At 36.7% G+C, this 60,859-nt stretch overlaps 3 protein-coding genes across 4 annotated transcripts; 1 reads left to right on the plus strand and 2 right to left on the minus strand.

Moving 5' to 3' along the window:
* The first annotated feature begins 3,614 nt into the window (after nt 1-3,614).
* Nucleotides 3,615-12,134, plus strand: LOC586640 (threonine synthase-like 1). Its single transcript, XM_011671873.2, has 11 exons — nt 3,615-3,654; nt 3,809-4,007; nt 4,569-4,715; nt 5,288-6,081; nt 6,387-6,457; nt 6,821-6,934; nt 7,483-7,757; nt 8,231-8,388; nt 9,100-9,193; nt 9,613-9,709; nt 10,165-12,134. The coding sequence occupies exons 2-11, from the start codon at nt 3,825-3,827 to the stop codon at nt 10,494-10,496; spliced, it is 2,265 nt and encodes a 754-aa protein (XP_011670175.2). The 5' UTR covers nt 3,615-3,654; nt 3,809-3,824; the 3' UTR covers nt 10,497-12,134.
* An 86-nt stretch (nt 12,135-12,220) lies between these two features.
* LOC115919183 (golgin subfamily A member 6-like protein 7) lies at nt 12,221-25,162 on the minus strand. The gene is made up of 10 exons (XM_030972308.1): nt 25,002-25,162; nt 23,740-23,832; nt 23,207-23,264; nt 22,311-22,403; nt 19,425-19,516; nt 17,644-18,436; nt 16,569-16,774; nt 14,842-15,614; nt 14,448-14,503; nt 12,221-14,020 (listed from the first exon to the last, which is right to left on the minus strand). Exons 1-10 carry the CDS (start codon nt 25,119-25,121, stop codon nt 13,869-13,871), a joined length of 2,436 nt encoding a protein of 811 aa, XP_030828168.1. The 5' UTR covers nt 25,122-25,162; the 3' UTR covers nt 12,221-13,868.
* Nucleotides 25,163-31,234: 6,072 nt separating this feature from the next.
* On the minus strand, nt 31,235-51,455 carry LOC579939. Of its 2 annotated transcripts, none has more exons than XM_780028.4 (12): nt 51,331-51,455; nt 41,170-44,611; nt 40,581-40,799; nt 39,736-39,813; nt 39,194-39,417; nt 38,273-38,627; nt 37,373-37,705; nt 36,454-36,665; nt 35,760-35,915; nt 34,726-34,948; nt 33,602-33,658; nt 31,235-33,062 (listed from the first exon to the last, which is right to left on the minus strand). In XM_780028.4, the coding sequence occupies exons 2-12, from the start codon at nt 44,551-44,553 to the stop codon at nt 32,574-32,576; spliced, it is 5,730 nt and encodes a 1,909-aa protein (XP_785121.3). In that variant the 5' UTR covers nt 44,554-44,611; nt 51,331-51,455; the 3' UTR covers nt 31,235-32,573. The 2 variants fall into 2 exon arrangements, with proteins under 2 accessions (XP_785121.3, XP_011670172.2); XM_011671870.2 differs by lacking the exon at nt 51,331-51,455 and adding an exon at nt 49,369-49,387.
* Nucleotides 51,456-60,859: the final 9,404 nt, after the last annotated feature.

The raw sequence follows: 60,859 nt of genomic DNA on the forward strand, positions 1-60,859 counted from the left end.
TTGGCACACTATTCTGTTGAAGCTTTTTACCAATGTGAAGTCTTTTCAAAATTTTGTACCTAGATTTGTAGGAATGCTTGCTAAAGTATTACATGGGAATGCACTAGGCGAATGAGAAACAAAAAAACAGAACCCTCATGAATAAATTACCATCTCCATCTGTTATTCACTAGTATTTTCATCATTCAAGATTATGATGGTTTCCTAGAGATAACGTTGGGAAATTAGCTGCTACGTCAGAAAACAGGGTTTGTTCATCCCTATTCGTCTTTGCCATTCGTTTTCACACACACACACTCCCTCTCTCTCTCTCTCTCTCTCTCTCTCTCTCCATCTCCCTCCATTATACTCTAACTCCCTCCATCCCTCCATTGCTTGTTTTCAGCCACTTACATTATAATATTTTCTTTCATTTAACTTTGATGGCGTTTTTCTTCTTCTCCATGTCTGCCAAGTACTCTTATTTCATTTTATTATATGTGGGGGTCTTCCCACTGTATAAAGTACTTTTTGATAGATATTCTCTCTCATCATGCTCACATTCTTCCGAAACTGTAGAGAGAGATGCATTAATAATCTTGCTTCTAATATATGACACAAATTTTAATTACTGATTAAAAAAAAAAACACGTTGAAATGCATGAAATAACTCAATAAAATGAGAAATGAAATAATATAATGCTTGATATCATTCGAGGCTCCTACTTTTCTTGAAAGAAGGATACTGTTTATCCAATAATACAGTATCGATATGGTTGTATTTTGTAGTATTCATTCAGTGTACCACCGATATGATGTTATATATTTTCGAGAGATCGCATTAAAACTGAGCGTGAAACTAATCAATATTGTGTTGAAATTACCTATTGTCTGAGTGTATATGTCTATGCTGTTTTCTTGAAATATTGTGATGAGTGATCCTTTACATTAATAAATAGTTTTACAACATATTCATTTTAATATGCTTTAATAGTGAAATCACTTGATAATGATGATAATAACAATGTCTTCTATAACGCCCGGTATCCGCCTGATATGCCTCTCATGGCCCTTGCTCCAAAAGTATTATTCAGTAATTACACTCTGTAGGTGCACTGCTCGTGGTATATACACAACAATATTAATAGTTCCAGATGAAATTCCCAGTTGGTCTTTTAGTTATGAAATAAATATCATTAGTTTATTCTTAACTTTGCAAAATGAAACAAACTCATCTATATGCATAATCAATCAATAAATCAGCCCCAAATTGTCGTCATTGTATTATACTCCAAACAACAGATTTGCAATAATTATTATTCCAATTAACTGTATCAGGAAAATTACCCCCTGGACAATCACCCCCAGAAAATTACCCCCCCCCCCTCGGAAAACTACCCCCAAGGACAATAACTCCTCCCGGACAATTACCCTCTGTAGGTCAATTACCCCCGAGGACAATAATTACCCCTCTCCCCCCCCCCCCCCCCCCCACACACACACACCGGAAAACTACCGTCTAACCCTGATAATAAATTGTTTTTAATTTTTCGGGGGGTTATTTTCCTCAAGGGGTAGTTGTTCTTTGGGGTAATTTTCCGTGGAAGGGGGTAATTGTAGAGTTGGTAATTTGCTGGGGGTGATTGTCCAGGGAGTAATTGTCCTAGAATCCAATAAACAATTCGGTCTTACGACGAAGCTTTAACAAGTTTTCATTATACGGCATACAGAGAATCTGATATGATATGGGATCCTAAAACCTTCTTCTTCTTCTTCTTCTTCTTCTTCTGCTGTCTAAGTTTTCTACTTTTGTAATCATGGAACGGGATAATAGAATACAAAACTTCCCGCTTTACCCTACACACACACACACACACATTAATATGTATTTTTTTTTACAACTTTGCTGTGAATGTGGTAACGGAATAATATTTCATCTTGAAATCTGCAATTATGCCAATTAGCAAAGTTGTTAACTAGCCAGTAAGGGACCTGAAACTGCTTCAGCAAAAATGCTGAATAGCATAATCAACGTTCTTTAGATACTATATTCAAAATTTCAAAATATCACGTAGATTTAGTCACTGATAACGATGAAGTAATTACTCCCCCCCCCCCCCCCCCCCCCATTTTCAAAGATTCTTACAACCATGATAGAGTCTACAACTATCTAACTCGACACTTTGATGGCGCCCTTTCATTTCACATGACACCAAAGTTGAGCATTCTAGAAGTCAGGGGTCTGATCATAAACCTTTGTCGCTAACCTCTGTATGTCTTTCTCTCTCTCTTTCGGTGATCATTACTTTGTTCCCCTTTCCTCAGTACATAAATTTTTATTTCTAGGCCCTATGTAAAATGAAATGAAAGACATAAATCTTAGCCTTCTTAAAAAGACATAAAAAGTTAGACAATTTTGTTGATTGTTTTTAACCTAATTTTTATTTTATTTTAAATAAAGCACACATAGACCTATTTAGGGGGGGGGGTGAGACTGGACCGTGCGATGGGATTAATTTTCTATGATTAGCACTGATTTCATTATTATAGTGAACTGAATGCATTGTCATAGCATCGTTTGGTGTGTTATTTTGGGGGGGGGGGGGGGTAGTGAGCACTATTTTTTTTTTTTTTTTTTTTTTGGGGGGGGGGGGGGCCTCGAAAATTAGAAAAATCGGGGTAAAATGCAATAAATTATTGAAAATTTATTACATTTTCTGTTTTTTTTATTATGGAAACTGCCCCCTACCCTAGCCCCCGCTGCGTACAGTCATGGTTCAGTGACAAAGCAATGGTCTCGTAACTGTGAGGCCCCAGGATCAAAACCGTGTCGATGTGCTATATATTAGTGCCCTTTTGTGGGGCATTAATCCACATTACTGTCATTTATGACTTAAGGGCGTAGGTCCCCTAATTGATCAGCATAAAAGCATACACATGCTTTAGCAGTCACGCAAAACACACATTGTCAAATTATAATTCAATAAAATATGAGAATGTATACTATTATCTAGATCTATTATTTTTTAATTATTTTAAAAATAATTCCATAAATTGGGGTAAAACAAAAATATTCCAACTTTATGAGCGACAGTGTATTAGTTCTTCTTTATAATAACATATGATTCAAGGTCACATGGGTTATAACTTTTAAATTAGAAGCTACCAAAGTTGGGTACACTTTTTAAAACGCACTGTATATCGCGAGCGTGACAAACTCTACCAGATCAGATAATTTCAAAGAAATTCTAGGGGGGGGGGGATAATCATTTTTAAAAGACTGATATTAGCGTGTTTTTAAAATTACCGAATACAGTTTGATAACGAAAATATTTCTTATAAACATCCAATATATTTTGATAGCACATATATTATTATTTTTAAACATTGCATAATCATTACACTTATTTTTTTAAGCGCATTTATTTATTTATAAACATAGATTATTTTAATAAGGCACATATTTTCATCAATATCGAATACAATTTGATAACGCATATATTTTTTATATACATCGAATATATTTTGATTGCACATGTATATTTCTTTGTAAACATATATATGTTAGTTTTTTCCCTTTTGGCTTTCCATACCTATGGCTTGCCATACACAATAATAACTTTTCAACGTGGACGAATAAAGAGGAGTTCTCTTGCCGTGGCCGTGACAAGTTAGGTGATAATATTTCAGTTCCTTCATTTTGTGTGGTGTCTCTCTGAATGAATTGTTACATTATCTACGAATTCTCGTTGCTGTCAGTATAACAAATAATTTATTTAGCATATGGGAACAGTATTGTCACGATATTGTTTTGTGTTTTATTCTGCAGGAGCGCTCATATTATTATGATGTTGCATAGGTACGGCCATCTGGCTCGCTTCCACGCCTGTTGGGCAGGGTTGAAAGCGGCTGGTTGCCGCTCGAGACAATCGGTTTGTTTCCACAGGTTATTGTTAACGTGTCATCGGGATGGAACAAGTGCAACATCCACCAAATCCTTTAGTACTAACCAACGGCACAGATACAAGGTGGGTAAAAATGTTGAAAAGATACTTACAGAAAATGTGTCAATACTATTACTAGTCAATAATATTGAGTCATAATCATTTCCTTTTAAATATCATGGACCACAATTCATTTGTCATGTTTTGCCATTTAGCATGATTGATTGAATTACCACCACCAACAACAACAACATTAATATCAATAAAAATATGTATACAAAAATTTGTTTATGATATACAGATTACAAGTTCTATGAAAATGACCTCCGGAAAATTACCCCCCTGAAAATTGTGCTTTTTTAAAACCAACTTATTAACAGGGTGCAATGGACTTCCCCTTTAATAAACAGGGGTAAATTTTTGGAGGTGTATTTGTCCTTGGGAGGCATATTTTTCCTATAAAGGGGGTAATTGCCCTAGGGGGTAATATTCAAGGGGGGGGGGGGTAATTGTCCTTGAATGCAAATTACAATATGTAATGAAATACCTAAGAATTGGAGACGTTATATTGGCAGGTATACATTAACTGGTATGATTCCTTTCACAGTGAGGTAACTTTCTGGTAATTTTTTTTCATGATCGCAGGAAAGCAACAACATCATCTTGAATGGTAGCCCTGGAGCAGGTAAGACCACTGTGGGGAAGATTGTTGCTAGAAAGCTTGGTGTGGATGTCTTAGATGTTGACAATGACATACTAGAATCTGTCTGGGGTATGCCAGTCAGTGATAAGGTATGTATAGCCCCCAAATAACTCTCCTTTTTTTGGGGGGGGGGGAGCTAGGGTTTTTTTTTTTTTCATGAAGTTCATAATATCCCTCCATTACATAATTAAAATTTTAAAAAGTACAATGAGGAATTGCATGGGGTAAGACTAAGACCCTTAATTTTCTTCCAATATAAGTTGGGGAAATTGACTCCCCTCTCCCTCTCTCTTCCCCCTTTCTCTCTTTCTCTCTCTCTCTCTCTCTCTCTCTATCTAAATGTTTTATTTCAAAAGAGATTTATCATCTATTGATTTGTTTTTTTCAGGATCCCATTTTGAAACTAGAACAATTACATCATGTGTAATTGTTATTACGTTTTTAATAATGCCTTTCTCTTCTTTCTTTATTTCCTCTCTCTCTCTCTCTCTCTCTCTCTCTCTCCCTCTCCTCTCTCTCTCTCCTCTCTCTCTCTCTCTCACTCTCTTACACTCCCTCCTCATCTCTTGCTCTGTTCTTGTTTCTCTCCCTTGCCCTCACTTTCTCTCTCATTTATCCCTCACCCTTCTTTCTTTACCCTTCCTGCTGACACCCCATGTAGCTCTCTGAAGTTGGAGGAGATAATTTTGTTGAAGCAGAGGGGCAAGCGCTTCTCACCTTTACCCCTCCATCAGATACAGTGGTGACACTCACCGGCTCCAATGCCATGCATGATGAAGCCATGGCTCACATCTCTAATCATGGCCCAGTCTTATTCCTGGACGTCAAGAACGAGGACATCCTCCAGAGGCTGGAGGCAATGAAGGTGAATCGGATCGTAGGGCAAGAGGCAGGTGTGTCGATGACAGAGATCCTAGCATACAGGCAGCACTTCTACGAGAGATCCTACAACGCACGCGTTATCTGCGAGGCTAACGAAACCCAAGAGAGCATCGCTGGAAAGATTGTTGAAGTTGTGGCTCGATTAAAGAACCACAGTCCATATGTTTCAACGAGGAGTAGTGGCAAGAGCTCGGGGAAGGACTTTCTAAGTGCAGTCCTACAGGGTTTGGCGGAGGATGGTGGCCTCTTCGTTCCTTCGGGACCACTCCCACAGATGACCTTGCAGCAGTGGGAGCGTCTCGTCCCCTGCACCTACCAACAAAGAGCTCAGCGCATCCTCGAGCAATGGATTCACCCTGCTGACCTTCATCCCCGAGTACTAAATGGAATGATCCAGAAGGCGTACACTACTGATAGCTTTCAGTCCGAGGATGTGGTACCGGTCACTCATCTAGAGGGAAATCAACATCTGCTGGAAATCTTCCATGGACCAACTGCATCCTTTAAGGACGCTCCTCTGCAACTCATGCCTCATTTCTTCAGAGAAGCAGTGAGCCAGAAAGGAGATGCAAAGTAAGTAAGATAGACTAGGTCTTAACAAGAGGTAAATGCTGAGAAAGAGGCTTATAGTATTACAAAATAAAGAAATAACATCTTGTGGATATGGGGGAGGGATGGGGGTTTGATTTTGTCATCTTGGTCAGGCTTCATCAAGATGTACATATACCGGTAAAGTTTTATAAATCACAATTACCCCCTATAATAATGTACCAGTGTGTTCTTTATTATGACAAATGTTACCACCAAAGCGGAGAATTAAATATATGCAATACATCCTTTTTTATTAACATCATTCTTATCATATTCCATGTGTTTAGGTATCTTATATTAGTAGCTACATCAGGCGATACAGGCAGTGCTGTTTTAGATGGATTTGGAGCAACAAGTGGTAATTATGAAACAGATGAAACATTCTTACGAAATAGAAAGAATTTGTAACACTAAAGAATATAAATTACATGTGTATCTTCCAAATCATGATACAGTGATCCAACTCTAATAAATTAGGACTTACACCTACATGCATACTGTTTACAATACTTACTACCATCCCACTTCTACTGCAATCATTTTACCATTGTTGCTCAATATTTGTGGTACAGTATATCATTTATTCAATTTAACAAATACACAACGCAACTACCTGCAATTTCTTATATATTTGCAGGTAACTGCCAGCTCAGTTGCTCATGCTGTCACCTTTAAAGCTTTATTGTTTATCACACTTTCTTCCCTTTGTTTCCCGGCATAGTGACCAGTGGTGATGATGATGTGTCTGTGATGGTGTTTTATCCGGAGGAGGGTGTTAGTCCAGTCCAGAAAGCTCTGATGACTGCTGTGGATAGTCCCAATGTCAGAGTCATAGGTAATTATATAGCTAGAAGAGATGAATAACTGTACAATATAGAGCTAGATATGCAAGCATAGACTGAAAGTCCTTGTTTCACAAAACTGGGAAATTATATGAGCTGTGAAGCTTAAATTTCTCATTGTAGGCTCCAGTCTTTGAGAGCTTTGACATTTCAGACCATGTAGAGGATAAATTTCCAAGGCCAATCATTTAAAAAAAAAAAGTTCACTCACAACTACATGCAGTATTATTAATGTACATAGTAGGACTTAAGTGTATTTTAGTTGGAATTACAGCATAGTGATATTTTCAGATATATGGAAGCTTTATGAATGAGTAGAGCTCTATAAAGATTTACTTAAATTTACTTTCAGTTGTATGAATTTATTGATTTTGTCCATACTTTGGTTCCAATTATGATACAAAGTACACCCAACTGATGATAATAGAAGTGTCTTTAGGTGATGTCCAAAGATATTTGCTCTCCAATTTCCTCTAGTTTACAAAGGTTGGAAAATATGTGTTTCATTGTTTGTGCCTCCAAAACATTCCACTATATCCAGGTGTTGAAAGTGATTTTGACTTCTGCCAGTCGTCCATCAAGCAGATCTTTTCGTCCGATACCTGCACGCTCCGACACTCGCTCCTGAACGATCACAACGTCAAGCTCAGCGCAGCAAACTCCATCAACTGGGGACGCCTCTTACCTCAGATTGTGTACCATGCGTCCTCGTACTTAGACCTGGCCCGGCAGGGCGTGATCAGTGTGGGTGACCCTGTGGACTTGTTTGTACCAACTGGAAACTTTGGCAACATCTTGGGAGCCGTCTATGCTAAGGTAGTGCTGCTGGAATTTACCTAGTGCGTGCTGAGAAAGTGCTAGACTTATATTTGCACATGATATAAGGAATGATATATGTATGATTCTAGGAAAACTAACCCCTTGACTATCGAACCCTAACTACTGGACAACTACTCTCCAGAAAGTCACCCCTCTGGACAATTAGCCCCAGAGGCCCAGAAAACTATTCTAGAACAGCTTCCCCATAATAATTATTTTTCAGAAGTTAATTACAATTTTGGGTAGGCATTTATCAGAAGGGTTGTGGTGTATTTAGTGTTATAGCCTGTTTTGTGAAAGTTTGTATAATTTGCAGGTTTCATGAATCACTGTCAACTTCAGAGAGGCAGGGAGATGAGCAATATGATATATGAAAGGGAAAGAAGTAGAAGAGACAGAGATTGGGGAAGAAATATATTGATGTTCTGATTGATTTTTAAAAGTTGTTATGTCTTTCTTTTTTTAATCAGTTGATGGGAATTCCACTGCGAAGACTAATTTGTGCTTCCAACGTCAACAATGTCTTAACAGACTTCCTCCAGACTGGGGTGTATGATCTACGTAAGAGACCTCTGAGGGTCACCATGTCTCCTGCTATCGATATCCTCCAATCTTCAAACCTAGAAAGGTACCAGCAGTTCCCTCTTATTTATTGTATGTATCTTATTTATTGCATATATCTATATCCTTTGTATATCTATATATATATAAGGTATAGATACATTTATGGCATATACTTATCCCCTTTGTATCTACATGTATCTTATTTATTTCATGACTATATCCTTTGTATATATATATATATATATATATATATATATATATAGATACTGGTATATCAATGGTATAGATATATTTATTGCATATAGTTATACCCTTTGTATCTATACCTTTTGTATATATATTTGAAAATGTACAGGCATTATTTTTTTTCCTCAATGGTTTGCTATTATTCACGTGCTGTGTGATTGTGGAATGTTTGCAATGAACATACTGTCAAAATATGAGCTGAGCAAATAATACCCCAGTACTCTGTTTGTTTTGATTATGGATTATTCTCGTTGCCCATATCCAGTGAATAATGGTAAATATTTAAAGATGGCTGCTTGTTTTTTTGTGTATAATGCTTTATATAGTTGTATGGATTACCTCAGCCACATTGTTGCATGGAAAATTAATTCATGTCTGTGTGAGAAGAAAAGAAATTCAAATGGAATCTGTGCTTATGCATTAAGTATTTTTATAAAACATCACGTCTTCAAAGTGAGAAGAAAATGACCTTGAAATCATTTGTAATGTTTAACTTGTCAAGAATCTATTTTACATCTTCTGCCCTCAGATTGCTGTTTCTTGCCACAGACTGCAATGGTCCTCAAGTAGCCAGTTTCTATGAACAACTCAAGCAAGAACAGTACTTCAAAGTACCAGATAATGTAAGAACGACATTACTTTATTGAAAACGAGAGTGAAATCTGTTTAAAAGCATTATACTTTAAACGACATTGGAGTAGATGTGAAGGTTGATATTGATATTTATAAAATGTTAGACATCCAAGTATGTAGTGTATAAATTCCAAATAATAATTGAATTGGTTTTATATGATATCCTCATTGGTGTGGTTTAAAATGAGTAAATTAAGCATATCTGGGTATAAAGACAAATGTGGATTTATCTGTAACAACCCTGCTGTTTCCATATCATCTGAATTAAATTATCAATGATAAATAATTATCATTCAAATGTGAAATTCATAAATCAGGTAAGTTGTTTATTGGTACTCAATTTTTGGTCTATGACAAAGCTTTGAAAGTCTTCACAATTATACTTTGATTCTGTTATCTTGGTGTCCAGGTTCTGTCTAAGATTCGAGAAGACTATGGTTTCCATGGAGATTGGTGTGATGAAGAAACTTGCTCTAAGGCTATCAAAGAAACCTTCGAGAGAACAGGTATGATTATTACGAGTATTATTCATTACTATGAGGACAGGTTCACTCTATGTAATGAAGTTAATTTTTTACAATGTCCTGTAAAGTCGCCTTTGCAATAATTTCTACAATAATGGTTCCAGCATGTCTGTCTGGCACCAATCCCTAGATACATGGTTAAGATAATGGCAGTATGAAGAGTAGAACAGCTTGGTAGGGAGCAAAAAGACATTGATAGAATTATACCTGTGATATCAGATATAATATTTTGTACATGTAGATGTTTTCAACCATCAAGTTGATTGTTCCACAATTCTGGTTCCAGGAATTTATAGATAGCACAAACTCAAAATGGTGAAAGGAATATTAGATTTTTGTTGTTGTTTGGGGGAAGGGGAGGAGGGGTGGCACTAATTTAGTCAGCTCTCAAAGTAAATGATGTAATAAACTCTTTCATTTCATATTCTCTCGTAAAGGGTACCTTCTAGACCCCCACACAGCTATCAGCAAGGTGGTAGCAGATCGCCACCCCTCAGACGATGGAGCCCCAATGCTGATCTGCTCCACTGCTCACCATGGCAAGTTTGCATCCGACGTTCTCGACTCTCTGGGCCACAGAGCAAGTCACTCCGATAAACCGGACACACTCTTGAATCGACTGGGGGTCCTGAACCCTCGACCTGGGCGGCACGTGAACCTTGAGAGGTCGATACGGAATCCCAGGGTTCATGAGAAAGTTGTGGATGCTTCGATGGAGTCCATGATGAAGGAAGTACAGGACTTTGTGCAAGAAAGGACACGGAACTGAGTGTATGAGGAGATGAATGCATCGGGCTTGCTTGATGTACTTTTGTTGTGGTAAAAAAAATAGTTGAAGGTTTAACCAAAGATTATTTAAGAAAAGACCTTTCCAGTCTTGTAGTCATTAAAAAATTGTTTGTTCTATGTCATGAAAGTAATTTCCATGGGGTATTTTGTTATCATTCTCATGTTTATTTTGTTGCCATTATAATTGTTTGTTATAATTTGTACTACAGCAATATCATTCATTTTTTTCTTCAAACATGAATATATAGATATATGTAGGTTTTTGGAGGAATCAAATAGATTTCAGAATCTGCTTTAAAATTTTGTATGAAGTTGATTGACATGCTTTATACGTCGATTTAATAAAATAACTTAAGAAGTATTTCCCTGTATCTGTGAATCGCATAGTCTAAAATGTGTATCATTCTCTCATATAATTATTCATATTTTTTAATAAGTTCAGCAGGATTCTGCATCTTACTTGTTTAACTGTGAGTGGAAAGACTTAAAATCCCATTTCTAGCCCTTTCCTTTAGCACACTGAAACCTTGACTTGACATAAAAACTCTGTGTCAATTGTGAGTGTGTGAGTTTTGCTTGTGCTGTGTGTATATCAGACATGGTGCACAAGTGCACAAGTCATAAGCAGCATTGTTATACTGATTACACACCTGCAATTTCTATAAGCAAACACATGACATACCATAATTTTACGTTTCTTGTTCTGCTTTCATTGCTGTGAGATATGTATTTAGGACTCACCTTGACAAGTTATTTATTCAACCTATTTGTATCCCTTACTATATGTACAAGAAGAAATGTACAGTACTTGAAGCAAACATGCTGCATACAAATATATTTTCTTAATGATTATTATTATGAGAATATAAAAAGGAAGCTGCTTGGATTGATCACTAGATTAGTAAAGTTACTTGAGGATTTATGAATCTATTTATAATATTACATTTTCTTTACTTATTTCTTGGAGGGGATGACAAGTATTTGATCTAGCATTTTTGTTATGAAAACTATTTGAAAGATGTCGGTTATCATATTATTGACACTACGCAGATTGAGTGAAATGAAAAGTATGTGGCATGGTTTAAAAGAAAGGAAACAGAAATTTGTCAATCTTGTTCCATGTATATCTTCCTATTCATGTGTAATTATACCTACTTTATGTATTTTTATAGAGTTTTGGTTGTGAATAGTACAGCTCCACTATCTTCTTCATTTAGATGCCTTGAGGGATCACTGTACGTTAAGTATTTTATCATCATTCATTATTCATCTTAAAGGTATTGTTCTGAGATGATGTTTACAGGGTTTCTTATGGGCTGAATTGCAATACAATCTACATAAATGCCCACTTGCTACACTTCAGGTCAAATCTGCTTTAAGTGCCTTAGAATTGTGCTAAACAAAAGCTACATGTATTCAAAATCATTATAGATTGAATTTTGCTACGCATTTAACCTGATATGTGAAATAGTACTCATGTTTAAGAAAAGAATCATCTTCCCTAAAGAAGAAAATATGTGATTTTTTAAAATTTCAGCAGCATTATTTAGTGGGCAAATCATGTACCTGAACTAAAATGGAAATAAATGATAGAGATATACTAGGAGAAGATCTTTAATTGTTCAGTCTGATTGGTGTTCTGTTGATTGTTAAGTAATTAAGACGTAATTAACACAACAAAATTTCAAGTATTAACTATATTTATGCATTTACCGTCACCAGTATTTATTTACTTACTCCCCCAGATGACTCCAAGCATATAATACATTTACTAGATATGATAAAAGAAGTCAGAAAAAAGACTGATCAAACCTGTTTCTCTTGCAATCTAATTCTATCACCAGGATTTGAGATAATTTAAATGTATGATAATAATGAAATCTTACCGAGTATATAAGTTTTGCATTGATATATACATGCCAGCATACTACAATGATGCACTGAATTATCTCTTAAACAGTTGTGTTCATTAGCATTTTCTAATACATGGTAGACTCTATATAAAATACAAAAATACAATCCTTGAAGGAATACTGTACTTAACTACTCTGCAATAAGAGTACTGGTACATTCCTTTTTTTTCATCATTCTAGATGGATTTCCACATCAAATAATTTGCAATAAATTTCAAGCGAAAGCTCATTTACATGAATGGAATAATTGTACTGAGAAATGTAATGATGCATTGCTAGAGATATTTCTTGACAAATTTCCTTGCTTCAAGGTAAAAAAAAACTTAGTACTGCAATCTTGACATAAGTAAGAACACGTAATATAAATGCACATAATTTATCATGCTTCACTGATTGCAAATATAATATTAGACTAAAATAGAGAATCAGATTATTTCATTATTTACATTGCACTAATGATTCCATTTTGCTTTTATTTAGCTTCAACTACACAAGTTAGTTATCCTTGTGTTAGACAAACTTAATATCTGGGTGGTGGAATTTAAAAATGAAAGGTAAACTTTATTTACTCACCAAGAAATAAAAACAATATATACATTCATGATATTCATGAGATCATAACATCTAGATGAGAAGGTATTTCAGAATTGTCAATAAAATGTCATAAAATATCAAGGCACATCAGAGAACATACATTCAAACATTAAAAATGCCATCTACATACCTGTGAAGGGAAAAAAATCAATTAAATTTTTGATTCACATGCTTCATGATGTAATTAATATTTACAAATGTATAACCTTTGTATATCCCATTATATATGCACTACAAAAAAAGATATATACATGTACAAATACGTCAATTCAAATTTTAGCCAAAAAAGTAAAGATATTTGCTTCATATGCACATCAATATGACTACAAGTTTAACAACAATTGTTTCAATACTGCCCCAGCATGGTAAGTACTAATAAAAAGTACTAATAAAATCAATCAATCGATCAATCAATACACTTGACTTGAAAGCTTCATTGCTCTTGGTACAAGGTCCACTAGAACTACAGGTGTTACATGATTTTGAAAACCCTGGAATGTCTAGGTTTTTTTTTTAAATAACACATAACATAACAGTGAATTTGAGTTGCTTATTGGTGGTTTGAGCCTACAGGTCATGCAGCCCTTATATAAAAATAAGAATATAGTTGGCAAATTTCTTCAAGATTGCAGTATAATTTTGATAATACAGTTTACATAAGGATTATGCATGGTCAAAATACAATGAAAGTGCAAAGAATGTACCATTTTTTTCTGAGTAAAGCCCAAGAAAATATTAAAGGCCCTTATATGAAACATATTTTTATATTTGTGGTTTACAAAAGTAAGATTCTTCCACATCAACTTTAAGCCCTTCGTTTCAATTGATTATCTTTGAATTGAGGCCTATTCTACATCATTCAACAAAGCGGCTTTGTTTACATCACGCCTCTGATCCATAGCTAGCTCACCGTTGTTATCACCCTTACACTGCATCCTCTCGGCCTCCCTATCTCTCTCTAGATGCTCCTGGCAGTGACGTCGTTTCCAGTCTTGCACTGAAATAAAACGAGAGAAAGAGAACAAAGATGACGGACTTGAGGCCTGAATGATCACTTCCTGACAGGTTCTATCGTTGGATGTCTAGAGTAATTATTACAATAAATCACAGTCAAGTCATTCAGAAAGTGACAAATATTTGGCTAATAGGAGATCTAGATTTTCTTATGAAAGGATGAGGAGACCAAGGAGTTCATACACAATTGGCATCTCTGTATACAGAAGTAGAGATGATCTTCCTCTCAAGGCCTGTTTTCTGGCAATATAATGTTTTTCCCTTCATATATGAGCATTTTTTATAGTGGATAATTGAGTGCATTTCCAATTCAAAGAGGGTTCATGCACAATCAATCTGAGCTGTTAAGGAAGCACCATCACAGAAGGGGAAAAAAACAGATTAAACACGAATGTATAAGACAAAAGTACCTTGACAATCTCTACTGCAGTAGTACTTTCCCGGCTTGATCTTCTGTTGACGACACCTGAAAGGAACAGACAACGGACAACTTGGTCATCAATGAAACTGAAAGATACAGGTGATTGGTGAACAGACAAACAAACAGGAGCGAGAAATAAAGAGAAAGCGAAAGAAAACGACAGTGATGAGGCCGGAGGCACATATACCTGAAATTGTTCTCAGAATTAATCAAATTACACTGTACTATATTGTATATGTCATTAAGACTACATGTAAGTAAAATGAAATATATTTAAATTGATTAAAATGAATTTATCTTGATCTAAATTAAAAAACAATATATGAAATCTTATCAAATATATTGATTTAATACATTACAATAAAGAATTTACAAAATCTTACTGCTGGCATTTCTTGTAAGTCTTTGGCTTGTCCTCATGCTTGCCGCATAAGGCACACTGTCTCAGATTATTAATCTTCATCTCAGTGAATTCATCAGACATCCCTATGTCAACACTTTTAGTAGTTTCCTTGGACGCTTCTGCAGGGTGATCTTTCAGCCTGTCAACTGATTTTCTTTCATCCTGAGCAGTGCAACATCCAGCTTCAGCAGGTTGATTGGTGATTGCAGGAACTTGTTCCTTCTGCTTTGGACCAGGAACTTGTACCTTCTGTTTCATCTCTGTACCAGGAACGTGTTCCTTTTGTGTCATCTTTGTATCAGGTACTTGATTGTCCTGTTTCACCTCTGTACCAGGAACTTGTTTTTTCGGCTCCATCTCTGTGTCTGGAATGTGTTCTTTCTGCTTCATCTCTGTACCAGAAATGTGTTCCTTTTGCTTCATCTCTGGACCAGAAACTTGTTCCTTTTGCTTCATCTTTTTATCTGGTTGCTGTTCATTCTGCTCCTTCTCTTTACCAGGAACTTGTTCCTTCTGCACCACCTCCTTAACTGGTGGCTGTTCCTCTTCTTTTGGAGTCTCATCGTTTCCTACATTTGTTGTTGCATTTTCACTGTCCTCTCCTTTGTTTTCTTTCTCTTTGTCCCCAGCTCTTCGGAGTTCTTCACCCCACTGTTTGTTTTCTTCATCTTTGCTCTCTATGTCTCCATCTTCGCTCTCTTTTTCTGGTTCAAAATAACATTCTTTGTATTCTCCCGCACCACTCATTTCAATCTGGGGAATTAGAGATACAAATGAAATTATTATTAATATGGTTTTTGTTTAATGCTTAAAAATTTATATTATCTGATTCTTATACTTCTTTTTTAAAAGGCCCTTCCAGATTACAGTACTTTAAAGGTAATACAAAGTTTTGGTATGGGGTCATGGATTTGGTTCAGATTAACATATTGGAAGCATATGCGTTCCTACAATATTCATTGATCGTTGTCGCGGTTGAAATCGAGTCTAAAGTTATGAAATTATAAATAATAAACTCTGTATGTTGTATAGCTCCCTATAAAGGTCAAGATATTAATTAAGCTATAAAACAATTTTTCTTGATTAAAATCGACCAATCAGCTATTCCTGTTTGAAAATTATATACACTGTATCACATCTACCTATTCCAAGATTTTCATGGTTGCAGCTACCATTGTACGGCCGTAGGCGCTATTTGAAATTTATCAAAATTTACCGGGAGCACCGGTAAATTTTTACATTCAACTTTTCTCGAAAGCAGAAGTGTTTAAGGGGCTAAATTTTCTAGTGCTTCTAATACATCCACAGGGGCATCCAAATATATCAAAATTGTAAATAATCACTATCCACCCAATTTTCAAAATTTCCCAAAACTTTGTATTACCTTTAACCAGGAGTATTCACAATTTTGGTTCTAGAAGTGGAAATACTTAAATCACTCTTTTTATTAAGTTTACCATTCACATCATTTTACAGAAACGGATATGCAGTAAAACTTTGCTTTGATTTCATTGTCATAATTTGTCATTTGATGGAAAAATCTCCGTCTCCCACAAGACTTACTAGTAACTTGACTCATCACTGTCAAAGATGTGCTCCATTTAGTCATCTAGAAAATAGCACCTTTTATTTACTGATTTGGAAGTATTTATCTGCTTGGTGTGAAATTAAAATGTAGGTTACTGCCAGATTTGTGAAATTAATTACCTTTTTCTTCATTTCTTTCTCAATCTTCCTATTTTGTTCTACATCCGCTTCGTTACCACCAGGGTCTAGTATTCGTATTCGGCATGCACCTGCTTTAGGATTGGGCATAGGTGGTTTCACACGTCGCTTAGGTAGTGAAACTCCCACGATTTTCTTTGGTTGTGTTCTCTCCAACTCTTCAATAAAACCAGGAACTTTTCTGCATTCTAAAAAAATCAGGAAAATAACGGGGAAAAAAATTCTTGAAAGAATTATTGTGAATTCATGATCAAGTAAAACAAGAGGTTACATGTTGCTTGTCTACATTAGATAGCCTTTGTACAATTGTCACTTATTCATTTCCAGTTCAATTCTGGAGACTGCCAAGGAGGGGGGGGGGGGGGATTTTTTTAAACTGAGGAATTATCTTGTTAAAATACTATCCCACATTAATCTGGGGGATGTTTCATATAGCTGTTCGTAAATTTACTCATGACTTTACGAACGACTTAAATATGAAAAGCCAAATGGGATGCTCAATCATTATTAACTGCATCAACTAAAGTTGAACTGTGCAGATGTAGATTAACATTCTAATTATAACAATCATTTTTATGGCAAAGTATATTTTTTTTGCCATAATTTAATTGAGGTTATTGGAAATATAGTCACACTTTGTTAAAACATCAGGAAAGACTTTGGGCATCCTATCTGGCACTTCATATACAAGTTGTTCGTAAAGTCATGCGTAACTTTACAAACAGCTTTAAGAAACACCCCTAGGGGGTGTTTCACAAAGATCCTAAGTAGAACTTAACCCTAAGTAGGACTTTAAAATTATGGACAGCCATTGGAGCCTTAAAATGAAATATATTCAAAAGCAGAAATTCAAGTACATGTATGTTAGACTTTTTATAAATTCCACATCCAGAACATGAATGATAGAAAATATGAATGATTTGAATCAACATTTTATGCCTTTCAAAATAAATTTTACAAAGATGCTAATGGCTTTCCATAATTTTTAAGTCCAACTTAGAGATAAGTTCAACTAAGGATCTTTGTGAAACACCCCCTAGGTCTTATTTCAACTTACCATCAACAAATTTTTGAAGACCCTCTGCTTCCAGTTTGTCTAAACTCTCCTTTCCTACATGTTTCTTTCTTTGAATTCTTCGCTCCTTTTTTGCCATCTGCTTTTGAGCTGTGCGTGTCACTCCTTTGTCCTTGCGCTTCGCAACGGGAATCATGGGACGTTGAACTGTTTCACCTGTATTATGATGCAAAGGACTCTCACATTCATGCATCCTTTCATTGCAGTGACTGCAATGCCTTATTTTCACATGGAAATTGGGTTCGTAGTGGACCTCAAAGACTTGAGGAAGGACGAAACCCTGACCTATGACCTGCTTGCGGATACACTCAAGATGGTCATGGCACCCAGGACATTCATTAGGATGACGCGAGTAAGAAGTTGTGTTCCATCTTGGGTACTTCAGCTTCACCTTCTTCTTTACTTCCTTTGTGTCTTCATTTTCAATTACAATACTAAGCTTTTTTGATTTATAACGCTGCTTCACCGGATCATCGTCCCCACTGTCCTCTGAATTGTGCTCAATCTTGACATTCACCAGGTTGCGCCCTTCTTTCGAATCCTCTTGGAGTGCATACATTGTCTTGTCAAGTATGGACTTCTCGTATTTATTGATGACAGTGCATGCTTTAACCAGGGTCGGTGAGTTGTCTCCAAACAGGTGAAAGGGTTTCTCAGGGGGAGGCTTCCAGTATAATGTGACGTCTTGCTTGCACTCTTCTGCCTGGAGCCATAGGCGCAGCATCTCAAAAAGACATCCTCCCAAATGAAGCAGAAACTGCAAGGTCTTGACCACCTGTAGAAATCATAGAAAATAGATCAAAATTTATTTCTAACCAAATGTAATTGAATGCATTTTCATAATGTTTGTCTAAAATTGTGACAACCCTTTTCACAGAAACACATACAAACAAAAATGGATGATTCAATCAAAGTGGCATTTGAAAAATAAAACACAGTAGGTGTCATAGTCACAAGGTCATGAAATATTGCCCTGCACAGGAATATTTTTCTATGGCTAGATAATAATCCAAAACTGCTTCCCTTTTTACAATGCACTTGTCACAATCTACATGTAAAGCTCAGTAGAATTGTTTAACTCCAGTTGAAATATTAGCTAGAAATCATGTTGGTATAGTAGTAAACAAAATGATGTTTTATGAACTTAAACGTGAGTATTCTGCCATATCCTAAGCATTATGAAGGTGATGAGTAATATTCATCCTAGCAAGCACTTACGGTTACAACTTATAATTTATGATGGGGGTTGTGTGTCTGGATGCTTAATGAAAATGAAGCCATCACTTTTGCCTTTGGATTTTGACTAAATATATGCATTAAACAGCACTAAACTTCATAAATATTTGTCCTTTATCATATTGCGTAACATAATTCTTAAAATATTTATGAAATATTGTAAACTTCTTCAAATTACAGTCTTAAATCAACTGTCCGGATACACAACCCGGTCTTGGGATGCATGTAAGTGGAAATGACAATTTGAACTTCAAGCCAGTACATAGTCCACTGCTTTGACTATGTCCGTGTCAAGTGCTCAATCAGCTGAGAAAATAAGACACCCTCAACGCTAAAACAGAGACAGTCCTTTCATTGTTACCCTCTTACCTTTTAACGGTGTATTTTTTTTTGAGGATAACACAATTAGTGGAGACTTTGCACCGTGTGAGGGAGCGTGAGGGGGGGGGGGAGGGGTAATGGTGATCGTGAAGAAAAAAAACAGTTACCGGTATGTTAAAATGGACAGAATCTGGACAAGCCAATACCTTGATAAGATGCAGGGTCTTATCTTCCATAGGCTTCCCAAACAGTCTGCGGAATGTGTCTTCACTATCCCTCATGTAGAAAGGGTTCGTCACTGCAACAACAACAAAAAAAGAACATTTCATCGTCATCATACATATATCTTTATCATGTATTCCATATATATCACAAATTATATACCTCTCTTTAGAAATCTAGCCATCTGATTCGCCAAAATTGGAGTCGTGATTTTAGCCATTCCCGTAAAGAAACAAACAATGCCAGTAACGGTTAATGAGTGAGATTCCTGAAAGATTCCGGGTACCAGGAAAAAAGTAACATTTTGATGAGATCCACATTGGTTTACGTGTTAAAACTTGCTTTGTGCCAGCGCAGATACCATACAGTGTTTTTTGTCTGCGATTCCCAAATGATTGTAACATTCAGTCATATTTCCAGCAAAGATTAACAGACAGTGTCTCAGATTTTCTGTGATATTTTAACCAATCTTCACTCAACAAAAGGATAAGATAAGAATTCTTGGTAGATTTTTGTGTCAATTTGGTATATAAAAGATATAAAGACTGCTTTAATATTCGAGGCATATATATTCACCCCTCGGCAGGCCTCGGGTGATAGCACGATCACCTCCCCTTGAGCGTATAAAAACAACTATGTCTCTCATAGCAGTCAATCATTATTACTATACTATGATATGCTAATTTGAACAAAAGTAAAACCAAGTAATAAAACACTTCTGCAAAATAAGTTGGGAATTAGCATCGACTTAAAAATACATTGGATACCATGTTGCTCTGCTTCCTGTGAAGGTGACACTAAGTATGTGTTAAAAAGCTCAATTTCACAAGGCAAGACTCTTGATTGAAAATGATAATACCAGTAGTGTGTAAATGTAGAGTTAATCGATATCTGTACATTTTAATTGCTGACATCTAACTTTGGTATCATCATGCCTAATGTTCCATTTGATTGGGTTCGGAGACTACATATCATCTTTCATTTCTTCCTCAAACTGAATTAAGATTAGAGTCAAAACTTTTGTCCATTTGTTGCTTCTTTACCGTCTATGCCCTTAACCTACATGTAGCCCTATTGCATGTCACATCCACTTCTTTAAACACTAAAATCAACATTTTATATGAGTATAAACTTGTACAATCAAACCTTATGGCTAATCCATTTTGTTATTCCCATAGTTGCAGAAGGCATGATATACACACAAAGGCAATATTTACTCAATCTCTGTACTGTGGTGTATTTTACACAAATGTGTATACACCACCATACAGAGATTGAGTTTATTGTGTATCTTATAGGCTAAGGTAGACACACACAAAAGCACAATTGAATTACCATTCATAATGTTGTTTGTCTAGTATTATCTACTCAGTCATGGCGAACTCACACTGATCAAATGGGGGTCAAAGTACAAATATTCACTGATATCAACCACTTAGATATTATATTATTTGACCCCGTCAAGGCCATGGGTGGCATATTTCACACATAATTTCAATGTTGTACAGGACTGTGCAGTTTTATATTCCTTAAACAGAAACAGCTACAAGCATACATGTATAATTGTTAATTTGTCTCTCATGGAAGGTATCTTAATACTTGGGGCATGCACCCAATTACCGGTATACAGACAGGGTTACATGTTAGTGAATCCTGAGAATTGGGATTAAAATTCAATTGAAATTAAGCCGACATGTACATCAGAGATGAAAATAAAACGGTCTTCCACGGACATGCATGTATGCACTAAACATCATTCAATTATGTAAATCTTTTAATTGTACAGAGGAAGGGGAGAGATGTAAAACAAAACACTCTTGGATGTGAAACTTACACTAGTACCATAAAGGCTAGGCTTAGTAATACTTGGGTTCATTTTATTTGTTTGTGAGTAAATGAAACCATCTTCACTGTTAAATACATTTACATTTGAAGATTGATCATACAAAACTTCATCTGTCCTGTCTCCAAAATTTCCAACAATAAATAACCACTAATAGCTTACAACCCGAAAGTAAAAATGAAAGTGAAGCTAGAGCTCTATAGCTATAGTGAAATACATGTATCTATCATAATGGCATAATTCTACAGTGCACACTTGTTTCTACATGCTAGTACATTAATTACCAGTAACATGCAAGTATATGTTGTATTGCTAGCAGCATGGCTTGATAATCGAGACTTCTATACAAATTACAGTTCATGAAAATTTTGCTTCATCAAATGCATATTCAAAACAACAACTGATTTTTAAAAAGAGAGAGTGATCAACGTCAACATTTTATTTTGTTATACACAAACTGTTGCAACCACAAAATAAATCAAAAAGCAACTTTATTTCCAAATTATCATTTAATTGAGTTATTGAATGTAAGCTTAACACTTAACAGTGTTTTGTACTGTACGTATTCTCTGCTTAAAGAAAGAAGGGCACCGTTAACTCATATTCTCATTGTGAAAGAAATCCTAGGATGTCTTTCTGGATTTGATTTTTAAACAATGAGATATCCTCACTATCATACATTTTTGGGGGTGTTATGCTTTTTACCAATGCTCATTTGGGCCTTTCTGGAGCTAATTAAATCACTCTCCCCTCTTGCATTTTCAAACTTGCTGTTATACACAAATTTAATGTCCTTCTGGGTCTCACCAAAATTGTCTTTCGTTCATTTTGGAATGTATTATTGTTGTCATTTTAGACATGAATGCCTGGCCCTAATGCCTGCAAAAAAAAATAAATAAATAAAAATAACAGGTGTAGCCTACTTTATTTTTCTGACTGACTTTATACTAATTGATGATTTACTTAATACGAATTGATGATTTACTTATTAAATGTTGATGTACTTACTAATTAATGATTTACTTACTAATTGTTTGAGACTGGATCTCATCAATGAAGGATCTGTACTGGAACAGTGTGATGAGATCCTCACACAACTTCAAGCCATCCTTGACATGCCCTGCAAAATGAATGTAATAATCCACTTAATAATCTACAAATCATCTTACTAGTGTGTCATTCAAATCTAAATAATAACACAGCACAGACACTAGTATGTGGTCCTAGTAATTAATCCTATCTTTTGGGGGGATGGTGAAGTTATGTAATAAATATCATGAATTAAAAGAATCACTGGTGTTCCTTCAAAAATTCATCTCCTTCAGGAGCAGTTCTAGAAGAATTATGTGAGGGGGTTGGGGGTTCTTGCGTTCATTTTCTACATGTGGGAGCAACCTATTCCCTCTAGAACTGCTACCAATCTGTTTCCTATCCCCAACCCCAAAATCTATGGTAATCCTTGAAATTAGGCATCAATAATCTGACAATCATATCTCACAATTTTCCAAAGGACACACTGTGATTACTGACATGATTTATTTTTATTTTTTTATTTTTTTCATAAATGAGAAATCTAGGTCATGCTACGAGCTACAGAACATAAAAGAAAATAAAATATGTCCAAATTAACAATGAATTAAAGGCTAACTCCTAAAAACATCACATTCGTATACCAGTAGAAGCATTGGCACATTGAAATTTTCAACGTCATGTCCACATTTTAAAATGAATTATCACAATTCAAAACGATTGATTTCTCTTAGGAGACAAGAATACCGTGATCTCTCCCTACATTGAAATACGATGTGCTGCTAGATCATGCTAATTAATCAGTGCAGATATAATGATGCTTTTTCATTTTCTTATGAATGTGGATATACTAAAAATCTTTATTTCAAAAAAATAAACGTAGCAAGTATTTACCATTTGTTAACATCTGATCAGTCACTTCCAGTACTTCTTCAATCATGTTGGTAAATGTCTAGAATTACAAGATAACAGGAGAGAAAGAAGAGAATATCAATTGAAGTACATGTACAATATATTGTAATTCCTGAAAGACAGATAACAATCATGACAATATAAATCTTATTTGAAATCAAATGAGCAAGTGATAACTCTCTCTCTATATATCCTTATCTTCATACAGACATGAACAAAATTATATTCAGTGAATTAAAAGCATAAGTTTTCATTAACCAAATACTTCATGAAATCATAGCAATAGGTAAAACAGGTATTTACTTTTCACCTGTTGCAAACCATAAGTATGCCAAAATTGAACTCTTCAATGACGGCCACTTTCTTTAGTTGAATAAACTGTAATGAAAAGTGTTTAAATCTTTAAAAAATGGCATTCAGATAAAATCACAGGCTTTTCATGCTACTGTACATGAAGAAATTGAATTTAATCTTTAATCATTCTCAAAAAAGGTTAAACAATTGTCTGTGCTTACCATATCACTGGAAATGCCTGAAATTTCAAGGATACCATTATTCAAGCAATATGCCTTGAAAGAAACCGAGAAGTAAATCCAAAAGTGGCGCCCCTGCAACAACAAACAATTGGGATAAATTTCAAAAGTAGAAGAGCCCAAACAATTAATACACAATGTGTAAAAATACAAATATAATAAATGTAGGCCAACCGGCCTAAATCAAGTATAATTTTTAGAAGGGTGAAGATGCATGCAATGTTATAAACATAAACAACAAATCCCACATGAATGAATGATGTAATATATATGCTTAGATATATCATTAATTGTAATAACAATAATGATGATAGCAATAATAAAATAATAATAGTAGTAACAACATTAACAACAACAGCAACAATAATAATAATAATAATAAGAAGAATAACTTAATAACAATAATGGTAATAATGTCATAGTAGTAGTAGTATAAGTAGTATTAGTAGTAGTAGCAGTGGTAGAAGTAGTTGTAGTAGCAGTAGAAGTAGTAGCAGTAGTAGTAGTAGTAGCAGAGGCGTCGCTAGAGGGAGATGAGGGTGCGACACCCCCCCCCCCACCCACCTATTAGGATATTGTCAGTAATATTGCGCTGCCATTGGGAAAAATGAGAAAAGGGGGAGGGAAAAAAAGAGAGGAAAAGGAAACAAGGAAAGAAAAAGGAGAGGAAAAGAAAAAAAAAATGAGAGATGGAAAGAGAAGAGAAGAAGGAAAGAGAAAAAAGAAAAAGAGAAAAAAGAGAAAGAAGAGGGAAAACGGGAAAACAAAAGAAAGGAAAAGAAAGGAAAAGAAAGAAAAAAGGGGAAAAAGAGCAAATGAAACAAAAGAAACGGGGGGATGAAAGAGAGGAGAGAGCATGAGAGAGGAGGGGTGGGAGTAAGAGAGAGGGGAGGGGGCAGTTGTTGGGTGGAGTTGTCTCGTCAAGGGAGCAAGAATTTTTTTTTTTTAAGGGAAACAAAAAATGTGCTTGTTGTAGACAGGTGGTCACTAAAGCAGGTTTGGCTGTAGTAGTAGCAGTATTTGTAGTACATGTAGTAGCAGTAGTAGTGGTAGCAGCAGTAGTAGTAGTAGCATGGAGATAATCTCCATGGTAGTAGTAGTAGTTGCAGCAGTTGTAGTTGTAGCAGTAGTAGTATCAATAATCTAGAATTTCTAGAACTTGGCGTCTGCATCTAATTTTTTTCAAAATGACCAAGTTAACAAATTGTCATTCTATATTTTGTAAAGTTTTTTTTTTTTTTTACCTGTTCAACTATCATCCTCTTGTAAGATTCCTTGTGTTTCCTGAAGAATGCTGCATTCTCGTTACACACCTTCTTGCCAAACAGGCTATCCTGGGAGTAATCGATTTGTATCAACCTCATCTTCAAGCCTGCTTGTTGGTCACCCTAACTGAAAAGAAGCTTGTTGTATTAGCAGAACTATGCTACCTGAGATACCTCACTTTTCTGAAGAACCTGTTATTTGTTAATAGAAAAAAATCACAAGAATACATTTACTGGTACTTTGGTATCACAATAACAAATATAACAGGCATAGAGAGCTAACATTTTTTTCTTTCTCTATCTAAATAATTTTAAGAAAAGAGCCGAGTATTACAGAGATGCCAAGTTCAAAGATCAGCAATGCCTGACATTTTCATGATTCGGCGCGCAAGCGGGCGTGCGAGGGTGTAACACACGTATAAAGTATGGCGTTTTTCAAAATCTAGCGCGCATCGTGCGTGAGAGCGTTTCCAGACCCTCTAAAAGCATGACGTCAAGCCTAATGTGTGACACTTGGTAGATCTGGTATTAAATGATAAATTCTAGAAATTGTATACATTATCAGTAATCAATACAGAGAAAATAAATAAAGAAAAATACAATAATCAAACAGAGAAAATAAAGACCTACGGTCATAGTTACATGTGTATTTCATATCACCACACAAATGAAATCTTTTGCAGATGGTCTTTGATTTTAAGAAGTCAAAGTAATGAACAACAAAAAAAGCCAATATTCTTTTTACATTGTTATTTAAAGGTACTACATGTATGTCCCTTTTGCAGCCAACCTCAAATGCTGTAGAACTTTGCAGGAATTATGAATATGTCATGTATGTCCTATCTGTGAAATTTAAACGTTAGCAGTGTCCTTATATTCAAATTATGCAAGGAAACCTGTTAACTTGCTAGACTTCACTGTCAGACACTATTAAGTGACCGACTGTTTTTTTTTTTCTTTGCTAAGAACATACATGAAAAGAGTTGTAAAGGGTACATGAGCATTTGTCTACATCAATAATCTACTTCTTGTGATGGCCAAGATTAAACTGATTGAATCTTTGCCCAGCATAAAACGTATGATCTTTTGGTAGAGTAAAGGAGCCGGTAATCGGCCAGCTCCAGTTTTCGGCCGATTGGTTGGATGCAAGGTAAAATCACTCTAAAATACATCGCATAATACTATTATGTATGTGTGGGATATGTGTTAATTATGCTATTATTAATAGCATAACACATATCCCACACATACCATACCATGCCAGTGTCACTGAAGAACCACATTTGCAATGAAAAATATATCCTAAAATATCACATTTTAGCGATGTAATCGGCGGTCCCGCTACCCGAATCTGAAAAATCGAGTATCTTATGCGTGTCTGTAAGAAATATGGGTACCATAAAATGAGCTTTATTTCAAGTATTTTTCAGATTTAGAGCCCGATTTTGTGCTAGTCGCAAGCTCAAAAGTATCTCATCGCATGTATTAAATTAATGCAGCCGCACACCGCAACGCACACACGATATCTCTGTCTAATTCAGATTCCAATATCCGATCACCACAGTACTAGTTTTCGGCCTGGCGAGCTCCGGGGAGCTCCGGCGTGGGATATCTGCTCCGCCCGCTAGTGCTATAGATCAGCGCAGAAACGCACGGCGCGTGCGCGCGCTTCCTATTGACTTTGTACATGCGGCCGAAAACTGGTACGCTATGCCAAAAACTGACTCCGAAACAGTGAAAATTGAAATGAATATTGTCATGGCAATTCGTGATTTTTTTCTGGGATTCTTGTTTTGTTTAAATAATAATAATATTTGCTTCATGATTTGAGCAAAAAATGATAATAAATAGGAAGTAAAGGGTCCTAAAAATAGGATTTTGTCTGAAGTGGCCGAAAACGGGCTCCTTTACTCTACAATTGTCTGAAAATCAATACTATTACTTTTGGGCTCTATAGCCCTAAAGTCGATTTGACAACTAATAGACTCTAGTCGTTATTTTCCCACTTGAAGACATTTTCAAGCCCCACCTTTTTTAGGGGAGTTCTAAATTAGTATTATCTTTCAAATGCAGTTAGAATTTAACTTTTTCATTTTTTTGGCCTGCAAATGGTAGACCCCTACATAGAAGTCTAATACCTTTAATACATTGAATTGTACACAAAGCTGAAGTAAAGAATCCTCTCTTTTGCAAAGGCAAAGCAAAATTGACTTACTCTTGCATAGATTCTAAACTAGATGTAGATCGAGTATTCCAAAGAAAGTAAGTACTGCTATGACAATCGGTGCACAAATAGCGAGCTCAATTACGACAAGCGACCTGCAAACCACATTGGCCTACGTGTATAGCATGGAGACAACAGATAAGTCCACGTATGGTACACAACCAACCCGCGCGTCTCTGAGCTGAGCTGGGCAAATAAGGTACAGGTTGGAGTCAAAAGTTCGCTCATATCTCACTGTGCAAACAAACAAAATTACCTCATTATATGCAGATGATTTCATAAACTTACCAGACAGCGTGCTCATTCTCGCATTCAACTCCAGTTGTTGCAAAAGCGATGCTGCAAAATCAGGAGAACCGAGAAGTCCGGTCTCTCGCGCTCGAGGTCAAGGCAAGCGATGACGACAATTTCGGGTATTCCCCTTTTTGTGATGGTAGCGTAGTCTGCGCGATCAGGATTTTTCTGAAATTCATTATCCTTGACCCCCGGGGGAGGTACTCAGATTTCGTTTGAACAGGGGTGTGCCGCTGAAGCCTCGAAACCCTTACTCATTTTTAAGGGTTATTTTGGGGGATTTTTCTCGAAGTAAATCCCATTTTTCACAATTTTTGCGTGTTTGCAATGCAAACGCCCTGAAATTTTTGAAAAAAATGGACCCATGTTTAGGGATATTTTTGTTAAAAATAGGACTCATGTTTAGGATTTTTTTTTTTAAATTGACCCATTAGAGCGGCACACCCTGTATGTGTAATATATGAGTCCCCCCCCCCCCCCCCAGGACTTGAACCAGTTCGAAGATGGCAGATAAAGGCTATAAGAATGACCCCCCAAATATCTGACACTTTTAAACATGGAGAGTCCCACTCTGTGCATTTTAGACTAATCAGTGCCAAAGTTTTGAAGGTGTTTAACTACGCGTTGATGCATACATGAATAATTACATAACATTCATGAACTAGTTAGGTATTCAGCATTCATCTCAATGAGTATTACATTTTGTACAAATGACCTTTATCTGCCAATGCGCAAATAGTGTGCAAAGTTTACAAGAGAACATGATATATTATGAATCCAGAAGAAAACAGAAAAGCTTGCCAAATGTTGGAGTGAAGCAATATCTCATTTCATCACTTGGGAAAAAGAACGTTCTTATATTCATGAAGTGGTCTATTCATTGTGTGCCAATCAAAACAAAAATTACCAAAGTCGGTTGGGAAACAGAACCTAATAAGTAAAAAAAAAAAAAAAAAAAAAAAAAAAAAAAAAAGAGTTAAGCTGTTATAGATCTCAAAATCTCAAAACAAAACATTTTAATGTTGCTTTAAATATATTAAACTCATTTTTTTTTAAATATTTTTTTTAGATATAACAATTAAGGGAAGCAGGAAAAAACCCTGAAATAAAGGTTTCACCTAAGTCTGCCATCTCTAATTCGTACAAACACCATATCATTTCAAAACAAATACACGTATGAAATCACAAAAATTGCACTAGATTATATTTCTTGTAAAAGTAAATATTTTATTATAGCCAAAAGAATTTACAGTAACTGTACATGACAGTGATCTTTCAAGACTAAACAATTCAATTATTGGACAATTGACACCGCATTACTAAAGGACATGATTTTGTAGGAATGCGTTATGAGATAACCAGTGAGAGTCTTACATTCAGATACCCAAGTATGTTTTAAGTGCTATCACTGATTTGAATATATGCAAACAATGATGCTTTAACTGAATACCTATACACTGTAGCAATGTCAAACACAGGGACATGGGACATGAGAAATGGAATAAAACTGGTAATATCAAAGAAATATCATCACAATTTCCTGTTACGCATTCCTTACTTGTTCAACTCAAAGTAGGTATTTACGTCATCAACATATCGAGTCAGGTCATGTGAAAAAATCCCTAGGCTACTACATAACATGATAGGTTGTAGGTGATAATCTGCTATAAAGCATGACATTAAGGATGTTTGCTTTCTCCTTCATATAATCAGTCAGTAATAGCTCAGTGCCATCATTTGTGTGTTTTCTTAAGCAGGGGATCTGGTAACTTTGTCTTAGATCCTTTAGAAATAATCCTTGATTTAGCTCGTGCTGCAATGATAATTATAAACCTTTAGGTCAGTCAGGAACTCCATGACTTTTACAAGCCGATCGCCTGTCTGATTATCAAGATATTAATGATTGGAATTACAAATTTTGAAAACCGTTCACCGAACGGTTTTCATAACACTACAGTCTACTGGGGAAAACGAGTATGGTAAAACCAGTCACTCAAAGATTTTTACTTTTTTGAGGCACTTCTTGATCATTTTGAAGCGCGATTTTTTTAGGGCTTCAGTATTACACCATTATCACAGACACTGGTAACATGTAAGACCGTGTATCTCAGATTTAACATTGTTAAACGATCCCTTTAAATCAAAGAATTAATCTGTTGGAGGAGAGGTGGTCCTTCTTTCTATCTTTAATATGAGCATATTTGGGTCAATACAATTGATATCACTTTACTTTACCGATACCAAGTATTCAAATATAAAATGCAGACAGCATGAATTAATATCTGTACAATTATTCTGCAAGAATGATTAGCATTCAAATTATGGTATCACTCCAACCGTAGAAGAGTGAATGTCTATATTGTATGTGTACCAAACACCATTACTTCAGCTCTTCCACATTTCAGCAATAGATTAAATCATTGTCTCACAAAATATTTTGTATCTTAGTATGAATGACACTTTAAAAAAAACTATGATGGAGATCTTATATACTATTTGTTGGAATACAAAGTACATTCATGCATCACATACTCTAAAGGCTTTAATACAATTATTCTCCAATATCTGTATGGCCTGCAGAAAATACCAACCATCCTAAAAAGATCTAAACAAAATGTTAGACATGGTTCTAAATGGCATTTTTGAATTCACAATTATTTTTCATGATAATCTAACAGACACAGTAACAAACAGTGATAGAAACAAAAACTGATCTAGACACTAACAACCGACACATGTGGTTACTTGTTACTCTTCTCTCTTTCTCTCCAGCTTAATTAAACAAGACAAATGCGACTGCGTCTTCTATATGCCGCCTCCTTAAATTTGGTATAGGAAATGGATGAAATTATTCATGACATAACACAATGAAAACCAAAGTCTATAAATTAAATGTCGAACGACCACTATGATCTTGACCTACTAGCCCCAAAATGTAATTGGATCATCTTCATATAGCAATTCTGTCACCATGTTTAGCTATTGCAATAGCAAGGCTAAACACCTATAACTTCATAAGTTGACCTGCTTTAAAGGTCCTACACAATGAGATACACATTTCCTGGAAAGTGCTGATAATGACTGGACAAAAAAACATTGAACAACAGTTAATACAAAGTAACATACAATCATACATGTCTTGATAATATACAAATACAAACCATGCCCAAACAATAATGATGAATAAAATTTACATGTACAATGATATAAAGCCTTGCATACAACCTTAATAGCATACAACTCTAAAGAAAGGCAGAGAAATTTCAGAAGTAGACCTTGTTTGAATGAAACCCGACCAAAAATATAGAAAGTTATGAATTTTCTGAAATTTGTAATCACTACCGGTATAAGTATCAGAACGTCAAATTGCGGGCTGAATCAGTAATGTCACTGTGATGTAGTGGCAGGTAACCTTCCTATTTGTTCCAACACAAAACATGACTATCATTTGATGTTTGAAGGTTTGCATGGTGGTATGAACAATCGCGGAAGAGGTTTACGGTACACCATGTGTAAAGTCCTAGAAGGACTAAGGAAAGTGGATAGAAATAGAAGTGAAATGGAAAGGCAAGAAAGTGGAGGTTGGAAGGAAGAGTATCTTTCGGAAGTGAGTATAGTCCTGAAAAGGACTGTAAACCAGAAAGTTGTAGACAGGATGAGAGGTTTGAGTAGAAGACTGGATTGAGTTGGAGAGTTGAGTAGATGAGAGAAGCTGGCTTGAGTCGGCGAGTAGAGTTGCAGAGCAGGAGCAGGAGAGTAGACTCGACGTTTCGGACAGGTTGACTGTCCGTCTCCTGAAGACGGACAGTCAACCTGTCCGAAACTGTTATTCGTCACTAGGTCACCATTTTGCCAATTTGAGATTTGCATAGCTGTAGTGATCTCATATATCAAACATTCATAAATTTCTTATTATTGGTCTAATTTATTTATTTTATTTTATTTTTCCACTTTCATTCAAATTATCTTCTAACATTGGTTGGATGGCCTTTTAATATTATTTTGTCTAATTTTATGTGGTATGCAAATCAAAACAATATTACATGTAGACAAATTTCTTGAAAATCTTTACTTAAGGATTCTTTGTATTGTACTGGTAATGAAGCAGTAAGGTTATTATATTATATATTATGGTTATGAAAATTACATCTAATCATTCATTTTTTAACACACATATGAGTATTGACCCAATTAGAATAATTACTCTGATTTCTTACAAATACTAGACTGCTTACAAAAAAGATCAAACATATTAATACCTGATTTAGCAATACATTTCCATAACAACAACAAAAAAGAGGAAGACTTATTAACAAAACAGAGTATACCATACATACCTAATACATACAGTGATTTACACCCATCTCAAAGGCAGTATGAATTATCACGTTCTCTTTAATATAGAAGGATGTAAACCTTAATAACCTGATGTTTTTTTGCAAACTCTGGGTCAGAATTATTTGGTAACATGGCATGATGAAGCTACAGAACAAACAAAGAGATCTAACACTGAGGAATGACTATGTCACACAATGTCATGATAATTACAAACTTTGAATTACATTGAAGTGAACAACATTGACAAACGTAGATAAATATCTTAAATTTCCAAACATAATGAACTGAAGTTCACACAATTTTAAGTGATACAAATATAACTGTCTTCACCAATAAGCAGCACTAATTTTTGCAAATATAATATTTCAATATTGGCAGTATTAAGCATGAGACGTATTGGTTTGGCTATACTCTTAGCACCAATTGACAAAAGGTTTATGAAACCACAAGACCAATACATTTTGCCTTCAGGACCTTCACAGGCTTTCTACTCTTCTTAGGATTCATTAGATCAAAGATCTGTTACAGCTAAAGTGAAAGATGAACTAGAACAAGACCAAATAAATGTGCTGGCAGTTTCATCCTTACTAACCATGATAAGTTCCCAAAGTATAATAAATGGATTTAAGGAATGACTGGTATTTTATTCTCAACTGCACGAAAAAGTCCATAAAGGACTTTGTTCAAATCTTTTATTATAGGGGATACATGACAAAAAGATCTCGCACCAACACTTGAGGAATTCCTTGTGAATCCTTTGACACTTCTTTCAAAAACACTCTCCTCTCCTGGACGCCAACCTGTACCTTCTGAAGACAAAGGTCAATGGAACGCGTGAAATCAGTATGCACAATCCAGCGGTACCGATCATACATCTCTACAAGGATGTCAAACGCTGCTGGCTGTGTCCTCTGCATGATGGTGTGTCCAGTGATGCCCTGACCAGGATGGCTCATGGCCATGTTCTGGATTCCACCAAAGAGGTGTCTCAGCTTCGGGTTGAGGATGACATCCTGGAGAGTCTGTCCAGGCGCTGCAGAGATCACTTGGATACCTCTTTCTCTGGTCGCATGGACTGCCGCAGCATCCGCTTCAGTCACGACCTCGTCAATGACAAGGGTGTGAGGACTGTGGTTGCGCACTATTTCTCGTATCATGTTCGGCTGTGAATCACGGTCAGGAAGCTGTACAAAGTAGACAAATATGATCAGGGTTGTCAGAACTCAGTACAATCTCAATGAAATGAACTGTATGCAAAATCTCCAACATAAGGAGCGTTGGCGATGGTTGATAAAGATCTCAGAAGGAAAATATAGGTATTCATTGTGGTACATAGCATACAAACTGGCAAAAGGGACTTTTCAGTAAACTGTTTGTAAGTACCTTCCCAGGGAATGGAAAATGTGCATACATTGTGTGCAGGTAAGCCTGTATCTGATGACTGGGGTAATAATATATCTGTAAAGCCCCTAGGCACATTGCTGTATCGATGTAATGGGCGCTATATAAAAGTGGAATATCATTATTATTATTATTATTTCTTGACAAATATAACTGAAACACACTAGGGTTTACAAAAACAAACTTCAGCAACAAGAAAAATCAGGCAAATATGACATAATCTAGACATGGCTTTGATGGAATAATGTGATATGAAATACTACTCCTTCAATCTAGTACACACAAGACTCTAATACCCTGAAGTCAATGCATTTTTACATACCTGAACACGCCTTGCCCCTCCTACAGCAGGGTGTGGTACATCCCCATCACCAGCAATCTGCACAACAACAAAAATATCATTAGATCCCTCATCCTGTTGTCTATCACGACTCAACTCGGTATCTACCGGTAAATACATTTTACTTAAAGGGATAGTTGTGTTCTGTTGCAGAGGGCGCTGCACAAAATAATTTTTTGAAACTGAATGTCAAATTTGAAAAAACATAATATTTAAATGACAAAATCATCTTTGTTTGATCAAAATCGGTTCAAAGACGGCTGAAATATAACAATTTCTAATACTTGTGTATCACCACAAATATTAGATATTTTGAAATATTTGAAAAAACCGTTGAAAAAACCGGAATAACGACTTTTACGTCGTATTTCAGCCAATGCCGATGATGGCTTTTTTGTTGGCATTTTCGGGTTGCTTTTATTACCCACAATTAGCCGGCCCATGTATTGTTATTTTTAATTAAATAATTAATTAACGGTCACCATGTTTTTTTGAAAGTGGAGCTGAATGGGTATGATCGTATTGGCTAAATTTCACACATTTTGGGGTCTAAGATTACCTTCATAGCAATGTTAGGTTCTAAAAGGGCACTAGAAATGTCATAGATAAGAATAAGAGCAATAACTATGCACTTTGAAGGCATTTGCGGTCTGAAAACAGAACTTGACTATCCCTTTAAATAAATGAACAGGAATATGCAAATGCAAACTTTTCAATAGCTTTGCAGACTGTAAGATGTTCTGATCACCTGTCATATCAATTTCATCCATAATCAATTTAAAACATTCACTACAACTACTAAAAAAAAATCATCTACAATTTTACATGCTTTAATCATGTTCTTACTTCATGAGTTGCAATGAAAGTTTTATTTTCAATTCTAAAATAAAATCACTATTTACTTTGAATATTTATAGGAACACATTTAAGTAGACTGAGAAAAAAAGGTGTTGCAAAGTGACAAAGAGAGACAAAAAGTCAGATAAAGGGGAAAAAAATAAAGGGGGAAGTACAAAGAGAAAAGAATAGAGAAAAACAACATTGCACAGAAGCAGAAAAATGCATATGTATTGTTATTATAGATGACCTATTAAGGAAGTACGAACCTCATTGCATGTATCAACGATGACCACACGCCTCATCACAACATCATTTATCACCCTGGCTGCTTCCCTCAATATGGTACTCTTTCCAACACCAGGACTCCCTACAAAGAGAATGGACTGTCCCTGGTTCATGAGGTCAAAGAGAGGGGTCGCACATCCTAGGACCGCGTGCTTAGTGAGAGTTGTGAGACCTATTGGTTCATTTTGACGATTGCACATAATCCTGCAAGGTTAAGAGATAAAATAATGATAACATAAACTTGGAAGAAGGATATCACTATGTAAAGATGTGTCTTATGAAAAATGTATCACACTATAAGCCAGTTCGTAAATAGCTTTTGTATGCATTACCCCAAAATATCCACAGATCTTTTACACAATGGATATGTCCCACTTGTGCTTTTTAGAATAATCACTGCCGAAGTGACGGAGGTGCTTCATGAACACCTTTTGTTTGCCTCTTGAGAAGAATACTTCCACCTGTGTATCAGATAAATGTACTGTCGGTGCATAAATGAACTGATTACATAGCTTTCATGAGCACGGTACCAGTATTTGTCTCAATGGATTTTACAATTTGGGAACAAATCACCTTTATCTGCCCATGCGCAGATAGGATTTACGAACTGGCTTTTATGTTATTGGACCCTCACACCTCTGAACCAATTAAAGTACGGGGGTGTATTTCACAAAACATTGTTTTAAATAGTTGGTGCTCATTTAAGTTCTATATTAAAACTGCAACCATCTCATAGAATTCACATTACTTTATATGTAATCCTTCCTCTTACCCATTACATATCATACATTATACAGCACAACCAACATTTGGTAAAATGGTGGCTGGTAGGAACTGATTCCTTGGGAATACTTTTCAGCTCCTTACGGAAGCAGGGTTAAAGCTATGGTAATAATAGGTAATAAATTTGGAAGTGGCTTGAGCATCTCCAACCATCTGTGGGAAAAATATATACACAACATTAATGTGGATGTTATCACTATTATCAATCAAGTTACATGTATAATATACCTACCCCACTCTATGAAGTGTTTCTTTGATAGTAGACCTATGATCACTTGATACCGGTGAACAATGTCCTTCTAAGATGTCTTTGAGATCTTGCTTCGTGAGTTTATTCTCACCAATAGTCTTGATTTTTAGCTGACCAGGGTGTCCTGGTTGGTAATACCTGTGTGCATCATAAAACCCCACAAGATTTTAGAAGCATATTTGAATAAATGTAAAATAATAAACTACAAATAGAATGAATGTCCAATCATGTCACCTCTACATGAAACCCTAATAAATAATGTGTGGTGAAATATGTTCAAGATTTTTAATCATACCATCTTTCACTTTTAAGAGAAAAATAGAGTGGCAATAAGTGTTGAATAATTTCATTGTCATGTTATATGATGCAGAATAAGATATCTTTTTAAGGCTCAAAAAGCATTTATATCACTTGTTACTATTTGCATTTGTACCTATGCTTCTCTGAATGCCACACATCCTAATGTCAATTGTGATCTGTCACATATTTCATTTGATCAATGTTCCTATATACACATATTCCATTTTTTTGTTATAAAGAAGAAAAGAAAAAGAAAAGGGGGAAAATTATGTATTTGTATGACATAGCATATGCCAGTACTGTAAATTATGATGAACAGAAATGTCTGTCCTCATCAGGCATGAGTCTTGACAAAAATGCAACAACAACAAAATACCTTGCACTTGGCTTTCTTCCCAAATCCATGACCACCTCTGTGAGTTGATCCAGTGCAAGGGATTTATCTGTCTCTGAAAGCTTCTTCAGGTTATACTTGATGCAGATACCAAAGGCCTCAAGGAACTTCTCCTGGTCATGCATAACAATCTCTCCAAATTCCTTGGATAGTTCATGACTGATCTGACATGGATTGATGGCTTCGTTGGCAAGCTGAAAAGATATTAAATGAATCATGAAAACAACTTTTTATCAATTACTTCTTTTTCTCAAAGTCACTATACAAGCCCAGTCCAGTGCAGGACACAAGACTTGGCCTTGGCATCAAACCCTTTTAGGTCTTTGGGAGGACATGGTTCTGTTAGGAGGGGGCATACAGACCAAGAGGTGTTTCATTGCCTGTTCCTCCACACAGTTGAACACAGTTCCTCCATCTATACTATATCCCCATTTATGCTCGAGGACTATGCATTGTCCTGTTCGAGTATGAAGGAGATTTAGACAGGACCAGGTGGGCCATACCCAACTTGAACCTGATGGTAGAGACTCCCTGGGTCGTAATGAAAGGTGTTTTGGGGTGATTGGTCCACAGTGTCATCCTCTGATTGTAGGTGGAGCCATCAAAGATTTCAATTACTCTCATCTAATAAATCATTGATGACATTTGTCACATTTTATAAAAATGTTACTAAATATCAGATATAATCTATTCACTATTTTTCAACTAAAGTACGACCGTGATGCCAATTGTGAATGACAGCCATTTCGAAAGCAAGAAACTTTCCCAAATTGCAAAAAATGAGCATTGAATCAATTGTGTTATAATTAGTCCATTGCCTTGAAACTTTTGCAAATTTTAGTCAATCTTGAAATTTAAGAACATTTCATGCATGCAAAGTTTCTAGTTTTACAGTACATACCTCATTAGCACAAGTGATTAGAATTGGCTTTCCTGCATCATCATAGTGGAGTACTTTGGCATTGACCATGCAAGACAATTGTTCAGATGTCCCGTCTTCATAAGCCATTGGAGAGGGAGTACTTCCTGATCCTTCTGTGACTTGTCGAGAGGATTCCTCTTGTTTCTTGGTTGTCTGCATCTTCTTGGATCTACGGGATGTGGTCCTGGATCTGCTAGATGGAGATGTGGTCCTGGATCTGCTAGACCCGGATGTGGTCCTGGATCTATCGTCCCTGATGAGAAAGTTAGAATCCACCTCGGGTCCTGAAAGCAGATCACTCTGAAGGTTCTCCTACGAACAATAAAATGGTAAGAGAACAATCAGTGTTTTAAGACAAACCTTCACTGGATAGAAGTGGATTTTAACACAAGGATTGTTACTACTAACCATTAAAACAGGTTATAAGAATACTTTCTCACATCATCAAACATGGATAATTTTCTAGAGATAATGTTGCATCCGTCTAAATTGATGGAAAAATGTAGTACATCCCAGTATAAAAGTTTGATTCTACCAATGAAATATCAATATAGTTCTCATAGGCCACGGTGATTTCCTTTCAGCTTGCTTATAACTTTAATCTGAACTATAAGCATAGGACAGATTGGGGGTAGATTTTGAATTGATCATGATCATTTACAGAATACAGGATATTCTTCTCTCTGAAAATATATTTTTAAAATGTAGTTTTCATTTAAAAAAACAGGAGATAAATATTTAATTAAATTCAAGCATTCATTGATCATAATCATTTACAGAATACAGGATATTCTTCTCTCTGAAAATACATTTTAAAATTGTAGGTTTCATTTCAAAAGAGGACACAAATATTTTATCAAATTCAAGGATTCGAGTCACCTCGGTATAAAAAAGGTCATCGCTGGATTGGGCTAGACCCTTGCTGTCGGGTTCATCTAAATCACCAGAGGTTGAGGACACTCTTTGGAAAGAGACAGGCATCTCAGAAGTGGCCTTTACTTTTGTTGATGATGTAACAGGAACATGCACCTGTGAACCCATTTCAGAGGATGACACGACAGGAGCAGAATTCTTAGAAGCGTTTGGCGATGCTGACGATGTGACAGAACTGGTTATGGATGATGTGATAGCACTACAAGATGGTTCTTCATTTTGGCTGGATGGGAAAGGCTGGTCTTCAACTTCATCATCATATAGTTTGCTTACCTTGGTGATCTGGTATGGTTTCATCAGTCTGTGAGAAATAGGAATTGTAAAACAATTGGATAGCTTGTTAACATCTCTTGATTGCTTCCATTTTAAGTTCAAAAGGAAGAGTGATTCTTCGCTCTTCATAATGTAAAATAATAACTTTTTTTTCCCAGGAAAGCCTCATCAGCACCAATGCTGTTATTCCCAAGGGGCCTCCAAATATCATTACCCCAGCAACTGCCAGGTACCCATTCACACCAGCCTGGAGAGTGGCAAATGTGGATTAATGTCTTGTCAAAAGATGTTAGTGCCGGGCATGATCAGTTTAAGGGACAGGACATAAGACAGTAAATGGGCATTGCTAAAATGGCCTTCAGCTTTATCACTTTGGCATTGTAGCAAGTGAGTAGATGCCTGGGCATGCACATTCTAAAAGCCTCTAAATGAAAAGTAAAAATCTACTTTGTAGAGCGGAAATAAAGTGGTGACAACTTGTATTAAATTGTTTCACATGCAATCTCAATACCAATTTATTCCCTTCATAATTGTTTAAACACTTTCCAGTCTAATCTGCACATAATAAATCCTTAATCATGTGTCAGTACTTACCTTAACATCTTTTGATAGAGATATGGGACCTGCTTCATGGTCCACCTTGCCGTTTCCTTGAGCTTGAGAATCGCTTCCTTACTGTACACCTCACCATAGACAGGAGCCTGGATAGTTCCTATACAAACCTCTACGGTATGACAGGGATCAATGCCAAAGAAATTCAGGGATTCAGGCAGAGCCTGAGAGAACTTGGACCCGGGCCTGATGAGCCTTTCTGCCACCTGCAACATAATAACAATAATTATTTATAAAAATAAATTTTAAAAATGGCTTTGGATTCCATTATTAAAGTGATCCTGAGTAAATGGTGTCTGGCATTTAAATCAAATATACACATGTATTAGGATCATCAATTAATACACCTCTCATTTTATTGCTGGTTAAACTTAAAATTCAAGATCTTCTAATAACGAATTCTACAATCTACATTACAGTATTATAATCTTTCAGTCAGAATCGAGTTAAAGACATCAGTACTTAATCATCAACCAACACCATGTAACCTTTACATCAGATTTCTAGATTTTATATCAACTTACCATCAAGTCAAACACTTTGACCATCTGAATTCCAAGTGCATCACTTATCTCAAAACAATGCTTCCAATCGAAAACAACCTGCAGTTAAAAATGGGATGGATTAGAATTTATACATAAAAGAGGGAGAAAAATAAATTTGGGTGATGAAATTAAACATTGTAAATTCTCCAACTTAAAGCGGTACTGCAGTGCTTGTAGCTACTTGCGCCCTCTTTACAACAAACAATGCCTAAGCGGTACCCTTTGGTCCCCCATAGTCCCCTTTTTCTTATGTTAATTGAGAGCTGATTTGATGAGATAACCACCAGTCAGTGACCATGGAGGGAGGTCTAATCCCTCCTGGCCAAACTAGTGCAGATAGGCTTTAAGATGTGCATATTCAGGCTATATAGTAGAGTCTACTATGAACTATATAATAAGCTGTGATTTGGCTCTTTCTGTTAGTTATGCTTCTTTTAGGTTTTCTATGCTTTGGTTGATCAAGACATAGAAGTTACATGGTAGACAAAAAATGACATTGACCATACATGTATTTCCCAATAGTCCATACCTATTTCATGATTGCAATATCTTTAAAACTGGCAGTGACACATTGATAAATTTGCACCCTTCCCATGAAATGTAATATCTTTCTGGCCATAAGAGTCATCAAAGTGGATACTTCTTGAATCTCTAACTCAAATAAATGTAGCATGTCAAGTGGCAACCAAGGGGAGTAATAGTTTGCCCACAAAAAAGTACAAAAATTCACTCAAAATTACTAAATATACTATATAAACATGAACATTTGTTTCTACATTTACTAATAATACATAGTTGTTCAAAGTGAAAATATTGGTAAGCACCTTCAGGATCGATTTACTGGTCAAGAAATCCAATGCGATCCTTTCCGATGGTCCAAGTATCTGCTGTTGATCACAAGATGAGGGGGTCAAGCAGGTAGCGAAGGTAGGTCCATCCCAGAGACTGGCAATCAACCAACCATCAGATAATGATACAGATAGTATCGGATAGGTCGCCTTGCTTAGAAACTCCTTGATCAATTTACCAAAATAGTTCAAGTCCTGCAGTGTATGAGATGAGACAGTAGATATCATAAAAATCCACCAAAAAAATAAATAATAATAAAAAAAATCGATCAGAGAATACATGTTTATTTACATTAGTCATTCATTATAGTAAATTATGGAGATATTCAAATGGCTGATGTGAATGAATACACTGCTTTTTATATCATTCAATATAGAGACCAAACTTGTTTAACTTGCATTTTATTTTGTAAGGACATTAAACTGAAAACTGTAAACTGAAAAGGTTGGGCTGAACTTGCAACAGTGTTAAAAGTAGCAATGTTTGATCTGCATTGAACAAACATTAGCACAAATGATCAAGTTTAGAAGTGGATTTAGCAGATTTCACAGCATAACAACTCACCTGAAGAATAGTGACTATTTCTTGGTCTGTTGATTCTGAAAGTACAGTATCTGGGTCCAGGTTTCCTGCCTCGCTACTTGTTCCAGAATGAAGAGACTCTGAGTCTGAGATGATCTCACTTCCAAGAGATTCAACTTCGTCTTGCCCTAGTGATGGAGTCTGATCCGAGCTACATGCATGTACATCATTATCTGTATTGGGTGAAGTGGTGTCAGCAGGAGCATCAGAGTTTGGGAAGTCTTCATCATGTTCAGTGTCCTGAATGGAGCTACATACATCAGCATCTGCAGAAACTGTGTCGTGATGAGAAGGGTCAGAGTTTGGGAAGTCTTCAGAATGTTCAGACTTCTGAACAGAGGTACATGTATCATCAGCAGTACATAGTGAATCTGTGTCATGGCCGGGAGTGTCATAGTTTGCCAGGACTTCAGGGTGTTCTATGTTATGAACAGAACTTAATGCATTAGGTGAAGCTGTGTCCTGACGAGAAGGGTCAGAGTTAGCGAAGTCTTCATCATGTTCAGTGTTCTGAACGGAGCTACATACATCATCATCAGTGCTTGGTGAATCTGTGTCTTGATCAGCAGTGTCATAGTTTGACAAGTCTTCATCGTGTTCATTGTTCTGAAGGGAGCTACATACATCATCATCAGTGCATGGTGAACGTGTGTCTTGATCAGGGGTGACAGAGTTTGCCAAGTCTTCATCATGTTCAGAGTTCTGAATGGAGCTACCGGTACATGCATTATCATCTGCATGAGGTGAAGCTGTGTTGTGATGAGAAGGGTCAGAGCTTGACAAGTCTTCATCATGTTCAGTCTTCTGAACAGAGCTACATACACCATCAGGTGAAGCTGTGCCTTGAATAGAAGGGTCAGAGTTTGTGAAGTCTTCAGAATGTTCAGTATTTTGAACAGAGCTACAGACATCATTATCGGTGTGCGATGAACCTGTTCCTTGATCAAGAGGGTCAGAGTTTGCCAAGTCTTCAGGATCTCCAGTGATCTGAATGGAGCTACATACATCATCATCATCAATGCATGTTGAACCTGTGTCTTGATCAGGAGTGACAGAGTTTGACAAGTCTTCATCATGTTCAGTGTTCTGAACGGAGCTACATACACCATCATCAGTGCTTGGTGAACCTGTGTCTTGATCAGGAGTGACAGAGTTTGCCAAGTCTTCATCATGTTCAGATTTCTGAATGGAGCTACCGGTAGATGCATTATCATCTGCATGAGGTGAAGCTGTGTTGTGATGAGAAGGGTCAGAGATAGCGAAGTCTTCACCATGTTCAGTGTTCTGAACGGAGCTACATCTACCATCATCATCATTGCATGTGGAACCTGTGTCTTGATCAGGAGTAACAGAGCTTGACAAGTCTTCATCATGTTCAGTCTTCTGAACAGAGCTACATACACCATCAGGTGAAGCTGTGCCTTGAATAGAAGGGTCAGAGTTTGTGAAGTCTTCAGAATGTTCAGTATTTTGAACAGAGCTACAGACATCATTATCGGTGTGCGATGAACCTGTTCCTTGATCAAGAGGGTCAGAGTTTGCCAAGTCTTCAGGATCTCCAGTGTTCTGAATGGAGCTACATACATCATCATCATCAATGCATGTGGAACCTGTGTCTTGATCAGGAGTGACAGAGTTTGACAAGTCTTCATCATGTTCAGTGTTCTGAACGGAGCTACATACATCATCATCAGTGCATAGTGAACGTGTGTCTTGATCAGAAGTGTCAGAATGTACAGAGTCTTCAAGACATTTAGTGTTTTGAACCGTGCTACATACATCATTATCTGTATGGGATGAACCTGTGTCCCGGTAAGGAGTGTCAGAGTTAGCCAATTCTTCAGGGAGTTCAGTGTTCTGAATGGAGCTTTGTGCCTCATTTTCTGTATGGAGTGAACCTGTGTCATGATCAAGATAGCCAGAGTTTGTCGAGCCTTCAGGATGTTCAGTGTTCTGAATGGAGCTACATACATCATTATCTGTACAGTGTGAACCTTCGTCACGATTGGGAGGGTCAGAGTTTGCTGAGCATTCAGATTGTTCAGTATACTGAACAGAGCTACAGACATCATTATCGGTTTGCGATGAACCCGTTTCTTGATCAAGAGGGTAGGAGTTTGCAGAGTCCTCAAAGGATTCTGTGTACTGATCTGATGAACACTCACTACTACTTATCTCCTGATCGATCTTGGTAATTGGAAGATTCTGCATTTTTATGTTCATAACATCCAGAAGGACGGCATCATCTGACACGACAAAAACTGTGCCATGTCCGATGATAAAGTGGCCTGGATAGGCAGCAATGGTTTCTCTGAGCTTCTGGCTAGTGTTTCCTACTGCTGCTTGCTCACAAGGACCCAGCGTCTTATTAACAACTCTTAAAAGTTGGCTCATTAAAGTGCCATTCCCAGCATTTTCGCCTCTGATGAAGTCTTTGATCTTGGAGACAGCACTTACAAAAGGATTGTCCTGTACTTGAGATGTTCCTTGGGCAACGACTAGCATGTGAGGTGGTATTAGAAGGAAATCATCACGTAGTGACTGCAGAGCAAAAGAGAATGTTTCCATGCCTTCTCCCATTGCGAGTATCTCTGCTCTACTTAGCAGCTGTGGGGTCAAATGGAACAGTTCATTCTTGAGAAGAGCACCTTTATTGTACAGGTGATCTTTGAGTTTATGTTGAGCTGACTGCATATGGCAAAGAATCAATGAGTATGTGATTTGGGGGTTGTCTTTCAAGAACACTTTACCATCTTCAACTTGGAAAGCTTCGGGGAAACTCTCCAGCGTTTTCTCAAATTTACTCTGATTCATGCCCACTTTCTGCATGGCAAGTGGAGCAGATGACGATTTACATGATTTCCACACATCCTCTAAAGAACTATTTCCAATTTCTGAAAGACAGGCAACGACGTCTTGCAAACCTTCCAGCAAGAAATACTGATGCATCTTCACTTTCGCTTCACAGACTCGTTGCTTCTGCTCACAAATCCTAACAGAAACCCTATCCTCGCCTGAAAATTCAAGAATCGTTGTGATCTCCCAGAACATGTTCCTCTGAGGAAGGCCCAGTGATTTTTGAATTTCTTGCATGATATGGCCCAACTTTCCAGTCCTGTCTTTCTGCAGAACATCCTGCATTTGTTTGATACTGTCAATGTAACAATTGGAAAGAGATACTGTCTGCTTGTGCACCTTGAGAGTTGGAGGAGGATTTTCCATTATGGCCTTCTTTACAAGATCCCTGGTCTCCTCAGTAATGGATAAAGTTTGCAAGAAGGAATCCATTTCTTCACTGGAACACCTGAATGTCTCCTTGGTGCGTAGGAAATCTTCAAAGGCTGACAGGCAGTCTGCGAAATCCATGGTGGGTGATGGAAGTCCTACGAACTTCACTTGATACTTTTCAGCTTACACATCAGATCTGTGAATCAAATGAATATTGCATAATTATAACATTAATATCATGATATGAACTTTGTTAGCATGCCTTATGTTCATTTTTGCGTTTCGACTGTTTCCATAAATAAATACACAGCATCATATTTAGCAAGCTAAACAGCTCATCACTTTTGCCAGCCAAAATATAATGTAACTTCTTCAATGTCCTCCTATTTAATTGTTCCACTTGCACCAAATATGTACAAAGCCTATACAGTCTACATAATCGTAGATAGACTCGATATAGACTTGAAATCCTTGGTTCACAAAAAAGTTTAATGTAAGGTATAAACATCTGATAAGAATACCAAATCAAGACTTCTGCCCCTAATTCCTAGGCTTAAAGAGTGGTGAAGTGTGACGTCATCAAAAAAAAAATCAATTTTTAGAATTTCTCAATTTTTTCTTTATTTTCCGAAAGAGCATCAAAAATAATGTCCAAATGTTGAAAACTATGTCAAGTATTGGCTGAGATATGACCATCTGAATAAATGGGAACTCAGTGTTATATGCTCTGGCTCCTAGGAGCCAGAGCATATAACATTGAGTTCCCATAGGACATATATTTATTCAGATGGTCATATCTCAGCCAATACTTAACATATTCGATTTTCGACATTTGGACATTATTTTTGACGCTCTATCGGAAAATGAAGAAAAAATTGAGAAATTCTAAAAATTGATTTTAATGACGTCACAGCTTCGGTACTCTATAGATCTAGTCTTTCATGCCATGTGTATAACCAGATCAAAGACGGACGACATCGTCATGGAGGTAGCCAAGAAAATCAATGTTGATATGCAACATGCTGAAATAGACATCAGTCATCGAGTTGGGATTCGCGATTCTAACGCGAAAAGGGGAGAGCGACCAATCATTGTGAAATTGACATCACACCGTAAACGCCAGGAACTTCTGAGAAATCGACGAAAACTGATATCGACAGGTATCACCATACAAGAGGGTCTTACCGCAAGGAGTCGCGCTCTACTTCAAGAAGCATACAAAAAATACAAGGAACAGCGGGTTTCTGCGGCATGGTCTTCGGAGGGAAGGATATTTGTCGCGGTACCAACAACAAACGGGAGCAAAGCTGCCAAGAAGCTGATCACCTGTCGTGAAGACCTCAGGGCTCTGTGATTCCTAATTTCAGCATACATGCTGTAAGTACTGCTGTGAAGAAATTATACCGTATGGAACATTGTGGACGGAAATAAATAATTACGTCAAGTTGTGAAAACTTTTAAAACTTCCAGATGGGTCGATTTTTGGATTTGATATTTTTTATTCATCTCTTGTATTTTAGAATTTGTTTTTTGTTTTTTCATAAGTTGTGTTCGTACTTGTACTTGTCATTATGTCATCTCAACTACCTATTTTTAATTTTTGATTTGAAAGACTTACTAGAATCATGCAATGATAGTGCCATTGATAACTTCGGCACAGACCTAATAAACAATATAATAGACAAAGAAACAGAGTATTTTTTACCTGATCAACTTAATAACGAAATTTTGTTATTGGATGAAGAATACATATCCTTAATGCATATTAATTGCCGCAGTCTCAACAAAAACTTTGATACTATGTCTGAGTTTCTAGATTTGCTAAAGTGTAAAGTTGATTTTATTCTGCTCAGCGAAACATGGCTTCCGAAAGGTCCAGATTGTCTATTGTCACTTGCTGGCTACGAATATTATGGCAAAGGGCGACTATCCCGTGGAGGTGGTGTTGGAATATTTGCTAAAACCTCATTTCATATTAAGGAGAGAACTGATCTGTCTGTATTTAATGAAAATATTGAATCTTACTTCATTGAGGTAATCCACAGGAATAGTAAAAACTTGACAATTGCAGTAATTTATAGACCTCCTTCTCAAAGCTGTGTTGACTTTATAACAGATCTTAACAATATTCTAGAGAAAGTTGATCGCGAAAATAAAACATGCTACTTTTTAGGCGACTTCAATCTAAACTTATTGGATGTACACTCTGACCAACGTCAACTCTTTCTTGGAAATGGTTTTTTCTCACTCTTATGCCCCTCTCATAACAAAGGAAACAAGAATAGTTCAGTCAAGTTCAACTCTTATTGACAATATTTTTGTCAATGACACAAGTCTAGTGTTATAAAGCGGTATTTTACTGGCAGACATTTCAGACCACCTTCCAATTTTTGTATTCAATCGGTCAAAACATAACGAAAGGCTTAAGCGAGATCAATGCAATAAAACTTATTCAAGAGACATGTCTCGCTCAAACTTTGATAAATTTAGGGTTGCCCTGACTGAACATTCTTGGGAATATGTGATGCAAGAAGAGTCATGTGATAGAGCTTATGAAGTATTTCTCAGTAAATTTAATATCATACATAATTCTTGTTTTCCTTTGAAAGAAAAGCGTTGCCGAAAAAGGGAATCGAAACCATGGATTACAAAAGCAATTTTGAAATCATGTAAGAAAAAGATAAAGCTATACAAAAAGTATTTGAAGAACCCTTCTGTGTACAGAAAAAAAGTATACTGACAGTATCGAAATACTTTAACTTCAATTATTCGAAGGTCAAAAGAATCTTACTATGCAAAGCAATTTGAAGAAAGTAATTGCAGCAAACGAACCTGGAATATTATCAACAACATGTTGAATAGGGGAATCAAAAGAAAGAACCAAGACTGTTTTCGTGATGAAAATAATAAGAAACTTACAGATCCTGTTGACATCGCAAACAAATTCAATGAATATTTCATAAGCATTGGGACAATGTTTACAGATATAAGTAATATTGACATGCTGAAGTGTAGGTCTTATATGAATGGTCAATATCAACAGTCAATGTTTCTGAAACCAATAGAAGGTCATGAAATTATAGATATAGTGAAGGCATTGAAAATAGGTAAAAGTCCTGGTCATGATAATATAACTGTTTCTGTCATTAAAGAATCAATCCATCTCATTCTTGCTCCACTTGTACACATTTTTAACCTTTCCCTCTCCACTGGTAAATTCCCTCACAGTATGAAGCTAGCAAGGGTGACTCCAATCTATAAGAAAGGCTCTCTCGATCAGTTTTGTAATTATAGACCGGTGTCACTCTTGCCCATTTTCTCCAAAATCTTGGAAAGATTATTTTACTCTCGATTATTGTCTTACATTGAGAAACGAGGGATTCTGTCAAATTTTCAATATGGCTTCAGATCTGGTCATTCAACTATATTGGCCTTGACATATTTTTTGGACCAAATACTTACTTCCCTTGATGATAGCAAACATTCACTTTGTTTGTCATTGGATATTTCAAAGGCTTTTGACTCAATTAATCATCAAGCCTTATTATCCAAATTGGAGTACTATGGTTGGAGGGGTCTGCCATTACAGTGGATAAAGGATTATTTAAAGGAAAGAAAACAATATGTTGTTTATGATAATGCAACTTCATTTGAAAAAGAACTTGTATGCGGAGTGCCCCAAGGGTCAATAATCGGGCCACTGTTGTTTATTCTATATATAAACGATTTGCCAAATGTTTCCTCAACTTTGTCATACATTATTTTTGCAGACGATACTAATGTCTCTTTAAGCAAGAAGAAACTAGATACTCTTGTCCATAATATGAATAAAGAAATACAAAAGGTTAATTTTTGGTACAAAGTGAATGGGTTAAGGATAAACATTGAGAAAACAAATTTTATGCATTTTGCACCATTGAATAAACAATATGATAAGAACTTACTTACTCTTAAGTTTGTTGATTCACTAGAGCCCTTAAAGCAAGTGCATAGTGCCCGCTTCTTAGGAGTTAATATTGATGACAAGTTATCATGGTCTTTACATATTAATGATATGGCATTGAAGATCTCGAGAATTACTGGAGTTATGTCAAAACTGAAATTTGTATTACCGTCAAAAGTACTGCTTTTACTATACAATTCATTAATTCTACCCCATTTACAATATGGGAATATGCTATGGATAAATGAATCAAATACCTTGTTAAATAGTTTACATTTGTTGCAAAAACGTGTAATACGCATAGTTGCCAAGTCTCATTATTTGGCCCATACCAACAATATCTTTAAACAATTAAGGGTTTTGACTGTATATGAATTAGGTAGATTACAACTGGGAGAATTTATGTACAGGTCTGAAAAGGGACTATTACCAAACTCTCTTCAAAACTGGTTTAGATGCAACAATGATGTACATTGTTATAACACCCGAAACTCCAAGAATTTGCATAGCATTTATTACAGAACTGCTACTGGCCAAAGAAGTGTAAAGTACCAGGGTTACCTTACATGGTCTGCTTTAGATGACAGTCTCAAACAATCCGCATCATAAAAACAATTTAAATTTAAATATAAAAAATACCTCTGCAATTCTAAATAGTCATATCAATCTAAAAAAATTATTATTATTATGTTTCAAATCGCAATTATGTTTTCATCAGGTCAATTTAATCTAATTATAAAACCAGACATGTGAAGGGAGAGTCCACCCTGAGGATGAGTTTACTACGCCTTTACTTGGCCACACACATTCTCAGGGTGGACTTCCCCTTCATTGCTACCGGGGCTAGACTCAATAAGCTTCGCTTTTTCTAGCCCCATCTACATTACTCACCTTTTTATGTTTTAATGTTGATGTTTGTTAACTGATGTAGATTTTCATTGTTCTTTTATGCGTATCTGTTTTTCATTTGCTCTATGTGTCAAATGTATAAAATGTATTTTCTTAATTACCTTGTATTAGGGAGGCCAATGCCCGGGCGTAAGGCTTCTACGCCTACGATTTGTGCGCTCGTCGTCCAAGTCAGAAAATTACCAGAAGAAAACAAAAGGAAAAAAAAGAAGAAAAAAAATATATATGGAATAAAATATATAACAAATACACAATTGTACACTTCACAACATACCTATAATCACGAATCTGTAACAGTCTTTCACCATTTGTTGACGATCTTGCAGATTTTGACGTATTTCCATCCAATAATTGTTTTAGCAGACGAACTTAGCGCGCACACAACAGCAACGAGAGGGCGCAGAGGTTAGCTCACTAAAAACCTTCTCAATGACTGAAGGTAGAGCCTAAAAATATGGAACCAATTTAATATCAAAGAACTTTTGATAGAGATTAACATATCAGATGTGCACAAATGTCACTTTTAACAACTAGAAAATATAACGAAAAAAGATTATATCTTTTTAATTGCAGATTTTTACAAACTGCACATTCGAAGGTAGATAGAGTACGATGTTTTTGTCAATCTTGCGTTGGTTTGAGCCCCATAGCTAGAGCCATCTCAAATTGAGAAGGAAAATTGTGAACAGAGACCTCATTGTTTCAGCCCCAAATAGAAGTCTTGCGACATCATAATATGAATATTTATGAGCTCCGGTCTCATCGCGCGCAAAACAAATTTGACGTAGTCTCACACATGGTACCTTTTTCTCAGCACTAGACACCAGTGTCGTGCAGTAATGTATGAGAAGTGTAAAAAAAGACATTTCAGTAAAAAAAAAAAAGAAGTCTACGTGAGCAGTCTATACTCCAATTGAGAAGTGTAATGAATGCCATGATTTGAGCGTGTGTGTTTTAGTGTATGATATCATCATATGGTTAGTGAGAGAGAGAGAGAGAGAGAGGGAGAGAAATATCTCCGTAAGTAGTACACGTCTAGTCTATCAATGCGTGCAGTCATGTTTGATTCCGTATTGTGATCGCTGCATGCAAGTGCAAGTTGGATTTATCGATCGATGATAATGCAGTGTCAGATCTTTACTCATGAGGAAATAGTAATTGGAATACATCGCAAAACTAAGGTAGGCCTATTTATTTATTTCAATTACTTTCTTAATTTACAATGAGTGGCTTTCGAGCTTTCTCTCCATTGACCCTCCATGCCATGGCTAGCATGGCTCGATCGCGGCTTGCATGCAATTACCGTACCTGGCCTGTAGTACTGTGTCGGTGTGTGCGACTAATTCAAGGCTAGCCGGTGATGCATGAATGTACTTTCGTGCGAAGTTTTGAACTTGTTGTCCGGGCAATGACCATGATGACACGCCCATTCCCTCGGGCCTGTCTAATTCTCAACGTAATTGAAATTGATCGTTTCACGGCTCTTACGTACGGCCAGGCGTAGAAGGAGCCTCATAGGAACTAGCTGGATATCTCCTATTTTATGGAACTTCTGGAGTCGGCAGATGGGTGAGTTTTCTTAGTGAAAGAAAATGCTTTCTTTTAATGTTTGTTTTATTATAAACAAATTAGTAATTAAAAAGTTAGATTTGGGCATTGGCCTCCCTAGATCTACTTGTATCTTCTGGTTTTTAATGTGGAAAATAAATGAAATGAAATGAAATGAAATGAAATGAAAGAGCATGGCACGGCAATCTCACAAATGTTTGTACTAGCTAAATTGATAAATATACCCACATATTTCATGTAATCAATTACAATGGCATGCTATGGCCAGGACCATGATGTAGATGGACTATGCGGCTTATGCCTGTACTCTGTAGTCTGTACCCGGCCTGTACATGTCATGTGTACCTTCGGCTTAGCTTCGCGCAGCGCGCATTCGCTTTTCAAAAGTTACATGCAATTGATGCAAGAACTAAGAGTCCATTTAATCTACCCCAACTTGAGATCTAACGTTAGTTAGTCGATCTTTTCAGTGCAAAATGTGTTGGTATACTTACAAGTGATCTCGATGAATTTCACCAACTCACTAAAACAGCTCCAGAGATGACGAAATGTCATTCGGTGCGTGCGTGGGTATTTGGCACGTTCGACGCCAGACAAAATACCACAACGTACATAACAGTAAATGTACCATACGTATTCAAGCTGCGCGCGCCCAAACCAGCCAGAGTCACGGGAAATCCAACATCTGTTTTATTGGGGAATACCCGGGCGAGTCGATTTGTTTTATAGGTATATTTTATTTCAAGAATATATATTTTTGTCATTTATTTTGGACTGAAATTGTTATTTAGTAAAAAAAAAACTTGTTTTCAGTTTTTAAAATACTTTAATATTACAATTTGGTACCCATTTATTTAAAAGAGATTGATAAAAATAACAATGCTTGAGATAAATATCCCTAATATCACCGTGTTTTTCATAATGGTACGACCACTTCTTCAGACGCAACCTGCGAAAACCAGAGAATCAAAGTTCAACATCATCATCAACATCAACAGTATATATACGGAAGAAAACGTAGTCCTGTTGCTGTTGGTCTTCCGGTCGCTTCTTCTTCTTCAAGCAGGGACTTCAAGTGTAGAAAAGCCTCTGATTAGAGTCTGAAGTTGCCTGAATGTGACATGACATGTAGAATATTACTAGACCTATAGAGGTCTATGAGAGGTTCAAGGGAATTCAGATGGAAGTAACAAAGCTACTGCACTCATCGCGATCGCTTAGAAGCGTGAGTTTCACCTAAAGCTGCAAGTTCTCAACGGGTGCAGGTGTTCCGCTGAGAGTCTGGCTCCACTGATCGCTTACATATTACAGAGATGGAAGTACATCATGAACATACGGTCAGTCAATTTTATTTAAGAATTCCCCATACCAGACGGTTATTTCTAATATATTTCTTGGTTTTTATCTAGTAGTAGTACAGGGCTAGCTTGGAATGTTATGCTTCCTAGGAGTAAATAATTTCAATTTGTGAAGAAATTTGTGGCTTGCACTTACTACTTGCTATAGTAAGGCAGTAAATAACTGAATAAAGATTACATACTCGATCTTCAGATCTTCAGATCTTGTAATTAAAAACATGTCAGAAAATGTCTTGGAACCAGCAGGATTTTAACTAGACCAAAAGCTTCAGTCTCTCTTTATCGTCGGTTGTTCCACTGAAATATGTCTGGCTACCCTAGACCTTCGATTGGGAATGTCAACAAATGTCAGTTTTACTAAAGAAATGACCCATATCAGAGGGTTATTTCTGTCTAGATTTTAACCTACTGTAAGACTTAAAATGAGACTCCTTGTATACCTAGATTTGTTGAAATTTAATACTACCGGTATTTGTTTCTCTAGTCTCTTCTCCCTATACACATTCATTTCACATCATTTGATTATCAGTTACATATATTCATTAGTTTTACTTCAACTACTCAACCCAATTTCTTCTTGCATGCATCTCCTCACTGCATACCAGAGTCTTCCATCTCATCTGGTATATGTTCCTTTGTTCTCTTCTCATTCAGTATTCATGGTCTTGTGTGAATGCATTTGGCATTTCCACTTCTTACTTTCCCTTGGTTCTCTTTTCCTTTTCCTTTGGAATATTCAGTCTTAACCTATTTCAGAATTAAAGAATCACATACAGGAAATACATGTAAGGATGTAATCAGTGACTATATGGTACATTTACACCTTGATTTCAGGCCGCGGCAGATGGTGTAGAAGAGACGGGTAGTTCCTTCACTTGGGAGAGCCAATTTCTTAGCAGAGTGAATGCACATCAAACTCATCAAGGAATGCCCTCACTAATGGAAGGAGCTACATCAATACCCACAGAGTGTGCAGTGACCATTGTAAAGGTAATAATGCAGCTTGATGATACAGAATATATTATATACTGTACCGGTACCATGATCTGTATATGTTGTATTATTATTATCATGATAATATTAATGATGATGAATATATTAATGATATTGATAATATCAATGCTAGAAAGTAGAAAATGTATTGAGATAATATTTTTTGTTTTGTGTGTGTGTGTGTGTGTTTTATTAAAGCAAACCATAAGAATCATATATTTACACAATTTGATGTATTGAGATAATATTGATAATGAAAGTATGGTGGCCCTGAAGGGACATCGCGAATAGACTAAATCGTGAAAAATATGCGATAAAATTCACGATATCGTCAATTTTATCGCATATTTTTCACGAAGAAATTCACGAAATTGACGATATCGTGAACTTTATCGTGAACTTTTCACGATGAAAATGACGATATCGTGAATTTTATCGTGAAAAGTTCACGATATAAAGTTCACGATATCGTCAATTTTATCGTGTACTCTATCGTGTACTCTATCGTGTACTCTCCTGACGGGCGCTTCGTAAACAAAACCAGCCCTAGCTGGGGGAGACAGAGAGAAGGAAAAAAGGGAAAGGGAAAGAGAAGATAAAAGGAAAGAAAGAATAATAAGAAGAAAAGAGGGAAACGGGGGGGGGGGGGGGGGGGGGGGGGGGGGGCGAAGGGCTCTTGCCTCCTCCTCACTCCCCCCCCCCCCCCCCCCCGCCAAAAAATAAATAAGGAGAGAGAGAAGGGAAAGGGAAAGGGAAAGAAAATATAAAAGGAAAGAAAGAAGAGGAAGAAGGAAAGAGGGAAACGGGGGAAGGGCGAAAGGCTCTTACCTCCCCCCCCCCCCCCCCCCCCAAAAAAATAAATAAGAGAGAGAGAGAGAGAGAGAGAAGGGAAAGGGAAAGAAAGAAGAGGAATAAGAGGGAAACAGGGGAAGGGCGAAGGGCTCTTGCCTCCTTCCCCCCCCCCCCCACCCCCGCCAAAAATAAATAAGAGAGAGAAGGGAAAGGGAAAGAAAATATAAAAGGAAAGAAAGAAGAGGAATAAGAAGGAAAGAGGGAAACGGGGGAAGGGCGAAGGGCTCTTGCCTCCTCCCTCCCCACCCCCCGCCAAAAAAATAAATAAGAGATAGAGAGAGAAGGGAAAGGGAAAGGGAAAGAGAAGATAAAAGGAAAGAAAGAAGAGGAAGAAGAAGAAGAAAAGAGGGAAACGGGAGCGAAGGGCTCTTGCATCCCCCCGCCCAAAAAATAAATAAGAGAGAGAGAGAGAGAAGGGAAAGGGAAAGAGAATAAAAAAGGAAAGGAAGAAGAATAAGAAGAAAAGAGGGGCTCTTGCCTCCTCCCCCCTCCCGCGCCAACAAATAAATAGGAGAGAGAGAGAGAGATAGAGAGAAGGGAAAGGGAAAGGGAAAGAAAATATAAAAGGAAAGAAAGAAGAAGAAGACGGAAAGAGGGAAACGGGGGAAGGGCGAAAGGCTCTTACCTCCCCCTCCCCCCTCCCGCCATAAAGGGAAAGAGAAGGGAGAGGGAAAGAAAATATAAAAGGAAAGAAAGAAGAGGAAAAAGAATAAGAAAAGAGGGAAACAGGGGCGAAGGGCTCTTGTCTCCTTTCTTTTCTTTCTTTTCCTTTCTTTCCTATTCTCCCTCTTTTTCGTTTTTCTCTTTCTTTCTTCTCTTTCCCTTTCCTTCTCTCTCTCTCTCTCTTATTTATTTTTTGGCGGGGGGCGGGGGGACGAGGCAAAAGCCCTTTGCCCCCGTTTCCCTCTTTTCTTCTTCTTCCTCTTCTTTCTTTCCTTTTATCTTCTCTTTCCCTTTCCCTTTCCCTTCTCTCTCTCTCTCTCTCTGATTTATTTTTTGGCGGGGGGGGGGGGGAGGGGGGGGCAAGAGTCCTTCGCCCTTCCCCCGTTTTCCTCTTTTCTTCTTCTTCCTCTTCTTTCTTTCCTTTTATCTTCTCTTTCCCTTTCCCTTTCCCTTCTCTCTCTCTCTCTGATTTATTTTTTGGCGGGGAGGGGGGGGGGGGGGAGTGAGGAGGAGGCAAGAGCCCTTCGCCCCCCCCCCGTTATTATTATTATTCTTTCTTTCCTTTTATCTTCTCTTTTTCCCTTTCCCTTTTTTCCTTCTCTCTGTCTCCCCCAGCTAGGGTTGGTTTTGACTACGAAGCGCCCGTCAGGAGAGTACACGATAGAGTACACGATAGAGTACACGATAAAATTCACGATATCGTCAATTTCATCGTGAAAAGTTCACGATAAAGTTCACGATATCGTCAATTTCGTGAATTTCTTCGTGAAAAATATGCGATAAAATTGACGATATCGTGAATTTTATCGCATATTTTTCACGATTTAGTCTATTCGCGATGTCCCTTCAGGGCCACCATATGAAAGTGCTAATTTCTGTAACATATAACATTTTATGTGTGCGATTATCTTTAATAGATAATTAGATATAGAAAGGAAAAAAATACCCCCTATAATGTGTCAGTTTGACTGATAAATGGATGTATTCAGTTATGCGTGTAATACTTGTTGCATAAGATATTGTGGTTATTTGGTTAACTGATTCGTATCAATCTTCATGCTTTTATTATTTTCCAGGAGACTGGGGTCTTTGAGAAGCTTCTGATGGAGAAACTGTCAGTTTACATGTGTCCAATCATAGGCATCTCCAGCTTGAATGGATGGCTTCTTGTTCACTTCTGGGAAGGAGATTCCTATGCTGTAGATCTAGGTGCACTCTCACCAGGGTCTAAACAGGGCAAGGCTCATCCTGGAGCTAAGATCGCTGGTGGAACTCCAGATAACATTCACAAGTGGGCCATCATTCACTCTGTCGGAAGGTTGCTCAGTGATGACTCCATTTTGAAGGTGATTACAGTAATTGCTACCTTATCAGAGTGAGGCTTTCTAGACTTGATGAAAAATGATGGAAGTCATGATATGATAGGCTAATGTAAAAACGTTCTTTTGGGCTTTGACTTTGTTTGAGTCCTAGGTTAACTGATAATGAATTGATTTTAATAAACTGATCTTCCATACAAGTAGCCAAAGTGTTTATCATAAATATAAGTAAATTTAGGTAATAAAAAAAGGTACAAAGCCATTCTTATCTATTTTAGATGTGAATTGGTCAAGTCGTCAACTGTCTAGTTTAGCTATGCTGAGTGATCATACGTTACATATATTTGATTATATACCTCACTTAAGAAATCCAGCCATCTGATTGGTTGAAATTGCATTCATAAACTTTAACTATTCCTGTAAAATTCCCGGTAAAATTCCAAACCCATGTAATAGTTTTAAAAAATAGTTCTAAAATCCCAGTAACCATGGTTACCCATAGGTTTACATGTTAAAAAATGGTTTGAGCAATCGCGGATACCGTACGTGTGCGAAGAATTGGTCGGCATTTTTAGTACGGCAATATATCTCGATTCAAACAAGGCAAAAATGGCTGTAGAACTCTCCCAAGATTTCAACTTCTGGATGAGGATCAAATGCGAGACATGCTGACAGCAAGAACACCAAAAAGGGTATGTGAAATCTTCCATAATTTTGTTCAGTAGGCCTAGATCTAAATTCTAGTACGCGACAACCAGATGCTGGTGATTGTAGTGATTTGTACATCACGGACAGATGCAGATCCTTCCCGTAGAGATTACACACATCCCTATGCATTTCCATTGGCCATTGCGCACTCGATCATGCTAGATTGGTCGATGTTTTAATTACCAGAGATTCAAACTAATATTGCTTGTGATCCTGAAGATGATACTCAATAAGTGAGGTGTCATATGAAAGCGCAGGATTTTCTCCATATTCCCCACAGGGCCGGCCCACCCCCAAAATTGTAAAAATATCTTGCTTAGACTAGAATCTAGATCTAGTCTACTCTCAAAGAAACACTAAAAAAAACAACCGTGCAGATATACTAGAGAAAGGCCAAGGTGGTGTCATAATTTTGTCGGCATATAAAAGTATTAATGACTGCTTTAATATTCGAGAAATAGTTGTTTTTATACGCTCTCGGGAAGGTTACAATTGGGCTATTGCCCTCGGCACGCCTCGGGCCATAGCACAATTGTAACCTTCCCTTGAGCGTATAAAAAACAACTCTTTCTCTCAAAGCAGTCATTAATACTATAATAATATTCCCAAACATATTAATGATCAGATCAGATTGACTTGCATGTGTAAACAAACAAAAAATATTTTAAACACACACCTGTATTTTCTTTTTTTATATAGTTTCATTCCTGTGATTTAAAAAAAAGAGATATTACACATTATATACCTCACTTAAGAAATCCAGCCATCTGATTGGATGAAATTGCATTAATAAACTTTAACTATTCCTGTAAAATTCCCGGTAAAATTCCAAACCCATGTAATAGTTCTAAAAAATAGTTCTAAAATCCCAGTAACCATGGTTATCCATAGGTTTACATGTTAAAAAATGGTTTGAGCGATCGAGGATACCGTACGTGTGCGAAGAATTGGTTGGTATTTTCATACAAGACAAGACAATTCCAAACAAGACAAAAATGGCTAAAGAAACTCTCCCAAGATTTCAACTTATGAAATGCAAGACTCGCTGACAGCAAGAACAACAAAAAGGGTACGTGAAATTATCCATAAACATGTTCGTTAAGTTGCTGAAAATGGAGTACCAGCATAGACGTAGACGAAAATAGGTCAGGGTGTCTGATCGTGCATCGATGTTGTGTGCTAAATTCTTCCCATAGAGATTGCATGCAATGCAGTCTCTATGCAGTCTACGTGCATTGCGCGACCATGCAAAAAAGTTTTTTTTTTCAATTCGAGATTCAAACCTTTATGTGTTGTGATCCTGAAGGTGATACTTAATAAGTGAGGTGTCATATGAAAGTGCAGGTTCTTCTCCATATTTCCCACAGTAAAAATTGTAAAAATATCTTGCTTAGACTAGAATCTAGATCTAGTCTACTCTCAAAGATACACTCATAAAAAACAACCGTGCAGATAAACTAGAGAAAGGCCAAGATGGTGTCATTAGTTGACTCTTTTGTTTTCGGCTTATAAAAGTATTAATGACTGCTTTAATATTCGAAAAATACTTGTTTTTATACACTCTCGGGAAGGTTAACAATTGTGCTATTGCCCTCGGCACGCCTCGGGCAATAGCACAATTCTAACCTTCCCTTGAGCGTATAAAAAACAACTCTTTCTCATAAAAAACAACCGTGCAGATATACTAGAGAAAGGCCAAGGTGGTGTCATAATTTTGTCGGCATATAAAAGTATTAATGACTGCTTTAATATTCGAGAAATAGTTGTTTTTATACGCTCTCGGGAAGGTTACAATTGGGCTATTGCCCTCGGCACGCCTCGGGCCATAGCACAATTGTAACCTTCCCTTGAGCGTATAAAAAACAACTCTTTCTCTCAAAGCAGTCATTAATACTATAATAATATTCCCAAACATATTAATGATCAGATCAGATTGACTTGCATGTGTAAACAAACAAAAAATATTTTAAACACACACCTGTATTTTCTTTTTTTATATAGTTTCATTCCTGTGATTTAAAAAAAAGAGATATTACACATTATATACCTCACTTAAGAAATCCAGCCATCTGATTGGATGAAATTGCATTAATAAACTTTAACTATTCCTGTAAAATTCCCGGTAAAATTCCAAACCCATGTAATAGTTCTAAAAAATAGTTCTAAAATCCCAGTAACCATGGTTATCCATAGGTTTACATGTTAAAAAATGGTTTGAGCGATCGAGGATACCGTACGTGTGCGAAGAATTGGTTGGTATTTTCATACAAGACAAGACAATTCCAAACAAGACAAAAATGGCTAAAGAAACTCTCCCAAGATTTCAACTTATGAAATGCAAGACTCGCTGACAGCAAGAACAACAAAAAGGGTACGTGAAATTATCCATAAACATGTTCGTTAAGTTGCTGAAAATGGAGTACCAGCATAGACGTAGACGAAAATAGGTCAGGGTGTCTGATCGTGCATCGATGTTGTGTGCTAAATTCTTCCCATAGAGATTGCATGCAATGCAGTCTCTATGCAGTCTACGTGCATTGCGCGACCATGCAAAAAAGTTTTTTTTTTCAATTCGAGATTCAAACCTTTATGTGTTGTGATCCTGAAGGTGATACTTAATAAGTGAGGTGTCATATGAAAGTGCAGGTTCTTCTCCATATTTCCCACAGTAAAAATTGTAAAAATATCTTGCTTAGACTAGAATCTAGATCTAGTCTACTCTCAAAGATACACTCATAAAAAACAACCGTGCAGATAAACTAGAGAAAGGCCAAGATGGTGTCATTAGTTGACTCTTTTGTTTTCGGCTTATAAAAGTATTAATGACTGCTTTAATATTCGAAAAATACTTGTTTTTATACACTCTCGGGAAGGTTAACAATTGTGCTATTGCCCTCGGCACGCCTCGGGCAATAGCACAATTCTAACCTTCCCTTAAGCGTATAAAAACAACTATTTCTCTCAAAGCAGTCAATAATACTATACTATTTTTTTCAGTGCAAATAGATACTGATGATTATATCATATGGTTTTGAATATATATGCTTGCTTGAATGAAGTTTCCTTCACCATTCAACAATAAGGGATAGAGCAACGTCGATCTGGCGCTGCTCAGTGGCTGCCGGGTTCACGATCAATTGGGCAAAAAGAATTTCCGTTGTGGTTTAATAAAATTTGGAGTGGACTATTAGGCTATTATTATTATTATTATTATTATTATTATTAATTTTTTATTCTTCTGTCATTGCAGGTTGTGTACGATGTCCTTCACGTGTCTCATGATCTAGGAGAGAATGCAGGCTTGAAGATTGTCAGAGTTTTTGATGTCTTGGTAAGTAAAAATTGAGGAAGTGCGATTCCCTCATGTGATACAGCATCTGCCTGTTGAACCAAGTAGTGTGGGCTTTGATCAAGCCCAGGTGAATGACGGGAGCCTTCGCTGTGTGTTAACATACCCCTCCCCTGTTTAACAGGTATGCGGTTGATTGCTGGGGATAACATGCAGATGCCGTCCCTCGTTTGAATAGGATGTTAAATGAAGGCTCCATGTGCAGAAAAGCTACCAGATTTGCATGTTAACCCCTTTGACTACTGAATTGTCTAGGCATAATCGATGGACCACTTGGTTGCCGTAGGTAGTGGGTTAAGAATCCACTGCACTATTATTCATGGAAGAGTAATGAGAAGCTTGATGTAGTGGTCAGTCTGCTCATTCCATTCAGATCATCCAGTAGCAGAGGCCAGAGGGTCTTAGTGATTAAGATTTCTTTTTCCCTTCCCATGCAGGCATAGGTGACAGCACGTAAACAATTAATGATTTTGACCACTTGATTGCAGGAAGCAGATCGTATCATACGTGACCACAGCTTCCTCATGCCTCTGGCAGAACTGTTGCAGATCTATGGAATGGTACCAAATAGCTGTGTAGACATCTTAGTTGGCTCCCAGAGAACACCTGTAGTGGACGACCCACTCGATTATTGTGGAAAATCACAAAGACAAGCTATCAACAATCTTAGAGAAATGGCCCAAGTTTCCTCTAAGATGATTCCTTTCCTTTATCAAGCGATGTTAAGGTATGTACAGTGATGGACTTGTATTGTATGTTATACAAACAAAAGCAGCAGTAA

This window comes from Strongylocentrotus purpuratus, unplaced genomic scaffold (assembly GCF_000002235.5).
Source record: "Strongylocentrotus purpuratus isolate Spur 01 unplaced genomic scaffold, Spur_5.0 spur5_scaffold_6, whole genome shotgun sequence".
NCBI classification, from domain to species: Eukaryota; Metazoa; Echinodermata; class Echinoidea; order Camarodonta; family Strongylocentrotidae; genus Strongylocentrotus; species Strongylocentrotus purpuratus.

Bases quoted from the DNA above. Each gene is read 5' to 3' on its own strand.
- LOC115919183 (XM_030972308.1), bottom strand. From the start codon at position 25,121: ATGAGGTTGATACAAATCGATTACTCCCAGGATAGCCTGTTTGGCAAG. The intron at 22,404-23,206 runs GTAAATACTTGC...TTCATTTTGCAG, and splicing joins TGATCAGATGTTAACAAATG to GGCATGTCAAGGATGGCTTG. The intron at 16,775-17,643 runs GTAAGTTGAAAT...TGATTTTTTTAG, and splicing joins TCTTCAAAAATTTGTTGATG to AATGCAGAAAAGTTCCTGGT.
- LOC579939 (XM_780028.4), bottom strand. From the start codon at position 44,553: ATGGATTTCGCAGACTGCCTGTCAGCCTTTGAAGATTTCCTACGCACC. The intron at 39,814-40,580 runs GTGCTTACCAAT...TTTTAACTGCAG, and splicing joins CCAGTAAATCGATCCTGAAG to GTTGTTTTCGATTGGAAGCA. The intron at 37,706-38,272 runs GTGACTCGAATC...TATTGTTCGTAG, and splicing joins ATGACCTTTTTTATACCGAG to GAGAACCTTCAGAGTGATCT.
- LOC586640 (XM_011671873.2), top strand. From the start codon at position 3,825: ATGATGTTGCATAGGTACGGCCATCTGGCTCGCTTCCACGCCTGTTGG. The intron at 7,758-8,230 runs GTAGTGCTGCTG...TTTTTTAATCAG, and splicing joins TGGGAGCCGTCTATGCTAAG to TTGATGGGAATTCCACTGCG. The intron at 8,389-9,099 runs GTACCAGCAGTT...TTCTGCCCTCAG, and splicing joins CAATCTTCAAACCTAGAAAG to ATTGCTGTTTCTTGCCACAG.